The sequence below is a fragment of the Trichechus manatus genome, unplaced genomic scaffold (assembly GCF_000243295.1).
Source record: "Trichechus manatus latirostris isolate Lorelei unplaced genomic scaffold, TriManLat1.0 scaffold00009, whole genome shotgun sequence".
Lineage (NCBI taxonomy): Eukaryota > Metazoa > Chordata > Mammalia > Sirenia > Trichechidae > Trichechus > Trichechus manatus.
In genome coordinates, this window is record NW_004443945.1 from 23385157 (window position 1) to 23455758 (window position 70602).

Here is a 70602-nt window from a genome sequence, read left to right on the forward strand (position 1 = left end):
CCATTCTAGCCCCACCACTAGCTGCAGGAACTTACCTGTGCCTCAGTTTCCTCATCAGCAAAATTGAGGTGACAGTAACTATCTTTTGGGGTTGTTGGGAAGCTTAATGAAGTAATTTATGCAATGTCCTTAAAGCAGTTCTTAACACAGAGGAAGTGTTCAGAAAACGTTAGTCAGTGTTATTATTGCCACGCAGCTTCTCTTTAAAGGCTCTGTCTTAGACATCTAGTGCTACTCTAACAGCCATACCGCAAGTGGATGGCTTTAGCAACGAGAAGTTTATTCTCTCACAGTCCAGTAGGCTACAAGTCCAAACTCAGGGCTTCAGCTCCAAGGGAATGCTTTCTCCATGGGCTCTGGAGGAAGCTCCGTGTCATCAATCTTTCTTTGGTCTGGGAGCTTCTCTGCACAGAAACCTCAGGTCCAAAGGACACGCTCTGCTCCCAGCACTGCTTTCTTGGTGGTATGAGGTTCCCACGTGTCTCTGCTCGCTTCTCTCTTTTATATCTTGAAAGAGATTGGATTAAGACACTGTCTAATCCTGTAAACCTCATCAGCATAACCTCATCACAATGACAGAATTTACAACACATAAGGAGATCACATATAACCTCATCATAGTGAAAGAGTTTACAACACATAAGGAAATTACATCAGATTACACTATCATACAATGCTGGGAATCATGATCTAGCCAAGTTGCTACACACATTTTTTGGGGGACACAATTCAGTGCATGACAGGCTCCAACCATTGTTCTTCCCTCACTCTCCAATGGTTTTTGGAGCCTGGGTGGCACAAGCAGTTTGTCATCAGCTGCTAACCTAAAGGTTGGTGGTTTAAACCCATCCAGCGGCTCCATGGAAGACAGGCCTGACAACTGCTTTTGTAAAGATTACAGCCAAGAAAATCCAATTAGACAGAGTCAAGAGAGAGGAAAATATATATACATATATATATGTGAACTCTGCACATCTGAATTTAACGCTTGGTTGTAGAGAATTCTTTCCCTCTTGCACACTGGCATCTTCGTGTAATTTGCACAGTATGTCTCAGGGAATAAATGAGGAGAAAGTCATGTGGTCTGACAGATGGGGAGATTTAGGGTAGGGTCTTTGGGAAGATTGTCACTTTTGCACGGCCAGAAAAGGAAGGACATCAGGGTTCAGTGGGACATGGGTCATCCTAATGGGGAAAGGGTCAGGTCAGTGATCCCCAGCCACTACCTGTGTCTGGTGGCCTCATTCTTGTCACAAAGCAGTAATCTAAGAGGTGACTAACCCTTGAGCCCCAGGGCAGAATGCAGGCAAGTAGGGGATACAGGAAGATCAGTCCACCAAAACAGTGTCCCAGGCTCTGGCCTGAGGCTGGTAATTCCCCTGGGGTTGGCTGCTCCTCAAACACCCCTACTTTCTCTTCCAAATCTATACCCACCTCCACCCACAATTAGTCAATGTAAGAGTTTTTTTGTGTGTACATATCTGGAAAAGGTCACACAGCTTTTTAAATTTGTAAATGAATGCTCTGCTTATCTTGGTAGTCCCTAGGTGGCACAAATGTTTAAGCACTTGACTACTAGCCTAAAGGCTCATAGTTTGAACCCACCCAGAGATGCCTCGGAAGACAGGCCTGGCAGTCTGCTTCCGAAAGGTCATGGCCTTGAAAATCCTACAGAGCTGTTCTACTCTGTACACATGGGGTCACCCTGAGTCAGAATCAACTCGACAGCAACCGACCACTGTTTATTATAGTAAAAACTTCTAAAATCTAGCTCCTCGTAAGTTTTCAAGTTTAGCCTACCAGTCATTTCATTAGTGGAACATATTTTAGCAATTACTTTTAAGGGGTCTCTGATTGATACTTAGCCTGATTTACAAATATTTCCATTGCTGATAATGAGTCCGATTATGATGCAACTGCTCCCTTATTTAGAAGGGTGTGAGAGCTTGGGGGGTGAGGGCAGTGGGCATGGAAATTGGGGGTGGGGTGGGGAGTGCAGGCTGAGCATACTCTTCAGAGAGGTGGAGAATGCTGGAAGAGGGCACCCAAGTCAGGGCCTAGAGAAAAACTGCACCACCTTGTAGGAAGCCAGGATAGAGAAGCTCTTTTTCTCAGCCATCATGCATCACCGCCTTAAACGCCTGGGGCAAATTATTGACCAGAGACTGCAGGGCAGGGCTGAAATCCTCTGCGAGTTTTATGAACAACCCAAGTGAACAAAATGAATGGGAAATAAAAGAAGCCCTACAGGGTCACTGTGAGTCAGAATCGACTTGGTGGCAACGGGTTTTTGTCGTCGTTGTTGTTGTTGTTAACAAACCAAGAAACAATAGTGAATGAGAGAATGAATATTATTGGGCACATCTTGCTCTTTTAATTCTCCCTAAGGAGCCCTAGTGGCACAGTGGTTAAAGCACTGGGCTGGTAAGCAAGATGATGGCGGTTCTAACCTACCAGCTGCTCTGGAGAACACGTGGCAGTCTGCTTCCATAAAGATGAAACCGAAACTGATCTTGTTGCCATCGAGTGGATTCCAACTCATAGTGACCATATAGGACGGAGTAGAATTGCCCCACAGGGTTTCCAAGGCTGTAAGCTTTACAGAAGCAGACTGCCACATCTTTCTCCCCGCAAGCGGCTGGTGGGTTCGAACTGCTGAATGCTTAACCACTGTACCACCAGGGCTCCTTCCATAAAGATTACAGCCTTGGAAACCCTATGGGGCAGTTCTACTCTGTCCTATAGGATCACTATGAGTCGGAATCAATTTGATATCACACAACAACAACAACAATAATAATACTATGATGTTAATGTTATTCTCCCCATTTTATAGATGCGGAAACTGTGGCTCAAGGCTGAAGTAGTGGAAACCATTCATTCTGTAAATACTTTAAGTACGTAAGTATTTATAAACATCTTGCCAAAGTGTTGGGACTATCTAATTCAAACCAGATCGTATTATGGCTTTTTCACCTTTGTCATCTCTCAGTCCTTCTTCTACTCTGACATTTTTCAAAACTACCATACCAGGCTCATTTGAGTCTCCATGGGACAAAACAGGCAAGTCCAGTTTTGAGAATTTCCTACAAGGAAAATGGCCACAAAGAGCTGGGTCTGCTAGTGCTGTTATCGCGCTGCCAAAAAAGAAACCTATTGCACACTTTCAGGTGGAGGAGGCTTCCAGTGGCTCAGATGGTGTGCCTGGAACTCATCAGTAGCAATGCTGATGGAATGCCATCTAATGCAGGCCTAAACCAAAACCAAACCTGTTGCCGTGGAGTCGATTCCAACTCTTGATGACCCTATAGGACAGAGTAGAACTGCCCCATAGGGCTTCCAAAGAGCAGTTGGTAGATTCAGATTGCCTACTTTTTGGTTAGCAACCGAGCTTTTAATCACTGTGCCATGAGGCTCCAATGCAGGCCTAAGAGGGAATAAAAGAGATACACAGGCAAGCACGCTCTCTAGGCCCATAAACACAGTCATTTGCTCATTTTTGTCTCTAGCTTTCGAACCCACCAGCCACTCCGTGGGAGAAAAATGTGGCAGTCTGCTTCCATAAAGATTTACAGCCTTAGAAATCCTATGGGGCAGTTCTACTTTGTCCTATAGGGTTGCTATGGGTCAGAATTGACTTCATGGCAGTGAGTTAATCTAGATGGACAAAAGAATAAATGTTCATTTGGGGGCCTCAAAGGAGTTGTTTTCATTTCTAAGCATTTTGAAGCTTATTGGGCCCTGGTGCCCTAATAGCCTGAATTTTCCTGGACTATCCCAATTTCATTTCATTTTTTTCTCAGTACAGATAATTTTTAACTATATAACTAAATGTGATTTATTTTGGTACAATTTTGTACAACTCCATATGAATGAAAGAATGAACTCACAAATCTTGAAATTTGTGTCCATTTGCCAAGCCTTGCATCCTTGGTTTAGAAACCTTGGTGTATTGTTCTATTCTAGAGCACACTAGATAAATTAGCAGGAATCTCTGGACCTTTCTTCTTTACCTCTATCATTTGAGCTCTTACATTTGTCTGTTGACCCACTTGAATGAGATCCTGGTGACCTTAGGTTCTGCTTATCGAATGTCCAGGCCTAGGGTGTTGTTGACCTACCAACAATAGTGAAGGGTATGTTTGCTTAACAATTGAGAAATAATGTTTTCCATGTTAAACTCTATTGACGTTGGGGCTCTCTTTCCTGGCTGCCTAATACTCATTGACACAGTAGCTGCAACAATAGGCTCAAGCATAGCAACAATTGTGAGGATGGCGCAGGACCGAGCAGTGCTTTGTTCTGTTGTGCACAGGGTCGCTATGAATCGGAACTGACTCGAGGGCACCTAGCAACAACAATACTCATGATTGCAACTTTCTTTGTGTAAGACTCATTTGAGATTGTAAGGGAAGGAATTAGGGTTTGCAAAGCCTAAATCAAGATCCCCGTTCTCTCAGCTTCAGACTAAAAATGAGGCCCTTGATCTAATGGCTCGCTCAGGACCATTGACTGGGTGGTGGCAGCTGGAAGGAGGACAGTAAGGACAGGAAACTAATGAGGAGATGCACACAGGAGAAAATCCATGTCTGAGGTTAGGTGATACTAGTGAGAGTTAGAGAAGAGATGAGTCTGAGAAATACTGAAAGAAGAATCCATTGAACTTGATGTCTAAGTGGATGTACACAGAGACGAGGAGGGGGAAGTCAAAGATGGTCAAATGGTCTAGTCTGAGATAGAGGCAGAGGAAATGCTCTGCCATTAATAGAAATGGGAAGTTAGCAGTTAGAGCATAGAACTGCACAGTTTTAGATACACTGAGATTTAAGGAGATGGAAGACAACCTTCAGTCAGTTGGAAAGGTTAAGGCTATTTTTAGTTAACAGTCAGGAAGGGAAGTACAGAGGTAGAAGCTCCGGCCAAAGGTCAAACACATTCCCAGCTACAGATCAAAGACCAACCCAGTTAGAGGTCAGGGGGCACAAGAGGAACCACACAAGGCACTCACAAAAAGGACTCTCCCAGGTTATCTTAATGTACTTGTCTGCGGCCCTGAAGATGTTGAGACTAGTCAGCTAAAACATCTCTATTTTTTCTTTCTTCCTTTTTCAAAAAACTTTTGTTATGCAGAAACTTAAAAGTATACAAAAGCAGAAAGAATAACACAATGAAACACCACGCTCTCATCATCCAATTTCAACAATTGTCAAATCATGGCCAGTCTTGCTTCATCCTAACTTTCACCCAGTTCTCCCTACTTATTATTTTAAAGCAAATCCCAGACGTCGTATCTTTCACCGTAAATATTTAGTATGACTTTCTAAAGATAAGGACTTCTTTTTTAAAACATAAGCCTAAAACCATTGTTGTTGTTAGCTCCCCTGGAGTCAGCCCCTGACTCGTGGGACCCCATGCACCAGGGAACAAAATGCTGCCTGGCCTTCACCATCCCCACGATAGGTTGGGGATAGATCAGTTGTGATCCACAGGATTTTCATTGGCTGATTTTTGGAAATGGATTGCCAGGTCTTTCTTCTTAGTCTGTTTTAGTCTTGAAGTTCAGCTAAAATTTGTTCAGCATCATAGCAACACATTAGCCATAAAACCATTGTTGTTGTTAGGTGCCATCGAGTTGATTTTCGACTCATAGCGACCCCATATGACCCCATAGGGTTTTCTAGGCTGTAATCTTTACGGAAGCAGATCATCAGTGCTTTCTCCAAAGAAATGGCTGGGTGGGTTCAAACTACCAACCTTCCGGTTTGCAGCCAAGTGCTTAACCTCTTTGCCACCAGGGCTTCTTTTAGGTAACATTGTGTTCTGTTTTGAAGCAGTTCTGGCGTGAAACGAGATGATGGCAGCTCCAAAGGGAAGAACCCTATTGCTGTGGAGTTGATTCGCACTCATATCGACCCCACAGGACAGAGTAGAACTGCCACATAGGGTTTCCTAAGCTGTAATCTTTAAGGGAGCAGGCTGCCACATCTTTCTTCCAAGCAGCAGATGGTAGGTTCTAACTGCTGACCTTTCAGTTAGCAGCTGAGCACTTAACCACTGCGCCACCAAGGCTCCTATAAAACCATTAGAACACCTAAAAAAATTAACAATAATTTCCTATATTATCAAATATAAAGTAGTTTTCAGATTTTTATTTTTTAATAGTTTATTTGAATCAGGATTCAAATTAGAGCCACAGATTGTGATTGATGGATAGGCTTTAAAAACTTTTTTAATCTATGATAATTTCCCCTTTCCCTCCTTCCTTCCCCCATCCCTCCCACCGTGTCTCTCTCCTTTTCTCCTTTTAATTAAAATTTTTTTATTATGGTAAATATATAAAGAGGAATGGGAAGTCAAGTATATATGTGTTTGACTATATATTTGACTTACATACAACAAATATATATATATATATATGACACAAAACATTGACCATTTGGACACTTCCTGTTTGAGTCGTGTGTCCCACAGAGTTTCCCACACTCTGAATTTTGCTAGTTGCCCTTCTGTAGTGTACTTTCACGTTTGTCTGTCCTCTATATATCCTATAAATTGGAAGCTCTGAGCAGATTCAGATCCATTTTCATTTTAAATATTATGCAAAAAGATACTCAGTGAAAGTGTTAGAAGAGACCATGGGCAATGGATGAGATCAGCAGGAAAGAGTATGTGAAGTGAGAAGGGTCTGAGGACGGACACCTGGGGGAACAGCGACATTTAAGGGGCAGGCAGAGAAAGACACCTGGGAAGGAGCGCGGGAGGTGCAGACAGAGGCGAGGCTGAGCAGGATCCTGCGCGCAGCTCACCGGGCATGAACACAGGACCTGGGTGTTGCCAGGAGAGCTCGCCGGCCTCCTGCACCCTGTCAGGGGCACTCGAGGCCAAGGGGGAGGTGGCGCTACTTCCGCAGACTCGCTGCAGAGAGTCACCTGGTGGCACCATCTCTCTTCTCCAGAGGGTTTTGCCAGCCCTGGGGAGAGAAAACAGGCGGAAACCCGCCATCGGACTTCCTGAAGGGCAGAAAGGCTGCACCAGGCCATGCGCGCAAGGGCGGGAACCACGGGGACTGTCCCTCGCAGCTTGTCCAGGAGGAGAACCCAACACCCACAGCTCCGGCCGTCGATCGGGCATCTCTCCGCCCGACGATATGCGGTGCCGCCAGGCTCAAGAGAACTTTGTCCTCGCCAAGCTCCCCTGACGCCCTGCATCCTAAGGAAAGGCAGCCCTGTCACCCCGTCTTTCTGCTAAGTGTCCAGAAGAGCATCGCCCTCCCCCAGGTGATGGGAGCGGCTCAACCTTGTATGCCCCTCGGTCTGGCGAGGCTAGGCTGTGCCCTCCTGACTCTTACCACGTCTATACCTAGCTCCAGTCCCCCAAGTTGCCCTTGCAATTAACGCCCTCACCCACTCGCCCATTGTGGCTGGGCCGTCCATGCGGAGTGCTCATGGCTTCTCCAGCTGGTCCGACCTTCGCTTTCAGGTGCTAGAGATCCTCGTGATTAGGCTGCTTTCCCTCACCCCTCACCCTTCTCTTCTTCAAAGCGCCCACTACCGTCACTGCCATGTACCATTTTCTTGCAGCCTGTGAAGTATTTGTAGTCACCGTTGTGCTGGGCTGGCAATGACATAACTTTTGGACTCTCAACCAGCCCTGCCCTGAAAAAAGCAGTGGGTTGCACCACCACGTGGACACACCTGGTCTCTCAAGTTGGTGGATGGGGGCCAACTTGGTCCCCTGTGCCCCATTTGGCTGCTTTGCCCAGCCTTGCTGCAGAAGAGCAACAAGTCCTTCTCTGCCTTGGACAGTTCTTGAAAGAGGCTGACCCACTACAAAGGTGACTCTTTAGAAGGAAATGTTAGTCAGGGCTTCTAAGCCCTAACAGGAAACCTGTGAGCTGAGAGGCACAATGACTCTACTCCCTTCTCTGCCAAAAAATACCCAAAACCAAACTCACTGCCATAGAGTGGAATCTGGCTCATAGCAACCCTATAGGACAGAGTAGAACTTCCCCCATACGGTTTCTAAAGCTATAAAATCTTTATGGAAGCCTACTGCCAGAAATATTGCCACATCTTTCTCCCACAGAACAGTTGGTGGGTTAGAACCACTGACCTTTCAGTTAGCAGCCGACCGCTTTAACCACTGCACCACCAGGGCTCCTTGGCTAACTGCCCAGGCACCCAAAAATCTCAGCATCACTCACTGTCGTGGTTTGGCATCTAAGGTTTCTGTTACAAGGTGTACACGTTTAGTACCAACAGATGCACCAATAGCACTTGATAACACCAAACCAAAAAACAAACTCATTACCGTGCAATCGATTCTGACTCAGGGTGTTAGTATATAGGACACCTTACCCTCAACCTTGAAAAGTAAGGTTTTTATGAGTTGGAACAAAGGATAGTTAGGCTCGGGCGGGGCAGATGTGGAGGTTCTGGTATTGGGAGCAGCCCTGAGCAGGTCTCAGAAGGCTACAAAGTGGGGCACCCCAACATGAAGGCCCCAGGTCTTAGGAGATGGCCAAGAGAGGGGAAAGCAGGAGATACAGAAGGAAACGAAACTACCGTTTTATTAAGCGTTGAGATAAACTTGTGCTGGTACTGAGATAAACGCAGAGATTAACTTCTGGGGGTGGGGAGGTAAATCACTGAGGTAGAGAACCAGCATCTTTTGTTACTCCCTTCCTCCTGAGATAAAATCAGTCCGTGCAGAGTGAAGGAAGGCTTGAAAGAAGTAGAGGCAAGCGGCAGCAACTCCCCCTCACCCCAATAGGACCTCAGCCCCAAACAAGGTACAAGGCATAGGTACTGATGTAGCAGTTCTGAGATGCCCTCATGGCCCAGTGGTTAAAGTGCTTGGCTATTAACGGAAAGGCCAGAGGTTCTAACCCACCAGCCGTTCAGTGGGAGAAAGATGTGGCAGTCTGCTTCTCTGAGGATTTGTAGCCTCGGAAACCCTATGGGGCAGTTCTACTCTGTCCTATAGGGTCACTATGGCAGTGGGTTTTTTTGGTTTATATTTGAAAACCACAAACCTGAGAAAAAGGGAAGTAAGGGAGAGAGGGTTTTTCTGTTTTTAATTGCAGTTGAATTGCACTGTAAAGTGCCATAGAAGTGAATTATGACACCAGAAGTGAATTACGCCCAGTTTTGGTTGCTGATACATTTTAATCCTTATAAGTGACATTAACAGTTAAAGTGACAAGAGATTTTATCAGCCTGAGACCTGAAGAACTAGATGGTGCCTGGCTACCACCAATGACCACCCTGACAGGGAACACAACAGAGAGTCCCGGATGGAGCAGGAGAAAGGTGGGGTGCAGAACTCAAATTCTAGTAAAAAGACCAGACTTAATGATCTGAATGAGACTGCAGGAACCCCAGAAAGCATGGCCCCTGGATTCTCTATCAGCCCAGAACTAAAACAATTTCCGAAGCCAGCTCTTCAGACAAGGATTGGACTAGACTGTGGGACATAAAGTGATACTTGTGAGGAGTGTGCCTCTTAGCTCAAGTAGATACAAGAGACTAAATGGGCAGCTTCTGTCCGGAGGTGAGATGGGAAGGGAGAGAGGGTTAGGAGCTGGTTGAATGGACATGGGGAATCAGGGGTGGAAGGGAGGAGTGTGCTGTCACAGTATGGGGAGAGCAATTAGGGTCACATAACAATGTATGTATAAATTTTTGTATGGGAGACTAACTTGAAATGTAAACTTCATTTAAACTACAACAATAAACAAAAAAAAGACAAAAAACAGTTAAAGTGTATATTAATTATTGGCCATCTGGTCTATTTATTTCAAATATAGAGTCTGAATTAATGGATTTTTATGTGCTTTTTTTTGTTTATATGTGTATGTATATATATAAACACACACACATATATATACACATATATTTACATATATATGTGAGTATGTATATGTGTGTGTGTGTATTCCAAAGTGGAGAGAACACCAGAACTAGGTTTTGTTTTGTTTTGTTTTTCTAAGAAGCTCATTCTATCAACTAGAATAAGGGTAAAAATGTTTTTTCCTCTCTTAAAGTCATTTATCTAACCTGAAAGCATTACAGCATTCAAGATGTAAAAAAGTCCAAGATTCAAACAATGTAAGATTCCAGCAGATAAAATCTAGTGACCTGATATTTCCTGAAAGTGACAGAAGTATTAAATAAATAGAATAAAAGAGCAAACATATATGCAGCAATTATTAAGGACCAGGCAAGCTCTAGGCACTTTACAGGTATTAACGCCAGTACTCTTCATGACAATTCCAGGAAGAAGGTACTATCATTACTCCATTTTATACCTGAGAAAACTAAGGCACGAAGAGGTTAAATAACTTGCTAAGGGCCACATCCTAGGAAGTAGAGGATATAACCTCAGAGCCATTTTTTTTCTTTCTTTTTTTTTTTAATTGTACTTTAGATGCAGGTTTACAGAACAAACCAGTTTCTAATTAAACAGTTGGTACACATATTGTTTTATGACATTGGTTAACAACCCCACGACATGTCAACACTCCCCCTTCTCGACCCTGGGTTCCGTATTACCAGCTTTCCTGTCCCCTCCTGCCTTCTAGTCCTTGTTCCTGGGCTGTTGTGCCCCTTTAGTCTCGTTTTGTTTTATGGGCCTGTCTAATCTTTGGCTGAAGGGTGAACCTCGGGAGTGACTTCATTACTGAGCTAAAAGGGTGTCTGGAGGCCATACTCTCGGGGTTTCTCCAGTCTCTGTCAGGCCAGTAAGTCTGGTCTCTTTTTGTGAGTTATAATTTTGTTCCACACTTTTCTCTGGCTCTGTCTAGGACGCTCTACAGAGCCATATTCTTGACTTATATGCTTTGCTTCTCAAAAAAAAGGGGGCCCTCCCCTTAGGACACAGAGTTCCCTCAAGGCATCTACCTAGAGTTGAGTCCCTGTCTGGGTACAAGGTTCATGAGTCAGGGAACTCATGAGGACATGAGGAACAAAGAAGCAGAGAGGTTAAGTAACTTGCCCCCAGACTGTGCAGTTAGTGTGTGGCTGGACAGATTTCAAATGCATTATGTAATGTCAAGAACTTTTAAATTGCGTTGAGGTATTTGTAAATAAAGTTCTTAGAAAAAAATACGTTTTATATAATTTAATTCAACAGAAGTTTTAAATTACCAACTACATGAAAGCACTTCTTTAAAGCAAACCATCATACAAATAAATATAAGGTGATAGCATTAGTCTTAGGTAGATAACACAAGTCTTCCCTCCAGTAATTTTAGAATCTAGTAAGAGAACTGAGATTATGCACACAAAGTTTACAAGTTGGATTAATATTGTCAAATGCTAAATGGTTTCATAACTAACAGATTTTTGGTTGTTGTTTTTGTCTCCCCCAGAATATAAACTCCATGAGAATAGCCACCTTGTTTTCTGCTGTAAAACAGTGTGTGGTACACAGCAGGTGCTCAGTAAGTGAAAAATGAATGCATATTTGAATGAATGAGTGCATTCACCAGCGTTGCTGAGGCTGTGAGCTTAGGTGAGCTCTCTGAGAATGAGACTGTGGACAAGGAAGAAAAAGGAGGAACCTTGAGGAATTCCACCGATTGGAGGATGGGAGGAGAAAGAGGAGACACAGGGCAATCAGGGGGTGGAAGACAAATCAAGCAAGTGGAGGATCAGGAAAGTCAAGAGTAGAGAGAAGTTCAGGAAGTGATGGACAACATTAGGAAATACCACAGAAACATTTTAAAGGATGAGAATTGGGAAAACACCATTGAATTTGGTCTTTGGAACAACAACAACAAAGCAGCTGAAGAAGAGAAATTGGAGTGGAACCCCATTTGCACAGGAATTAAGGAGTAATTGGGACATGAAGCAGGAAGTCTGGCAGTGAATGGAAGGAAAGAGAGATGACAGCATTGGGCATTTGCTTGCTTAGTTATCTAGTGCTGCCATAACAGAAATACCACAAGTGGATGCCTTCAACAAATAGACATTTATTCTCTCACAGTCTAGTAGGCTAGAAGTCCAAATTCAGGGCGCCAGCCCCAGGGGAAGTCTTTCTCTCTATATTGGCTCTGAAGGAAGGTCCTTGTCATCAATCTTCCCGTGGTCTAAGAGCTTCTCTGCACAGGAACCTTGGGCCCAAAGGACGTGCTATGCTCCCGGTGTTGCTTTCTTGGTGATATGAGGTCCCCCATGTCTCTCTGCTTGCTTCTCGCTTTTATACCTCAGAGAGATTGATTTAAAACACAGTCTAATCTTGTAGATGGAGTCCTGCCTCATTAACATAACCGCCGCTAATCCCACCTCATTAACATCATACAGGTAGGATTTATAACACATAGGAAAATCACATCAGATGACAAAATGGTGGACAATCACACACTACTGGGAATCATGGCCTACCCAAATTAATACATATTTTGGGGGGACACAGTTCAATCCATAACACTTGCAAAATGCAAGAACAGTGTTAGTTCAGTTAAAAAAGTATCATGCTGTCACATTGTCACTGTCTCAAATAGAGACTCCCTCTCACTCATCGTTTGTCCTAAGAGAATAACAACAACAACAACAAAAAACCCATTGCTATCAAGTCAATTCCTACTCATAGCGGCCCTATAGGATGGAGTAGAACTGCCGCATAGGGTTTCCAAGGCTGTAAATCTTTACGGAAACAGACCGCCACATCTTTCTCTCACGAAGTGGCTAGTGGGTTTGAACAGCCAGACTTTAGGTTAGCAACTGAGTGCTTAATCACTGTGCCACCAGGGCTCCTAAAGAGACCAAAAGGGACCTTGAATTTTGCTAGTGCCCTGGTGAGAACTTGGGTTTTGGAATCAGACTGCCCAAGTTTGAATCCAGTTCTTCCTCTTACCAGCTGTGTGATTTACAGAAAATTCTAGTTAGCAAGAACTTTCTAAGTTTTCTCATCTGTAAAGTGGGAATTTAGTTATTCACTAAATATTATTAAGCACCTACCATGTGCCAGATACTGTTTTGGCAGGGATATGGCATACTAGTGGTAAATAGATCTCTACACAATTCCTAAAACATGAATTTATACGTAACATTTTTAAATTATATTTTTTGACTTCCAGGAAAACGGAGTAGACATACTTTACCCTATTTCTCCTGTTAAGTACAACTACAACCTTGAATAGTATATATAAAACACACATAAGGAGACTCTGAAAGGTAAAGAGAACAAGGCAGACAGACCAGGCTCCTAGGGACCCAAGAACAACCTGGTGATGAGTTTCCTAGGTTATCTTTTCCCTCATGTATCCTAGACTTGGAGCTGAAGAAGCTGGCCGCCAGGAAACGCTCCCAGGATCAGACCAAAACCCCAGCAAAAGCCTGCTCTGTCAAGTCAAAGGACCAGGAAAGGGGCAGCCTGGCTAGACAGAAAACTGTTAGACAGTAACCACATACTCCAGCCAAATAGCACAGAAAAAAATTACATTCTGGGGGGTAGTAAATATAAAACCAAATCTTTTACTCTTTCACAAGAAAAAAAAAATCCACTAAGCAGGACCTATTGACACTTTAAATATTCAGATATAGCTATTGGGTTCTATTGGAGCTAGTTCATCAAAAGCAAAGATTTCAAATGAAATTTATTTTACTTTCATGGGGACTGATGTTGACTGCATCTTACCTGCTACAACTGATAACTCCTTTCTTCTTGTCGCAGGTTGGGGCAGCAACCCAAGAGAGGGGAGGTACTCTCTTAAAGCAAACCAAAGTTATGAAAATCTGGGTTTACAAAGATGTTTTATTTATTTCACATAAGATTGGCCAAAACATTGCTCTCCTGGAACCTCTCCCATTTAAATCTAAATTCTCTTTCCATTAACTGAGCAATACTATTTACATTCCACTTTTATAGGTCAATCTGTTACATAAGTAAAGCATATGTGCAATGTCTGTGATGACAGATTCTGTCATTTGCCTTCTTTGGGCACATAAACATAGGCTTATACGCACACACTTGATCATCATTGTCACACAGCAGCAAGATGACATTTATCTTTTACTCATAGAAGGATGTATGTACATTTTATTCCTTCAAGTTCTCAGCCCCTCAATAGATCATACTTCTGTGGTTATGAGTGACAGAAATTCAACTCAAACTTGCTTAAGCAAAGCGGGGGGGTACTTACTTGGAAGGTTTATAAAACCAAACTGTTGGCAAGACAAGGGGTGCCAGTAGAAATCAGAAACAAAATGGAACCAGGATTCAGAACTCTTTAAGACTTTCTCATCCTCTCTCTTGTCCGTAGCTCTACTTCTTCTAAATACAATTTTCATTTTTCAGATCTTCATGTGGCTGGAAACATGGCCACTAGCAGCTCTTGAGACTCATTTTCTTGCCATCTATGTCTCTTTCCTCAGCTCCAGGTCAGATGGTTCCAGGAATGAGAGAGATGCGGGGCTCATGAGACAATAGATGGTAGATAGCCACTACAGTCATGTTGTTCCATTTACCATACATAACCCTTCAAAACTTCATCCACCTGGTGAACATCTACTTTGCTTTCAAGGTTCCATTTAAGCATCTCTTCTTCTAAGAATTCTTTCCTAATATCCTCTCCCCTAAAGTGGTCCTTTGGATCCCTACAGACCCTCTCTGTGCCTCTATCATGGATCTGATAATCCTTTCTTATTTTGCTTATTTGTTTGCAGCTCTCTCGTTCTACCATTGCATCATAGATATGTTCGCATCTCTGGCCGCTTACACAGCAGCCAGTAAGAGCTTAATAAACATTTGTTGCTGAATGACTGCTGATGAATCAGTGATTTTTTTTTTTTTTTTAAACAAAACTCATTGGGCAATTCGTTACAGGTATAGGCAATGAGGAGTTGGAACCACCAATGTGCAGAAGAAATTGCTGGTGTTTATCGATATTGGGTTGCAAGGAGTTGGAATCGATTGGATGGCACCTAACAACAACAACATCAAGGGAGAATGAAGACGCCTGCTCCTAGGGTAGGGGTCCCACTTAACATTTAACTGCATTCTCTACTCCCCAGTGTGGTTTCCTTGGTTCAAGGAAATAAAACCAGAAACAGAAAATGTCATGTCAACCTTAATCGTGACCTAGATCACTTTTAAATATCCAATGAGTTTTATCCTTGAAATGAGATGTGGGGGAAGATCCAAACTGGGGTTTGCATCAAGATTTACAAACCTAAAAATAAAGAACACGGAGGAAAAAAGATGAAGGGTCAAATGACTTTTTTTTCTTTAATGATGGGAGAAATTTTACCATTTGCAAGAAAATACCCTTTGTCCCTGTTAACAAGGTTTCCAAGTCCTGGGCACTCTGGACAACTGCAGAACAAACTCAGGCCTCTCGGTAGCCTGTAGACCGTTCTATAGGTAGCACAAGACAGTGGCCTTTTAGCAAAAGCCATCAGCCCATGCAGCCACTCCTACCCCACTTTCCTTTTCCCTCCCCAATCCTCCTATCTGTTCCAGGAATGTTCCATGAGCCACAGAAAGGACCAGTACTGCTATACTGGGAAGTAGATTCAACAGTGACTCTTCCTCCAGTAGGAGTGAATATGCATCCATCTTTGACCTCTGGTTTGTCACCAGGACCCAGTTGAGTGGGTCCTTTCAGAGCCCATACACCCTGAGGCCCACAGTGGCCTGTTTCCCTCTAACATCTAGGCAACACAACACAAAATTTTAGGGGCTCTGTTCATCTATTGCTTATCCACTCCTCTCCCTCTTGTTCTGTCTCTATCATACACAGACACACACATAAACACACACATCAAGGAAAACGCTGGAGTGAATAAGAACTAGCTCCCCCAGATCTACTTTAAGAGGCAGGCTGCACAAGACATCACAGGACACTAAAGATCAGAGGAATAACTCAGAAGTAGTTTCCATTAACTCAGGTCACACAAGCAACTCCTTACATAACCGATAAAATACCAATTGGTCCACTTCCACAGAAGACACTAGCTGGAGTAGGGAAAAGTTTTCACTAGCACCAGCTCCATCCACACTAATTGAATCTTGAAAAATTATTTAAAGAATATTAATTTGGAAGGAGCGAAATTATCAGTCTATCACCTTCCTTGGTCAAGCCCTGGGCCCACCATGCCACTTCCCTTGTTTCTTATGGTTCACATCTGAACTAACCTATTAGAAAACTAGCCTGGTCAGCAAACCGAAGATCCCTGTGTTATCTTGTCTGCAGGTGAGTACCTGTCCAAAACCAAGAGGATAACAACAAAACAGATAATCAGAGACAATTTAGACCTACGTCATGTGTTATGTTTTTGCTCAGAGGCATGACAACCTGCAGTGTGATTTATCCAGGCCTCCAGCATATCCTCTCTCTTCTGTCGCCTTTTCACTGTTTGAGGAGGGAAGAAAAATATTAACAGGGAGCCAAAAAGAGAAATGCCTTTTTTTCTTGTTAGTTCTAGCAAAAGACAATGAAAGAGAAGGCTGAAGGGACTAAAATTTGATTGATGCCCTAGAATACTCCACTTTAGACAAACACAGTAATTTAAGAAAAAAAAATTTATGAAAAATGATCAGATGATTTATGAAAAATGAGAAGTAACTATCCACTTCTCAAAGAGTCTTTTATTTTTAATAAAAGAGACTTATGAGAACATTTCTTTAAATTGTGACCTCCTCTAATTTATTTAAAATATCCTTTAGATTCAAATACATATGAAAATTTAGTATTATGCTCAAGGTGGCTTTTCAAATCTAATGGTATTGGGACAACTAGGCAACCATCTGTGGATCCATATCTTGCTCCGAATTAATTCCACGTGGCCCTAAATTTAAGAATTAAAAACATAAAAGAAATTGTGAGAGAATAAAAAAATTTTTTTATAGTCTTGAAGTGGGATAAACAAATAGCTGTTAAATATATGAAAAGATGCACAAATTCATCCATAAGATAAAGGCAAATGAAAACTATACTGAGAAATGAGGGAAGTACATGAATCTCCTGTTGCATTCCACACTGGAAATCCTTATTTACATTGGCAGACGTTACACTGGCTTTTAAAACATAGAACACTGCATGGGATGGTGGCTTAAACAACTTTCTTTGGTTATTAAAGGAAAGGTTGGCCACCAAAGACTGGAAGCCTTAGGTACATTTGGATTATAATTGCAAAGTAAGTAAGATAGCATACTGTCATTATGTTAAAATACACTTCTATGAATAAAAATTATAGAGTATTTTTCTAATATGGTCTTTTCCACACTGTATTACTAAGTTATAGTGTGGAATAGAAAATAATATGTAGAATACACATTTTTGTATATTATTGTATGCCAAGGGAAAAAATTAGAATGACATGGGCTGATATATTAATGGGGTCTATCTCTTACCTGGTGAAATTATGAATGATTTAAAAAATACTTTTCCTTTACTCTTTTGTATTTATTTTTCCCCCAAGGTTTCTACAATGAACATATGTTACTTGTGTAAGAAGAAAACAAACATATTAATTATTTCTTCAAAAAACGACCCCCAGGAAAGGGTGTATTATATACATCCCCAAACCAAGATTCAAACAGATCTATTTCTAAAAACCACATGGAATAGCTTATAAGAAAGGGTGGAGGCAGTGTCTTCCTGCTAATTAAAGTGAGAAATTTCTCATTAGTCAATTAAAAAAAAATCAGATAAAACAACTGCAACCAGAAACACATATGGGATATACTGAAATAGCCTCCCAAATTATTAATGTTGAGTTCCCGAAGAATCTTTGTATTGCCTATAAAAGAGACCTTGTGGTTTTAAAAAGCTTTTGAACTTGCTGTCTGAGAAATTTATTATGTAGGCCTGTGTTTAAACACACAGGATATTATTATATAACTAAGCAGCTGGTAAGATTAACCATGATTAAAAATAAAAGGGAAAACACACAGTACACCAAAGCAGGACTGTTTAATGAGAAAAGGGTGACTCAAAGGAAAACTGTATTTGTGCGGTGGAATAAAGTCAACCCACAGGCTTATCAAATAGCAATAAAGACCTTCTATCTCATATCTGATTCAAAAGGCACTGCTTATCCAAAGACAGCATTACACTAGAAATAATGTAAATCATATTCATGAGCGTATACACCAAATATGTGTTATAGACCATTTGGAGACAAGTACTTATTTTCAAATCTCACATCAGTCTTCTTTTTTTCTCATTTCATTTTCCTAGTAATCCATTTTTATTGTATTTTACCAAAGAATTGGTCAGTGACAGACTGGAATAAACAAAACAAAACAAGCAAACAGGCAAAAAAAAAAAAACAACTATTTCTTCACCACAGATTGTTTGAAAAGCACCGCTCTAGGCCAGTGGTTCTCAAAGTGTAGTTCATGGACCAGCAGTATCTGCATTTCTTTGGAACTTGTTAGAAATGCAAATTCTCAGGCTCTACCCCAGATCTACTGAATCATAGTCTCTGGGGGTGAGGCCCAGCAACCTGTGTTTTAACAAGTCCCATGTGATTCTGATGCATGCTCAAGCTGGAGAATCGCCACTTTAGGATATGCTACTTTACTAATAAACACTTATACAACTCGTAATATGTGTCAGACACTATTCTAGGCATTTTATATACATTAAATCATTTACTCTCCCATGACACTATTATTATAGCCATTTTACAGATGAGGAAATGGAGCCTCAGAGAGGTTAAATGACCTCAAGAACACACAGCTAATTTGTGGAAGGTAGAGACTGGCTTCAAAGTCCATGCCCTTCACAACTATACTACAAAGCCTAAGACTGATCAGATAAATAATAACACATAAGGTGTGTACTAGCTAGTTTGCTAAATTTCTCAGGAAGCAGCTGCTTTAACACAGTTTAATCTTGTATCTCTAGAAAGTTCTTAAGTAACAATTCTAATTTTATTAGCATGTCAGCCACAGACATATGTTTAGTCATATGCACCTGTCAGAGCTTTTTACCTCATATTATAAGGTAGCAGACTTTTTTTTTTTTATATTGTACTTCAGGTGAAGGCTTACAGAACAAATAGTTTCTCATGAAACAGTAGTACACATATTGTTTTATGACATTGGTTAACAACCCCACAACATGTCAACCCTCTAACTTCTCAACCTTTTTTTTTTGGTGAAAATACACACAGCCAAATCACACCATTCTTAATATTCAAACACTTTAATGTGGTATGCTATGACCTATTGATCTTTCCAGCCCTTCTCTTCCTTCCTCACATCCTACTTTCTAATTGCACCAAACCACCTAATTTCTTGAATCCACTATGCTTTGCCCAGCCACCAACTCTTTGATGCATACTTCCAATTGAACTTTTAAATATCAGCCCAACACCAATTAACAGTTCCTGAGAGCCCACTATCCCACATTATACTACGCACGGTCATTCAGACCAAAAATATTTATGGAGCAGGATCAGGATCTACATGGGGAGCAGTGGTGGTTCAGTGGTAGAATTCTTGCCTTCCATGCAGGAGACCCAAGTTCAATTCCTTGCCAATGTACTCGTGTGCAGCCGCTACCCATCTGTCAGTGAAAGCCTGTGTGTTGCTATGATACTGAATAGGTTTAGAGGAGCTTCCAGACTAAAATTGACAAGGAAGAAAGGCCTGATGATTTATTTCCAAAAATCACTCAAGGAAAACCCTATGGATCACAAAAGTCAGATCTCCAATCAATCACGGTGATGGTGCAGGACTGGAAAGTGTCTCACTCTGTTGTGCACGGGGTTGCCTTGAGTCATGCGCTGACTCCACGCCAGCTAACAACAATCAGGATCTACCGTAGGTTCTAGGGATGTGAAAATAAATACAACATTGTCTTGCACTCAAGAAACTTGGCTGAGGGAGAGACATATAAACAATAGTTAAAACACGGCGGGCATTTTAAGAGAAAGCATGGCTGTTTCATGAAGCCAGTCTCAAGTTGAAGATCACTTGTTATTACTCCAATTCTCCTAAACCAATGATGCCTGCAGACCTAATTCAGTACAAGCTGCCAGTGTGTGATTTCTGAATAATAATATTAACACTTATTGTTACTACACATGGGTCACTTTTAAAAGCACTTTACATGTATTAACTTATGTACTCCTCACAACAACCCTTGAAGTTGATATGATTTTGCCCATTTTACAAATGAAACAACTGAAGCACATGGAAGTTCGAATAACTTCCTGAGGTCACACAGCTGTTAGAATGGTGGAACTGGGATTTGAATCTAGGCAGTCAGTCTCCAGATTCCACACTTTGAAAAGAACTGCACCACAGTACTACACTCCATTGCTCTGTATATTTCTCTATTCAGCTAACACTACAGAATGTGTTACATATTTAATAATTTATTGGGCCAAATATTATTCATTTTTTGTTGGTGAAAACCTCTTTTAACCGGTATATACAGACTTGAGGAGAAAATCCATGTTCATCATCCATTTATAGCTTTCATTGTTCCATAAATCTAATCACATTCCCTATCATGATCTTTCCTCATTTGAAGTGTACTGATTTGTGTGTGTGTGTGTGTGTGCTTTAGGGGAAAGTTTACAGCTCAAGTTAATTTCTCATTCAAAAATTTATACATATATTGTTTTGTGACATTAGTTGCAATCCCCACAATGTGACAGCATATTCCCCTTTCCACCCTGGGTTGCCTGTGTCCATTCGACCAATTCTTGTCCCTTCCTGCCTTCTCATCCTGCTTTTGGACAGGAACTGCCCAGTTGGTCTCGTATATCCGATTGAACCAAGAAGTACATTCCTCACGTGTATTATTTTTTGTTTTATAGTCCTGTCTAATCTTTGTCTGAAGAGTGGGCTTGGGAATGGTTTCAGTTCTGGGTTAGCAGAGCGTCCGGGGGCCATAGTTTCGGGGGTTCCTCCAGTCTCAGTCAGACCATTAAGTCTGGTCTTTTTACGTGAATTTGAGTTCTGTTCTCCATTTTTCTCCTGTTCTGTCCAGGACTCTCGGGTGGTTATTGGTGGTAGCTGGGCACCATCTAGTTCTTCTGGTCTCAGGTTGATGAAGCCTCTGGTTCATTTGGTCCTTTAGTCCTTTGGGCTAGTATTTCCCTTGTGTCTTTGGTTTTATTCATTCTCCTTTGTTCCAAGTAGGATGGGACCAATTGATCTATCTTAGATGGCAGCTCGCAAACTTTTAAGACCCCAGGTGACACTCACCAAAGTGGGATGTAGAACGTTTTCTTTATAAACTGTATTATGCCCATTGACCTAGATGTACCCAAAACTATGGTCCCCAGTCCCCAGCCCCTCTGTCCCTCGAAGTGTTTAGATGTGTCCAGGAAACTTCTTTGCTTTTGCTTTGATCCAGTTGTGCCGACTTCCCCTGTATTGTGTGCTGTCCTTCCTGAAGGGTACTAGTTTTTAACAGGAGCCCTAGTGGTGCAGTGGTTAAGAGCTTGGCTGCTAACCAGAAGGTCGGCAGTTTGAATCACCAGCCGTTTCCTGGAAACTCTACGGGGCAGCTCTACTCTGTCCTATAGGGTTGCTATGAGTTGGAATTCACTCCACAGCAATAGTTCGTTAACAAATAACTTCACAGTTACTCAAGAAATATATATTCATTTTAGACAAAAGCAGGTAGTCTCCAAATTATTTTCATGCATTCTCACAGTCACTCCAACTCCTCTCCCCTCCTTCCGACCCACGTCCCATACCCTTCCCAATTCTGAGTGTTATTGGCTCAGCCTTCCTTACAGGTACAAACAGCAGGATAATGTTTCATTTTGCTTTCAGTAACCATCTGCAAAATGTTTACAACTTTGTGGATCGTTTTGGACAAGGTGACTAGGCCAGTGCCTTCAGAGAAGTCCTATTTATATGAGCTAAAACAAATGCAAGGGAACCTAAGGATTTGCTGAAATGGTCCAAAAATAAACTCCAATTCTTTTATCTTAATTCAAAACATTTCACTAGACCAGGGATGTGGCCACTTTTTATTCACAAATTTCTTAAGAACTCTGGATGTTACATTCTGTTCTTTTCACTTAAGTAAATTAAAGCCAAAAATTAAGTCTTGACATAGGCCAACGATTCTGCCTCCCAGCGTTTGTATATACTGCTCTGCCGCCAGGATCTCTTCCCAACAACACCCACACCTCCTGCCCAAGCCTTGGCTCCTACCCAGCCTTCCTGACATTGTCCACAGTCCACCTCCTCTGGAAAACCTTCTTTGACCACCAAGGCTCTTAAGTGCCCCTCCTATATATACCCAATGACTAGCACTTAATATCTATTTCAATTGCCCATTTACTTCTCTCTCTCACCTAATCTGTAATTGGAATTTGTGTAGTAATTACTTTTTTGCCTAATTTGTGGCTGAAATTTATGCAGTAATACTTATTCCTGAAGCAAGTTGTGCCCTTGAGCTTTTAAACTTGGCAGTTTATTTTACTGTCTCAAGAATGGTAAAAACACAGGGTTTGGCGTTGGACTAATGTAGATTTGGCATCAAGCTCTGGTACTAATGGCTGTGTGATCTTGAACTTAACATCTCTGAGGCAGTTTTATCATTGGGAAAATAAAGACTGTTTCACTGTGAAGATCAGTGTATGAAAGTGCACCACCCATTCAAGTTATCGCTCAATAAATGTTAGCTGCTATTAAATTTCTCAAGAATAATTTTATTAAATACCAAAAGAAGAGAAAAAACATTGTTAATTGATTGGGAACTACCTCAAACATATTTTCTAATGATATTTGTATATATCCTATATGGTATACATAACCTTACTTACATTGAGATTAATTCGTAATTTATACCTGTTATCTATTGCTCTCACCTAATTCAGTAAAAAAAACACAACTTAAATGGTTTGAAAATGTATCTGACTCCTTGAAAATAACAAAAGAACAGACTTAGAAACTGAAAAAGAATGTTGGCAACCTTTAAGGGAGTATCTTTTAAGCCAGGAAATTAATACTGAAGTAAATGTCTCTGAAAAGACCCCATCTTAATCTCTAGGAGGTTAGTAACTTTAGTTCACCCAAATCTCTAAGTATCAAATTTAAAATGGCCTCAAAAGTATTCCAAAATTATTTACTTAATAGTGAACTGGCTTCTGAGCCAGTAAAGAATCCAGTAATCCAGTTCTGTGTTTAAACACTTCTTTTTAAGACCCTTACACATGAATCAAGATGCTTAGGAGCTGATTGCTGCCAAATTTAATCTGGAAGACCTGCAGACAATGCTCATTGACAAATACCTCTCTCTAATGAACTCTTCAACCCTGGATCGTTTAGAATCCCAAGAGGAAATGTGTCCCATTTCCTTGTACTTGCATTTCAAGATAAGCTAAATTAATCTCTAAAGCCATAGAATTAAACAAGAAGATATTCTTTCAGCATCAGTATCAAGTAACAGAGTATACATAGACAACCTCATTGCACACTCAGTCAATTATACATTTATTACTCCACTTGCTGCTCTAAATTGGAAGCCCTTCTAGGTGCTGGGGGATGCCACGATGAATAACACAGTATATTCTTGGCCTCAAGCAGTTCTCGGATGGAATTTTACTTACAAAGATTTAATATTTTAAGCCATCGCCAACTCACAATTTAAGTAGGTATTAATTCACAGCTGAGAACAAAGTCTTAGAGAAACGGTCGACAGAGGACAAGTACACGAGAGACGTTAGTGGGGTAGGAGATAAGACCAGGGTAAAAGCAGGAAAGAGGAAACTGTGGTGTAATCCTTGCGAGTCAGAAATGCATTCAGATTCCAGAGTCATCGATTACCCACAATGTAGACAATTCTGTTTTTGCAATGAGCATGTACTTTATAACAAAAAATTTTAATCATCAGAAAAAGTTCTTTATTTCATAGGGTTTTTAGGAAGATCAAATGAGACCACTCAGGAAAGTACATAGCACAGTGCTTGTCACTGAGAAGCTCAACGTATATTAGTTTTTAAAAATGTAGTATCCCCTTAATGTGAACATAACTGTATTATTTTTTTACATTTGCTTCATGATCATAATAATGTTGAATGACAGACAGTGAAGCAGCAGGTTTAACAGAGTAAATGCTTTCAAACCAGCTAAACCTAAAGTCAAATTAAGTCTCCAGCTCTCAGCAGCCAGCTATGCTACCTTAAACAGGTTGTTTAAGGGATAAACATTAGAGATATATAAAGCCCTCAACACAATGATAGATACTCCTCAAATGTTAACTCCCCCTTTCATGACCCCTAACTAAATGCAGTTTTTCAGCTGTACTTGACACTTGAGGTTTGGCTGCTCAGCATGCAAACCCCTGTGCTATCTGAGTGCTCTCTGCCTCACTCCCAAGGGTGCTGAAGGGAGGACAACATTACCTCTCCAGGTCCTCTGGCAGCTGGAGCATGGCAAGCACAGCTAAAATGATGCTCCCCCTGCTGCTCTGACTTCACAGGGATGGTACAGCAGCCAGTGTCTGGGCTGGTGGTGCCAATAGCCTGTGGCAGAATCTTGGCAGTGTCTTGGCACCCTAGTCCCAAAGCCACTTCTCATCAATTCTGTGAGTCTCCCAACACCCATCCAATAAATTCCTTTTCTCTTTAATTACACAGAGCCAGTTTCTGTTGTATGTAAACAAGAACCCTAACTACTACACTTGTAAAACTAATAAATTAATACCAGTGCCACGAAATTATTTTAATATCTTTTTCTCCATGATTGAATATACAAAGATAATGGAAGTAATGTATTCTTCTGCTGTAAAGTTGGGTGAAATATATCAAAATCCACTTGTTGAATTTTCTTTAAATAGTCTTCTAGAGCAACCTGAAAAAAGAAAAAAGGGATCACTAGATCATAAAATGATGAAGTCTTTAAGAGAAACTAAAGAAAGATTACAGGTATTAAAGCTATTCCAGTTTCCCTGAGATGGGCTTCTATATATATAAATTTTTAAAAAGGGAGAAAAAAATAAACACATCTCTGGAAATTTCTACAGGGACAGTAAAAGAGTACCACAGAACTAGTACAAGAAATATCAAGCCTCTTTTGCTCATAACTTATAATGTTCTGGTCAAGATGTAGCAGGATTAGAGAAATTATGGCTTTCCTGGTCTTGTTACTAGATTCTGTGGAATACAAAGGAAGGTTTCAACTAGGGAAAAATGAAGGAAAAAAACCCAGAAATGCATTGTGCCATGAGAGGGATCTCAAGTTGTTTGTTTAAAAAATTATCTTATTTTATGAAGAAGTCTGATGAGTCTCTATGTTCTTAAAAGGTCCCTGTGCGGCGCAAATGGTTAAGCATTCTTTTGCTAACTGAAAAGTTGGTAGTTCAAACCTATCCAGAGGTACCTTATAAAAAGGCATGCTGATCTACTTCCAAAAGGTCACAGCCGTGAAACCCCTATGGAGCACAGTTCTACTATGCAACACACGGGGTCGCCATGAGTTGGAATCGACTGAACAGCAACTGGTACGTTCTTGTTAGAAAACACTATTTCTAACCAGGATGAACAGTCACAGGTCACTATAAATGCCACCCTTTCCTTCCCCCCCACACAAAACATGACAAAGTTTTCATCGGGATAAGGGCAGGAAGCAAAACATTAACAATGGGCAGTGCTCTTTATTTTCTGGATTTCAGTTATTTTTATTATTTTAATAACTTTTCTAATAAACACGGAAGCCATTTAGTTTTGCACTGCACAATTCTAAAAGGCACCGCTCCCACCTCAGTCCACGTGTATACAGCACCCCCTAGAGTTCTGCAGTGCACAACCTGTGTGACCCAACACAAGGGTTATGCTTGTAGAATCATTAGAATATCCAGGTGAGCAAAAACAAAATAAACATTATATTTCCTTCCAGACTTTCTTCCTATACATTTATAAACATGAGTGTACAATAAAGTCGGTATCTATTTTTTTTTTCTATATTTATTTTGCTGTTGTTGATAATACACACAGTAAAACATGCACCAATTCAACAGTTTCTACATGTACAACTTAGTGACGCTGATTACATTCTTGGAGTTGTGCAACCATTCTCACCCTCCTTTTCTGAACTGTTCCTCTCCCATTTACATAAACTCACTGCCTCCCAAGGTTCCTATCTAATCTTTCCATTTGCTGTTGTCAATTTAATCCCATATAAATAGTTCTTAAAAGAGCATAATGCTCAAGGCAGACCTTTTTTACTACTTAAGCTAAACTACTGTTCAGTTTTAAGATGATTTCAGGGGACATTTTTGGTTTACGATTTAAAGATTATCTCAGGGCAATAGTTTTAGGGGTTCACCCATCCTCATGGCTCCAAAAAGTCTAGAGTCTGTGACAATTGAAATTCTGTTCTGCATTTTCTCCCTTTTGATCAGGATTCTTCTACGGAATCTTTGATCAAAATGTTCAGTAATGCTAGCCGGACACCACCCAGTTCTTCCAGTCTCATGGCAAAGGAGGCAGTTGTTTACTAAGGCAAATTAGCCACACATTCCATACTCTCCTCCTACTCCTGACAGTTCTTCTCCCTCTGTTGCTCCAGGCGAATAGAGACAAATTGTTGTGCCTTGGATGGCTGCTTGCAAGCTTTTAAGACCCCAGGCACTATACAACAAACTAGGAGGTAGAACAGAAACACTAAACACATTATTAGGCCTATTAACTGGGATGTCTCATGAAACCATGACCCTAAACCTCTGAACTAAGGAACCCAATTCTGTAAGGTGTTTGGTTGTACATAAGCAGCCTCAGTTAACTACTCTTTTTTTTTTGGTCATTGTTGTAAATATATCACACAACTTTTGCCAATTCAACTTTTTATAGGTGTATAACTTATTGACAGTACTTATAATAATTGGCTGTATAATGCTACCCTTAATTAATGCAATTTTCCCATCACTGTTAACCCCCATCTTCCCCTCCCTCCCACCCTGTAACCACTAATAAACTTTGGTCTCTATATTTTTACCTTTTCTTGTCTTTTTACATAAGTAAGGTCATACAACTGTCCCTTTGTGATTGGCTTATTTCGCTCAGCATAATGTCTTCAACCTCCATCCATACTGCAGAATGTGTCAAGACTTCATTTCTTCTACTGGCTGACTAGTATTCCATTGTATGTATGTACTACCTTTTGTTTATCCATTAATCTGCTGATGTGCATTTAGGTTGTTTCCACCTTTTGGCTATTGTGAACAGTGCTGCAGTGAATATTGGTGTATATGTCTCTACTTGAGTCTCTGCTTTCAAGTCTTTTGGGCACATACCTAGGAGAGGAATTACTGGGTCATATGGTAGTTCTACTTTTAGTTTTCTGAGGAACCGCCACACTGTTTTCCACAATGGCTGTACCATTTTGCACTCCCATCAGCAATGGATAAGGGTTCCAATTCTCCCACATCCTTGCCAACATTTGTTATTTCCTGTTTTCTTTTTTTTTAATCTTAGCCATCCTAGTGTGAGTGAAATGGTATCTCACTGTAGTTTTGATTTGCATCTCTCTCATGGCTAAGGATGCTGAACATCTTTTCAAGTGTTTGGTGGCCATCCGAATCTCCTCTTTGGTGAAATGTCTATTCAAGTCCTCTCCCCGTTTTATGATTGGGTTATTAGTCTTTCTGTTGTTGTCAAAGTTTTATATATATTTTGGTTATTAAATTCTTGTCAGATATATGGTTTCCGAAGATATTTTCCCAGTCAGTAGCTTGTCTTTTCACTTTTTTGGTAAAGTCTTTTAATGAACAGAAGTTTTTAATTTCTATGAGGTCCTATTTATTTATTTTGTCTTTTGCTATTTGTGCTTTTATTATTATATCAGAAATCCATTGTTGAAAGCTAGGTCTGACAGCGTTGCCCTGCTTGTTCTTCTAAGAATTTTATGGTTTTATTTTGCACATTCAGGTCCTAAATCCATTTTGAATGTTTTTTGTATGATGTGAGGCATGGGTCCTGTTTCATTTCTCTGCATGTGAAAATCCAATTTTCCCAGCACCATTTATTGAAGAGACTCTTCTTTCCCCATCAAATGGACTTGGCACTCTTGTCAAAAATCAGTAGATCACAGATGTGTAGGTTTATTTCTGGACTCTGAATTGTACTCCGTTGGTCTCTATGTCTATTGTTATACTGGTATCAGGCTATTTGGACTACTGTAGCTGTATAGTATGTTTTAAAGTCAGAAAGTGTGAGTCCTCCTACTTTGTTCTTCTCTTTCAACATTGTTTTAGCCATTTGAGGCCTCTTGCCATTCCATATAAAGTTGAGGATTGGTTTTTCTATTTCTATAAAGAAGGTTGCTGGAATTTTTATCGAGAATGTGTTGAATCTATAGATCACTTTGGGTAGTACTGACATCTGTCTTAGTCATCTAGTGCTGCTATAACAGAAATACCACAAGTGGATGACTTCAACAAAGAAAAGTTTATTCTCTTACAGTCCAGTAGGCTGCAAGTCCAAATTTAGGGCATCAACTCCAGGAGAAGGCTTTCTCTCTCTGTTGGCTCTGGAGGAAGGTCCTTGTGAGATACATCAGTCTTTCCTTGGTCTGGGAGCATCTCAGCACAGGAACCTCAGGTTCAAAGGACACGCTCTGCTCCTGACACTGCTTTCTTGGTGGTGTGAGGTTCCCATGTGTCTCTGCTCACTTCTCTCTTTTATATCTCAAAAGAGATTGGATTAAGACACTATCCAATATTGTATACCTCATCTGTATAACCTCATCATAGTGATACAGTTTACAACACATAAGGAAATCACATATAACCTCATCATAGTGATGGGATTTACCACGCATAAGGAAATCACATCAGACTACACAATCATACAATACTGGGGAATCACGACCTACACATTTTTGGGGGGACATAATTCAATCCAGGACAACATCTTAACAATATTAAGTCATCCAGTCCATGAACATGGAGCATCTTTCCATTTATTTAAGTCTTTAATCTCTTTCAGCAGTGTTTTATAGTTTTCATTCAATAAGTCCTTCACATCTCTAGTTAGATTTATTTCTAAGTATTTTATTCTCTTAGATCCTATTGTAAATGAACTGTTTCCCTAATTTTCCTTTCAGATTTCTCATTGCCAGTGTATAGAAACCCAAATGATTTTTGTTTGTTGATCATGTACCCTGCAACTTTGCTAAATTCCTCTATCAGCTCTAGAAGTCTTCTCGGGGACTCTTTGGGATTTTATATATATATATATATAGGATCATATCATCTGTGAAGTGAGATAATTTTACTTCTTCTTTTCCAATCTGGATATCTATAATTTTTTTTCTTGTCTTATTGCTCTGGCTAGAACTTCTAACACAATATTGAATAGAAATGGTGAGAGCGGGCACCCTTGTCTTGTTCCCAAAGTATCTACTTTTTTAAAATTCTAAACTCGTATTTATGTACAACAGTAGATATACTCAAGAATGTGCACAGCCGCCTTGTTTTTTATAAGCAAAAAACTTGAAAACCACCCAGGAGTTCTTTGACAAAAGTACAGATAAATAAATTGCGATCTAGTCACGTAATGAAATATTATATTGCAATGAAATGAATGTACTATAGCTGAACACAAAAAATATGGGCAAATCTTAAAAACATAACATTAAGTGTGTGTGTGTCCAGGAAGACATAAACAGAACATAGTCCATGTTTATAAAGGTCAAAAACAAAACTAAGTAACGTATTTTTTTGGAATATATAAAATGGAGAACACTTTTGGTGGGGGTGGAGGGGAGAAACAAGGGAATAATAAACACAAAATTTAGGATGACTACCTGGCAAAGGAAAAAGGTCCCTGTGGGATGCAAATGGTTGTAGTTTGAAGCCACCCAGCTGTACTGTGAAAAAAAGGCCTGGCAAACTGCTTCCATAAAGATCACAGCCAAGAAAATGTAGCAGTTCTACCCTGTAACATATGGGGTCACCATGAGTCAGAATCGACTCACTGGCAATGAGTTTGGTTTGGTTTTGGCTATCGGCAAAGGAAGGCAGAGGCAGGAGGATGGGATGGAAAAACAGATAAGCAGATGCAATTTAATGGCAACATTCTATTTCTTGGGTTGAATGGTGAGTTCATAGGTATCTATTATGTTATGATTTATAATATATGTGTGTATGTGTGTATATATACATATGTATACATATATATATATGGAGCCCTGGTGGCACAACAGTTAAGTATTTAGCTGCTAACAAAAAGGTTGGTTGTTTGAACCCACCCAGCGGCTCCGTGGGAGAAAGACCTGGCAATCTGCTCCTGTAAAGATTACAGCCAAGAAAACCCTATGAGGTAGTTCTACTCTGTCATATGGGGTTACTATGAGCTGGAATTGACTCAACAACACCTAACAACAATATATATAAAGATATGTTAGTGTACGTTCTTCCACATATTCTCTGTACATATGTAAACATATATATGAGAGTACACACACATAAGAAATTTTTTTGGCAAAAAAGGGATCATACTATTCACAATGTTCTGTAACCTGCTTTTATCACTTAATACATTGTGATCAACTTTCCATCTCTAAGAATTCCCCCATGTTAATTTTAATAGCTCTATAATACTCAAGTTATATGGACATATCAAATTCATCAATGCTTGTAAGTTATTTCCAAGTGTTTTTTTTGCTATATATAAATGACAATCTTGTAACTGATTTTTTTACATATCCTGATTTATTTAGTTCCTTATACTGAATTTCCAGAATTAGAATGGCTGGATCAAAAATCATCACCTGTTTTTAAAGCTTGGAGTAAAAAATTGTCCTTCAAGAAACGTACACCTCTACCAACAGTAAAACAGCATCCATTTCCCCGCACTCTTACCGATACAGGGCGTTACAAATTTTTACAAATCTGATGTGCCAGGTGCTTGTGTATTGTATGTCATTTAATCCTTGTGACACATATGTCATTTAATTCTTATGATCTCCTGGGAGAAAGGTTTTATTACAGACAAGAAACTGAGACCTAGAGTAGTTAAATAACATGCCTACCCAAGGCCACATAACCAGAAAAGGCACAGCTGGAATTTGAAACTAGGTGTCTTTTAATCCAAATTCAGCACTCATTTATTTCACTACCCAATGTAGCTTCAAATTACATAATTAAACACTCTAGAACTGAAAATTAATATTAAATATCCCATCAGGACAGCCAGCCAGAATGTAATTTAGCATACTACTCTTTATGGGAAGTAATCAAACAATTCAGGAAAAATTAAAAATTTTTATATAACTGACTTACAATTCCATTTTGGGAACTCTACTACAAAAGAAATCATCTCAAAGGTGGACCAAGATTTACACAAAATAATGCTCACCATAGCATTATTAATAATCAAGAATCAAGAAACATGAGAATCAACCATCAATATCAAAGAATGGTTAAAAGTACAGGCACCTGATAACATATTATGAAACCATTAAACACAGTTATGTATCACTGAACTTCCACGACACATTCTGTGAGACAGGGCATTAGGTGATTTGGACGTTGTGTAAACATGCCTAAATCACAAGCAATAGCATTCACTGATTTTCCACCTTCATGTTGTTTCATAACCTTTTGTTTCACTTCCAAATCGATACTTCTTTGCCTCTTGCTGCTGCTACATCACTAGCACTGGTTTTGCTGCGTTTAGGAGCCATGATGCACTTCACGGTAACATTTTCAAAAGAAAATTAAACAGAATGATAACGCCACGACACTCGAGACGCGCAATACACAAGACTGAACGCTACTGCCTCCAAGTGGAAGCGTACGCTGTTATACAGGAAACTGTTTACTTGTAAGTAGGGCAAGTTTACATTAAAATAAAGACAAAAAAATAAATAAAATAACAATAAAAAGTACAGTAAATACATAAGCTAGCATCAAGAGGTGCTTGATATCCCATTTATACTATATATATATATATGTGTATGTGTGTGTGTGTGTGTGTGTGTGATTATATGTGCACAAAGCCCAGAGAGATGAACAGACATTATCTCTGGAAAGGGTGGAGTTGTGAGAGGTTCATATTTCCTTCTTTTGTATCCTCTTATATTATACGGGAGCCCTGGTGGTGCAGTGGTTAAAAGCTCGGCTGCTAACCAAAGGTCAACAGTTTGAATCCACTAGATGCTCCTTGGAAATCCTATAGGGCAGTTCTAGTCTGTCCTTTAGGGTCGCTATGAATCAGAATCCACTCAACGGCAATGGTTTTGGTTTTGGTTTCAAGTTTACATTATATGAACATTTTATTATTTTATATTTTCACACAAAGAATACGTGCCTTCTATGTTTGTTTGCCAACCATGCCCTCCGACCGCAAGGTATTATCATGAGCACCCCTACGCCAATTTTTTTATTTTTTCACGTTGCTGTAAAAAAATTAGCACAGCGCACTTACAAAAATACCTCACAGAGGGAGGGCATGGTTGGCAAGCAAAGTGGAAGGCGTGCATTATTTGTGTAAAAATATGGTAATGTATTACTTTTATAATAAGCAAACCCAATAAAGAAACAAAAATGATCTCAAATATTTAGACCCGAGAGCTAGGATAAAAGATGTGATGGGTAGAAATAAACCTTTAAATATATTTGAGGTTTTAGGGAAGAAAGAAGTTAGAAGATGTGTTTGACACTGTGAAAAACACATGAGCTTTCAATCTTCAAAGATTACAAAATATTTGAAACTTGGTTTCTATCTGTAAAATGAAGTAACAGATACCTAGGAGGAATAGGAATAATACATGAAATGACCTAACCCAAAGCCTGTCTCATAAAAAAAAATCCATTGTTGTTGAGTTGATTCCGACTCATAGCAATCCTGTAGGACAAAGTAGAACTGCCCCATAGGGTTTCCAAGGAGCAGCTGGTGGATTCGAGCTGCTGACAGTTTGGTTAGCAGCCATAGCTCTTAACCACTGCACCACCAGGGCTCCTGTCTCATAATGAAAAAACAAAACCAAACCCGTCGAGTGGATTCTAACTCATCTGTCTCGTAACAGGTGCTAAATAATTGGTTCCTGTTATCATTTGTTTACGTATTTTAGAACATGGCTCCCAAACCTGGCTACACATCAGAATCACCTGGGGAACTTCTTAAAACCACGGATTCCCCTAGGGACCACCCCACTTCCAGGAATCTATATTTTTTAAAAGCTTCCCAGGTTATTCTGATGCAGCCAGCTCAGCACTGGTCTGTGGACCACTGTTAGGAACTAGTGCTACAATACAGTCACTATGGAGAAAAAATTAATAGGATAAGGAGCACTTAATCCACCTGCCGCTGCTCGGGGGGAAGATGGGGTAGTCCACTTCCATAAAGACTACAGCCTAGGAAATGCTATGGGGCAGTTCTACTCTGTCCTAGAGGGTCATTATGAGCTGGAATCGACAGCAACAGGTTTTTGGTATATAAAAATAAGTAGTCTAAGAACTTATGAGGCAGGTTCTCTTATTATTCCCATTTTATATATGAGTAAACTGAGGAACGTAGTGGTTGAGGAACGTCAGGTCCTATGGTAAGTAGGTGGCAAAGCAGACTCACACTCATGTAGCCTGCCTGCAGAGTCAGTGCTCCCAACAACTCTGCTCACCTGCTTCTAGGAATACAGGAACCACCACCATCAAAAGCATAATGTAACCAATAGAACCCACCACAAGGGATGGAAACAAAACCAAAGGCTGCAAACTAAAGAACCGCACTGACAACTTTATAAAATATAAAAAGAGACCATACACATCTGTTCCACTAATTACAGAGCCTTCTCTGTTAACTTCCTTACCGTGTGAAGAAAAGCAGGAAACGCTTTCACAGGAACACTTTTCTGGAAAGATCTAGCCTGAAAAAGGAGACAAAAGGAAACTGGTTTGATATATAATGCTTCTGGAAATACACACCCTCCCTTTGAAAGTGAACACAAAGTAACAACAGCAATTTAACACCACCACTTAGGGGCCCTGTCAAAAGCAGGAAAATGCCTCTCATCTCCTGCTGATTAAGATTAATTTCCTAGGCCTAAGGGGCTCAGGATAACGTAGCTACTATGTTAAGAGTCCCATTTTTTCTTACAGATATTTTCCAATTGCCTTGTAACGTGTTCTAATAACTTTGACCCTCCAGCTCTGTTAAAAAAAAAACGAACCTGTTGTCGAGTTGATTGTCACTCATCCAGCTCTGTGGTACAGGGTAGATGAAGAAACCGAAACCAAACCAAACTTGTTGTCATCTAGTCAATTCTGATTTATAACGACCCTGTATGACGGAGTAGAACGGCCCCACAGTGTTTCGTAGGCTGTAATCCTTACGGGAGCAGATCGACATGTCTTTTCTCCCTTGGAGCGGCTGGTGGTCTCAAACTGTCGACCTTTTAGTTAGCAGCTGAGTGCTTAACCAGGGCTCCTTCTCCCTACCCTAGATTCTCATTATCTCCTGTTCAGGTGAATATAAGATCCTCCTAACTGGTCTTCCTATCTCTGTGTTCCCCAACCTTCAATTCATTTTCCACAGCTAGCCAAATTCATGTTCTTAAGTCAGAGTTTCATTTTTACTTTAATTTACTGGTAGATCAAGTCTAAACTATTCATCCTGGAATTCAAACTTCATCTCTCCAACTTAACTCCCCACTGCCCTGGGGCATGACTCCCTGACCCATTCAGGCTGATGACCATCATCCTGCACTCACCAAACCCACTGTTATCTCATATCTTTGTTTATGGTGTCCTTCATCCAAACTTGCAGCTAAATTTAACCATAAGCCTTTTATGTGAATGACTCACAAATCTACCTTCAGTTTGGATCTCCTTTCAAAGTCACAATCCTGCATTCTTCAATAGTTCATCTTCCTAAATGTCCTCTAATCATCTCAAATTCAGTTATGTCCAGCAGATCATCTAAAGTCTACTGATCAGTACCCAATATACTATTGCTTTTTTTACTGTAGTCTTTGAATGGCACCATCATCACCTATACTTGAACTCTGCGCGGCCTTCGACTTTCCCCTTTCCTGATCCTGCCACAATCCAATCAGTTGTCCAGTCTAGTTGATTCTATTATACGTATTTGTATATATATGTGTGTGTATAATCCACCCTCTCTAAATCAGATACTTTTTTCCTCTCTCCTAAACAAATCTTCTAACTGATCTCCCAATCCCCATCTCCCTCACCTCTTTCAAATACTGCTAGTAGAGTTTTCTAGAGTGCAACGACTTCACTTGATGATGCAGACCAGCACTTACTATCTACCGGGCAGTACTGTAAGTCCATTATATATGTAAACTCATTTATCCAGACAACAAGCATTTGAGTTAGGTATTAATATGATCCTCTTTTACAGATGAGAAAACTGAGGAACAGAGAGATTAAGATCATGTGATTAGTTAACTGGCAGAGCTTGGATTATATACTTGGGCATCTGGTTCCAGAGCTTGTACTCTCATCCACCATACTCCACTGCCTCACAAAAGTCTTCTAAGTATCATACTAAAAAAACCAAACCTGTTGCCATTGAGTCGATTCTGACTCACAGTGACCCTACAGGACATAGCAGAACTGCCCCACAGGATTTCCAAGGCTGTAATCTTCACAGAAGCAGACTGCCATATGTTTTTCCCCAGAAACAGCTGGTAGATTTGAACCACTGATCTTTCAGTTAGCAGCCGAGTGCTTTAACCACTGCACCACCGGGGTTCCTTAAAGCTCCATAGACTATCTTCAATCCACCCTTCCAAACCTATCTTCCAGAACCATATTTCACATATCGTATAAAGGAGTGGGCAGTTCTACTCTGTCCTATAGGATCACTATGAGTCGGAATCGACTCGATGGCAATGGGTTTGATTTTGTTTGTTTATTTTTTTAATAAAGGAGTAGTTTTCAAATCTAGCATCTAGCTGTTTGTAAAAATCAAGCTTTCTGTAAATACAGATTCCTGGCCCCTTCCCAGGTTTACTGTATCAATCGTCAGGGAGTGAGGCCTGGGAATTAGGATTTCTCAGGCACTTACATGTCCATCAAATGGGACTACTCAAGTTCCCACAAAGGTCCAGGGCTTTGTTCTCAGATCTTACCCCAAACTCTACCAGTTTTAAGTAATTTCTCATCTGAACTTCCACAGACTTTATTTATAACTACTATGGCACAGAATTTTGCTCAATTTTTCAGGAAATTCAAGAGACGGGTAAGATAGAGTCTTTGTTACTTGGGAAGCCAGCACAACTTGACCAAGGCAAAGTCATAGAAGCTTCACAGACACATCCAAACTCCCTGAGGGACTGAGTTACTTGGCTGAGGGCTGGGGGTGATGGTCTCGGGGACATCTAGCTCAAATGGCATAACACAGTCTATAAGGAAAATGTTCTACATCATACTTTGATGAGTAGTGGCTAGGATCTTAAAAGCTTGTGAGTGGCCATCTAAGATATATCTACTGGTCTCACCCCCTCTGGAGCAAGGGAGAATGAAGAAAATTAAAGACAAAAGGGAAAGATTAGTCCAAAGGACTAAGGGAACACAACTACCACAGCGTCCACCAGACTGAGTCAGCCCAACCAGATGGTGTCCAGCTACCATCACTGACTGCTCTGACAGGGATCACAATGGATGGTCCCATACAGAGCTGGAGAAAAATGTAAAACAAAATTCTAACTCACAAAAAAAGATCAGACTTACTGGTCTGAGGAAGACTGGAGATACCCTGAGAGTATGGCCCCCAGATACCCTTTTAACTCAGTACTGAAGTCACTCCTGAGGTTCACCCTTCAGCCTAAGATCAGACAGGCCCATGAAACAAACAATAATACACGTAGCTCAACCATGTATATGACACTAAACGGGCACACCAGCCCAGGGGCAAGGATGAGAAGGCAGGAGAGGCCAGGAAAGCTGGATGAATGGAAATGGGGAACCCAAGGTCAAGAAGGGGAGAATGTTGATACATCATGGGGTTGGCAACCAATGTCACAAAACAATATGTGTATTGTTTAATGAGAAACTAATTTGTTCTGTAAACCTTCACCTAAAGCACAATAAAAAATAAAGTAAAAAAAAAAAGTCTTTGCTCTCAAGGAACTTACAAACTGATTACTTATTTAATACTCTACAAATATTCACTGAGTGCGGATAATGTACCAGACACTCTAGATGCTGAGGAACACAGCACAGAACAAAGCAAAGTCTACTTACACTCTACTGGGAGTTGGAAGGGAAATAGGCAATAAACAAATAACCAAACTTTTAATATGTCGGGTACTAAAAAGTGCTAAGCCGGGCAAAGAGACACAGTGATGGGAAAGGACGATGTTACTTTAAATAAAGTGGCCAGAAAAGGTCTTTCTAATAAGGTGACTTTTGAGCATAACTATGGGGGAGTAGAGGGAGCCTTCCATGCATAAAAACAGCAAGAACAGCAGGCAAAGAAACAGAAACTTTCCACCAAGTCTTCAGAAGCCACTGAAAACAACAAGGAATGGTTCAAGGAGAACCAGGAAGGAACAGCACCATGGAAATAAAGAACACAGGAAGTTTCAAGAAAGAGGGGAAAAGTCAACAGTCTTAAACTGCAAGCCGAAAACAAGGTTTGAGAATAGATGAAGAACTAACTCTTGAGGAACATCTAAAGTGAGATGCAAGAGAAATCGGGAAGCAGTTCAGGAGCTAAAGTCCGAGAATCAAAAAAGAAAACATTAGAATGTTTCAAGAAGAAAAAGGAGTCAATGGTGTCAAAAAACAAGAAAAATTAATGAGAGTCTTAAATGTTCAGAGTTGTAAATGTTCATTAAATTGGGCAACAAGATTATTTATTCGTGATTATTACTAGAGTGACCAGGAAAGAGGCCAAATTACAGCACAATGAGCAGTGGCTTGGCGGTAAGTGCCTTGAGGTGATAATGACTGGGACCACCTATTCAAAAGGTCTTATCAGGAAGGGCAAAGAAAAAAGAAGAGTCCACAGGCTGCTTTAATGTCAGAAGGCAACAAATCAGAAGACAAAAAGGGCAAGCGACCAGAGAGGCAAACTGAAAACACCGGCTGGGGACTGCTGAGGAAGCAAGGCCCTGGAAGAGGAAGGAGAGGTCTCACCTTGGCAAGGCAGAAAGACACTGCCCTTGGCGAGGCAAAGGAATGACCAGGGGACAGAGCAGAGTGGGGCCTAAGTGAGAAAGCTCAGGCTTCATTTACTCAATAAAGGGCACACTCATCTGCTAAGAGGGAGGGAAGGGTGATGAGTCAAAGAACTTGGAAAAAAAAAAAGAATGGAAATTTTCTAATAGTCCCTGAGATAAATCTATTGGGAATTCAATGAGAGATAAGTGAAGGCTGTCAAGTAAGGAATACCACAACCATGACTCTACAAATGATCACCTCCTAAATGATTTGGAGAAAAGAGGCTACTTACATGCTTTAGGTGCAAATGTGCCTGGCTGGCAATGTCATATATGACATCTCTCACATTTTTATCTTGGTTCTTCCGTAGAAAATCTTCTTGTGAAACACCATGCTATGTAGGAAAATGTACATTATATTAGAAATCTAAAAGTACACTTAAAACTAATTTCACTCAAAAAACAGATGATAGAATAGTACATACAGTATAATGCCAATTTTGTGTTTTAAAAAAATGTGTGTGTGTGTGTGTGTGTGTGTGTGTGTGTGTGTGTGTGGACAGACAGACACACCTGGAATAATATGCAACAAGATGTTAACAATGACTGCAGGTAGAACAAAAATACACGAAAACAAAGAAACAAAAAATTTAAAAGACAATAATGATCTCATTCTGAGCACACACAGAAAACATCTGAGTTCTCATAAACAAAATGAGATTCTGTTTGTATTTAATGGATTCCCTCCTCCATAAGAAAGTAAAATAAAGAACAAGCTAACGTGAATATTAGGAAAAATTTCTATAATTGCTTGGAAAGGAGCAAGGCACATGAAGCTACACCAAATGAGGTTCTCTGGACCTCCTTTCTCAAAGCTCTGCCACAGACCTAAAAGGACTAAAAGATAAAATTCTGATTTGATAACTTGGGAGCAAAAAAAGGAAGACCATTTGCTGTAAACAATTAGCATCAGTTTCAAAAAAGTTACTTGAATGAACTAGCAAAGAACCAAGAGATAATTTTCTTCACTGTATTCCTAAGGTAAGTTATTAGAAGGTACAAATTACAGCCTTACCAGCATAAAAATATCCATGGGAAGGAACACCTTTCTTCTGCTACCATGATAGGGAGCTGCTCTCAAGCAAGTGACAATGCCTTGTGCTTTTCCAATGTGACTTGCGGCATGATCTGCATGAAGATCCTTTACACCTGTGATTTTGGAAATTAAATAACAGGACTGCTCTACTCTTTTTAAAGGCATAACGAATCCACAGAAACAGAATTGAGAAATCACGTTTTTGTAACATGTAAAAGTAGGTGGTCCTTCTAGTTTTATATCTTAAAAACAGCATTTATGAGAGAAACACTGGGCACAAGGACAAGCTGGTCATTTATCACTAACAGGTTTTGGAACCTCAACTTTTAAATAAGAGTCTTCCTCAGACTATAGTACTCTAAGAACACATTTGGAATTTTAATCAAGTATTATGGAAAAACCAGTACAAGTCTTCCATTTCTTCTCCTCAGTGCAATTTCCACATGACCTCATTTTAAGTATATGCTTAACAAGTAAACATTCTGCTCTTTGCTCCCTCCTTTCACTGTGATGGCAAACATGCCACTAGGTGTGCAGGCAGAACAGGCCTGGGAAACCCAACAGGGACTTGTACCATTCTTTTAGGGTGACACGAAGATATGTAACCTTCCAAAGAGAAGGCACTGTCCTTGGCCCAAATAATTTCCTCATTACAGTAAGACTTCACTAACTCAGAACAAAGTTGAGGGAAAGCGCCATCTAAAGAAAAAAGGAAAAAAAAAAACCTTACAAAAAACCTTTAGAAATGCAATTTTATTTGTTCTTCTTTATTTATTATTATTTTTTTACACGGGGAAGATTAGTGGCAGATAGGAAAGGAGGAGTCAGTTTACTGGCCTTCCAAATTTTAGGAGACACTGTAGTTAAAAAAGTAAGATCACCTGCAATCACCAGATTTTTAATTACAGCATTCTCATAAGGTAGTAAAGTACTTTTATAAGTACTTGAGTATTCTGATTAGTCTTTACTCCACAGGATGATATATATTCCCTTTCTCTGCATTCCTGATTGTGCAAGAAGAAACAAAACAAAACTGTTTCTTCATAGATGGTGCAAAGAAAAATTTCAGTGCTAAACTGGTTAGATTATCAAATTATGAAAAAGTGAAATCTGAAAGGTGTTTTCTTTGGAAAGAGAAGTATAAAATAAGAAAACTTACCCAATATTTCTAGTGTTAAATAAAGAAGAGAGCTCTGCGTGTTTTCAGCATAAGTTTCCAGTTCCTGGATATTACGATATGCTTTGTCATCCAAATTTTTTTCCTACAGTCCAAAAAAAATGCAAATAAAGTCTGAATTGTCAATATTTTTTAAAGAAATTTTTTTGCCCTAAAGCACTGATTAATGATGAATAAAAATATTATTCAATATTACTCAATACATACTGTTTAGTACAGCATAGGATTAAAATGTTAAAGTTCCACACATCCTTGTGGGTGTGAAGTAGTATATCACTGTGGTTTCATTTTGCATTTCCCTGATGACTAATGATGATGGACATCTTTTCATGTGCATTCTGACCATCTGTGTATTTTCTTCAGAGAAACATCTATTCAGATGCTTTATCCATTTTTTAATTGGGTTAGTTGTCCTTTTATTATTAAGCTACAAGCTATTTGTTTTTTTATTTTAGACACAAATCCCTTATCAGATATATGATTTGCAAATACTTTCTCCCATTCTGTGCGCTGCCTTTGCACTTTCTTGATAATGTCTTTTGAAGCATTAAAATTTTTTAATTTTGAAACTCCAATTAATCTGTTTTTTTCCTTTGTCACTTATGCTTTTAACGTCATGTCTAAGAATCCATTGCCAAAGCCAGTATCATGACGACTTACCCCTATGTTTTCTTCTAAGAGTGTTATATTTTAAGCTGTTATATTTAGGTCTTTGATTCATTTTGAGTTAATTTTTTGTGTATGTGTAAGTAGGAGTCCAATGTCATTCTTTTGCACTTGGATATGTAGTTGTCCCACCACCATTTATTGAAAAGACTATTCTTTCTCCATTGAATTGTTTTGGCACCCTGTCAAAAATCAATGGACCATAAATGTAAGGTTTATTTCTGGATTCTTCAATCATAGTCCATTTATCTCTATGTTTATATGCTAATGCCACACTGTCTTGATTCCTGTTCCTTCACAGCAAGCTTTGAAATCAGGAAGTATGAGTCTTCCCACTTTATTCTTCTTTTTCAAGATTGTTTTGGCTATTCTGAGTTCCTTGAGTTTCCACATGAATTTTAGGACCAGTTTGTCAATTTCTATAAAGAAGCCAACTGGGATTCTGATACGGATTGTACCAAACTTATAGATCAATTTGGAGAATATTGCTATTTAATAATATTAAGTCTTCCAAAAATGAACATAGGATGTCTTTCAATGTATTTAGATCTTCTTTAATTTCTTTTAACAGTGTTTTATACTTTTTAGATATAAGTTTTATACTTTTTTGGTTAAATTTATTACTAAGTATTTTAATCATTTTTATGTTACTTTAAATGGAATTGTTCATTTAACTTCATTTTCTGATGCTTCATTGCAAGTGTACAAAAACACAACTAATTTTTGTATACTGGGTATTTCAGGATACTAAGAAATCAGTATTATTAAATATCATAATCATATTGTGGTTATATTTTTTAGAAGTTCTTATGTTTTCAAGATACATATGTATTTACAGATCAAACATGTCTGGGATTTACTTTGAACAATCCAGTGGCAGTTAGAGGGAACAGAGTACAGATGAAACAAGATCAGACATGTGTTAATAACTATGAAAGCTGGACAACAGATACATGAAAGTATATTATTCTCTCTACTTTTGTATATGTCTGAAATTTCCCATTAAAATAAAACAAAACATAGAGTGTGTATGTGCTCATGCGCACCTCTGCCTGGTGCCTATCTCTGCCTGACAGTGTATGGGGGGTAGGGGAGGCTGCAGTTGATGGCACACAGGGACAGAGTATAGATAAAACGGCATAGTTCTTTAAGTTTCCTTCCTCCAAAATATTACTACACATATGAAAACATTTCCTTCCTAAAGAACTAGCTTAAGGATTAAAAAGGAAGAAAAAAAATTAAGATGAGTAACTTCAACTTACTCTTTCATCAATGATTTTCATAAGCCATCTTTTGGTCAGATTATGCCTTTTGATAGCCTTAAAAAAAACAAGAGTGTTGTAAGTCTTTATAAAAGTACTAGAAATAACTTCTGCAGACCTGAATAAAATAAACAAACCAAATACAAAACTAGGTATGAGAACACTTGTAATAACTGTCACAGATAGTCGGCTGTGTTAAAGAAACACCAGGAGAAAAGGAAATGTTCCTAGAAAACGTTTCCAGATAAAAATATCTCCAGTACTTTATCCATTAATCGGTTTTTTTTTTTTTTCCTGTACTTTTAGGAATTTAATGATTCCACTTCCAAAACAACTATTATAAACCTTTTATATTATGTGATGCAGCCTGGCTTCTATGATCTCACTTACATACAAACTTCCTTCCATAAGATAGAGATTTTCTTTAGAAAAAACGAATTGCTTCTCTCAAAATGAAAAGAATAACTAAAATCCAAAGGAAAACAATCTGCAGGGTAGATTATTATCTTGACAAGAAACCTCAGTAGGAAAGAGCAACACTTAGTGCCCAGATCTTGGTCTCTAATACCATTCCCCTCTAAAGAAACAGGGCTCCTTAGGAAAATGGATGATTCCAGAGCTGGGCAGGGTAGGTACAAGATAATTCTATTGATACACGTCTTATTGTGTCAGAAAACAAAAGTACTTAAAATAATGATGGTGGGCATGTTATAAGGATACAAAACTGGGATAATTTGAACACCAAAATAATGAAGTATAGTAATGTATTATAAACTATTGGAAAAAAAAGTAATTCATGAGTCCATACTGAAAATAAATTAATAAATACTGAATCAGACAAGAATCACTAATGAATCCCAAATCTAGGGGGAATTTTTGATGAGGAGGAGGGTATCTGCATGGTCTTAAAGTATCTCTCACAGATGGTTTACTAGTTGTAAAAGAGAAAAAGACAGTAATTATACAGTGGAAAAAATAGACAACATCCTGACTGGGTCATCAAAATTAACAATGCCAATAAAGGGCAGATGGACAAAGTGTGCCTCCAGATGTGATACCCTGAGAAGGAAAGACATAAAATAAAAGTACTTTTTATACAGTGGGCACCTACGCAACATTCCAGCCAAGAATCCATAACCTGAATCTAATCACGAGAAAACATCAGACAAATCCCAAATGAGGAAAGTTCTATTTAAAAAAAATGTCAGGAGAGAGAGGTTATATTCTTCAAAAATACCAATGTCATAAAAGATAAAGAAAGGATGTGGAAATTTTCCAGATTAAAGAAAGCTAAAGAGACATGACAACTAAATGCAATACCTGACCCTAGATTGGATATGTACTAAAGGGAAAAATGCTATAAAGTACATTGTTGGTCAATTGACAAAACTGGAATATGAACAATTAGATAAAGGTGTTGTATCAAAATTAAATTTACTGAAGTTATTAACTCTTCTGCCATTTAGGGGTAGAGGGCCATGATAAATGTAACTTACATTCAAGTGATTTAGAAAAAAAATTATGAGTGTATATGTAACATGGTTAAGCATGATGGTTAAGTGCTTGGTTGCTAACTAAAAGGTTGGCGGTTCAAACTCACCAGCCGCTGGGCAGAGAAAGATGTGGCAGTCAGCTTCCACAACAATTATAGCCCTGGAAACCCCCAGGGGCAGTTCTACTCTGTCCTATAGGATCACTATGAGTTGGAATCAACTCGATGGCAACGGGAATGGGTTAGGACGTGTATGTGCGATGAGGTAAAATGTTAAGAATAGGTTAATCTGGATAAAGGGTACACAGGTTTTTTGTACTATTTTTACTTTTGCAACCTTTCTGAAAGTTTGAAATTATTTCCAAATAAGTTTTAAAAATATTTTTTTGCCAACACTAAGTATATATATTTTCTCAATAAATAAATATGGTAGTGAAACAAAGTCTTAGGGATATGCTATACTTTAATGGAGACTCTAAGATGTCACTGATACTAAAATTTAAAAGCTAACATATTCATTAATATGTATGTACGTGATAAAGGGTTTACGTATAAGGAAGTGAGCCCAATTTGCCTGGCAGGAACCTAACAGAAGCTAAAAAGGAGTCATTTCTGTAGTGTTTTCAGCACTACTATTCCATAGCAGGAAACCCCATAACCCTCTCTCCCAAAGGCTGAAAGAACCACATCTAGTTTACATCAGTCTGGGATTCCTCCGTCATTAGAGAGTCCTGCTCTTGTTCTGAGGGGTGTGTGTGGCAGGTGAGGGGTTGGGGAGAGATGAGGAGATGAGGTTTGATCTTTGTAGTCACACCACTAAACAAAATTCCTGGCACATAAAAGTATTTAATATATCTGACCAATGAACAGTCAGACTCCTGTTTTCCTTTACTCAAGGCTGAAGCTGTAACAGCTACAGGTCCTCTGACCACAAAATATAGCTCTTCTGTCTGATTCTAAAGGAAATCAGAGCTGAAGGTAATATACATATACATATACACACACACACATACATAGGTATATATTGTATCTATAAATTTTTTTTTTAAGCTGAAGATCTACTGAATAAAACAAAACAAATGTCAACAACTTTGGAAAATGCAGCCAAACAGAAAACCTTGGTTATAAAATAAATTCAAGCTATAACTTATATTCATACACAGAGGAATGGAGAACCTTAAGTATAATCTATAAGAAATTATAGATACTCAACTGTACTGTACCCTACAGGTACCAATGAAACAGTGTAGCAGAAAACTACTCTCCGGACAACACACTGTTCCCCCCATTCAACATTCTAAACAACTGACATTCTTCAAAGAATTAATGAAAAGTTTTACTGGAGTTGCAGTAAGCGTATGCTCCAGCAGAATGGGGAGGGAGACAGAAAACACACAGAGAGAACAACTGCTCTCAACACTACCTGCTTCTTTTAAATATTCATTCATATTAACCTTCAACGCCAGTGATATCAGAAAGCTAGCCAACATTAATGATAAAATTTAAGCAGCTATTAAAATTAGACAAAATGACAACCCGAAATTGGCACACATGGAAACATTCTAGAATTCAAACATGTCTTCTGTTTATTCAAGAGACGCTAAGGCAAGTTAAATGTGTTAAAGGGATCTCTGATCTTCCACTGTATTTCCTGACAAAGGCAAGACCCTTCAATGCAAGTCTTAGCGTAACCCCCCACTGTAGCCACAGGGTTGTGTGTAAAATAATAAATAGAAAGGGCTTCTGGAGTTTAGAGAACCTTTTCTCTATACTGAATCACCTAGATTGAGCTTCTTGAAGTGATATGAATAGAGGTAAACAACTAATCTCATACTCACAGCTTCGCATCCATTTTCTCTTCTCAGTCCCTAGTGTGGGAGGACTGGCTCTCCATTCTTAATGGGGCTCTGGAAGTCGAACTTGGGCCAGACGCCTAAGCTGCCTCTGCTGGTGCCCGGGCCTGAGAAGAGGTATACCTCTGTCTGGTCTGTCATGGCTCCTGTTACAGAACCATCTTGTGGCACTCACCATATTACAGTGGGGACAAGATTAGTGACGAAAGGCACCAAATTCCCTTCCTCCAATTATAGCTTAGCACATTTCTAAACCATGCATGGCTGTTTATGAATGAAGGGCCCATAGAGCTGTTTTAATGTAAAACCATTTCCTACACATGTCCAGCTATACAAATAATGCTCTGGCCCATTGGTTTCCATTCTCTAATACCTAAAACTCATCAACAAGTAGGCAATTCTATCAAACTAGACAAGGTAGTTTTGGATTTGTGTTTAGACAACAGTGACAGCAAGTCTCCCTTCACAAAAGATGAATACTCTGCACTACAAGCCCAGAGTCTGGATCAAACACTGGCAGAAGGAGCTGCTGGGCAGACAGAACAGAAAATTTACTTGCTGCTATGGACTGAATTCTGTCCCCTAAAAATATGTGTCAACTTGGCTAGGCCATGTTTCCCAGTATTGTGTGGTTGTCCCCCATTTTGTGATTTGATATAATCTTCCTATGTGTTGTAAATCCTAATCGTTGCCTGTGGTTAATGAGGCAAGATTAGGTTATGTTAAAGAGGATTAGGGCAGGATACAACACTCTTACTCAGATCAGAGGCCTGATCCAATGTCAGGGGAGTTTCCTTGGGGTGTGGCCTGCATCATCTTTTATCTTACTCAAAAAAACCCGAGTTGATTCCAACTCACAGAGACCCAATAGGACAGAGCAGAACTCTCCCACAGGGTTTCCAAGAAATGGCTGGTGGATTCGAACTTTTTGGTTTGCAGCTGAGCTCTTAACCACTACGCCACTAGGGCCCCACCTTTTATCTTACAAGGGATAAAAGGAAAGAGAAGCAATCAGAGAGGAGGGGGACCTTATGCCACCAAGAAAGAAGTGCCAGGAGTGAAGTGCATCCTTTGGATTCGGGATCCCTGTGCTGAGAAGCTCCTAGACAAGGGGAAGATTGATGACAAGGACCTTCCCCCAGAATGAACAGAGAGAGAGAAAGCCTTCCCCTAGAGCTGTCACCCTGAATTTAAACTTCTATCCTCCTAAACTGTGAGAGAATAAACTTCTGTTGTTAAAGCTATCCACCTGTGGTACTTCTGTTATAGCAGCACTAGGTAACTAAGACACTTGCCATTACAACAAAATCTTCAGGGTTTAAATTCTGCAACCAAATGTGTGGAAAACAAATAAGAAATCTGTAATATAAAGAGACCATGTTCCCCCCTTTTTCCTTTAGTAAAGAAATACTCCAAAGATCTGTGCAAATTATCAGTGGATGATTTAACATTCCCTCATCAAAACTAACATAGATCTGAACATTACGTAAGTCTGAAGATAACTTCAAGTTAGATTCCCCATCACCACTATCCAAATTATACCCATCTAAAAGTATGCAATTAAAAGCAGCAATTTTTTGTTTACCTTCCACAGTTCAATGGCCACAGGCTGCTGCGGTGGATTGTCACAGTATATGTCTTCCACAGTGTTTTTCCAAAACTGCATTCGCATCAGCCCAATCGTTTTCTCAGAGACTGAGTCCTTAACCTGTAAACAGAGTTTAAAAACTGTAACAAACGCAGTCTCCTGCTGCGACCCTGCACAGTCATATAATTTCAGCCAAAACCTGCTTAATTCTATATATTTTCTTTAATTTTTCCTTTCAATTATAACAGTTAAATTGTTGCCATTATTAGTTTCCCAAGTAAAAGCTGCAAATTACTTGGTGCTGAATTAAAAATATTTTCAAGGTTTACATTCAAAAGTAGGAGGGATTCTTCTAGAAATAAGTTGCAAGAAAAAAACAGAGAGAGGGAGGGAAAATGTTTGGATTAAAAGAGACTTAAGAGATATATTAACCAGTTGCAACATACGGACTTTATTTGACTTCTGATTTGAACAAACTGTTAAAAAAAGAAAGAGAGAAAGAGACATACATATGATTGGGAAATCTGAATACCAGATGTTTAACAATATTAAGAAATACTGTTAAATTTTTGATGTATGATAATGGTATTGTGGTTATGTTTTTAAAAAGTGAGTTACCTGTTAAGAATACAGACTGGAATATTTACAAATGGACAAATATATCAGACATTTACTTCAAAACAACCTGGGAATGGCAGTGGGTTGGGTAGAGAGAGACAAAACAAAATTGGCCGTTGAATTAGTAACAGCTGAAGCTGAATGATGGTTACATGGGTTCATTATATTACCCTCTCTACTTTTGTATATGCTTGAAATTTTCCATAATAAAAAGACTTTTAAAAAATACGTCTATGAGAAGAAAAATAATCCTTGACAGATACTGATGGTAAAAGTATTTTCAAGTCTGAAGATAAAACAAGAAACAGAACCAGGGGTTCTTTAGAGCAAACAGGGCTGGAACTAGCATTTACCAACTGTCCTCAAGTTAATAATTATACTATGGTTATGTAAGAGAATATCCTTATTCTATGAAACATACACTAAAGTTTTTAGGGATAAGAGTTATGCTGTAAGCAAGTTACCCAAAATGGTTTTGTTTTGTTTTTTTTTTTGAAGAAAAAGTGTGTGTGTGTACATATATACAGACAGAATGGTAAAGCAACAGAGCAAAAGATTAACAGAGGAAATCAGGGTATTCTTTGTACTATTCTTACATTTCCACATGTGAAATTATTCTCAGATAAAAAGTTCCGAAAAATACTGTCTTGGTGCTAGGTAAGTCTCTTAGCAATACTTGGTGTTCAGATCACAACAGTGTCCGTTCTATTCTCAATAAAGCAGCAAGAGTAACACTTTTAAAACACAACCAAGAAATGGTGTCCTTCTCGTTCAAAACCCTCCAATGGCTTCCCATTTTGCTCAGAGTAAAAGTAAAAGCCAAAGTGATTGCAATGGTCTCCAAGACCTTACCTATCTGACCCACTGCTACCTCTAATCCCCTACCATCTCCCTCTGCTGCAGCCATACTGGCTTTTTTCTGTTTTTTGAACACACCAGGCACACTTGAACCTCAAAGCCTTTGTACTTGCTGTTCCTTCTGCCCAGAAAACTCTTCACCCACATTATCTACATGGCTCACCACCTCACTTCCTTCAAATCTTTGCTCAAATCCCACCTCCTCAGTGAGGTGCTTCGTGATCCCTCTCTTTAAAATAGGAACCCCACTACACCCCGCCCTCCCTCGCTCTCTCATCCTCCTTTATATCCTATTTTTCTCCACAGCACTTTCTCTGTCTGATATAGTACACAGGTACGTGTTTATTTGCTCCTTGAGTACAGGGATTTTGTATGTCTTATTCAATGCTATATCCTCAGGACCTGAAACAGTACCCAACATATTTTAGAAGCTCAATCAATACTTGTTGAATGAATGAACAAACAGGACTGTGTGTGCACAGAAGTGGCAAGATGCTCCTACAAAGTGACTGACAATTCCAGGGGAAACCTGAGGCTCTAGTTACTCAAAATAGAATTTTAATCATTTTAAAGTTAGAAAGGAAGACTGCTGTGGTGACTCTTTATAGCTAAATTGTGATTAATTTAATATGCTAATATGTAGTTTATACCTGAAAAAGGGTAAGATAAAAAACAAACATGGGCCCATGACTTCCAAGAATACACCAGAGAAAAAACAACCAGAGTCTATTACTCACTGTAGATTTACAGTATCTAATTTCAGTCTGAATGCTATACTCATAGCCTTTTTATTCATTCCTTGTTCACTTCCTATTATATTCACCAGAGAAGGTGCGCCCAAACTTTCCATTTTCTTCAAGACTCCAAACTCTCCCCAGCTCCCTCACTCCCAACAAGCAACCTCTCCATTTACTTTACAGAGAAGACCAAGGCCATTCTACTTAAACTCCCTCACTTTATTCCATTTATTTGTGTCTGCACACTTTCCTCCCATTCTAAGAAAAAGAAGCATCCCTCCTCCTTTTGTAATTCTTAGACAAAAGTGAGTGAGTATCAAGAGAATGAAAAGAGAAGCCACAGACTTGGAGAAAATATCTGCAAAACACATATCTGATAAAGGATCTCTACCTAAGTATACAAAGCACTCTTGGAACTCAGCAATAAAAAAACAAACAACCCAGTTAAAAAGTGGGCAAAAGATCTGAACAGACATCTTACCAAAGAAGGTATACAGATGGCAAGTAAGCATATGAAAAGATGCTCAATATCATATGTTTGGACTCATTGCGACTGGAGGAACCTCGGAATCTACTGCTCTGAGATAATCTTTAAATCCTGAACCGAAACCATCCCCTGAAGTCATAAACAACAGTTTAGCTCAATTAATAAAGAATGTTTGCCTCGAGCACTGCACTTTTTAAAAGAATTATCTATATGAGATCAAACTGACAACAGTAAGTCTAAAGCATAGATGAGAAGTTTAAGGGATAGTGAGTCTAAGTTAAGGTTCCCTGGTGGTGCAGTGGTTAAGCGCTCGGCTGCTAAACAAAAGGTCGGGGGTTCGAGCCCACCAGCCACTCCACAGGAGAAAGTTTTGGCAGTCCGCTTCTGTAAAGATTTATAGCCTTGGAAATCTTAATAAGGCAGTTCTACCCTGTCTTATAAGGGTCACTATGAGTCGGAATCGACTTGACAGCAAAGGGTTTGGTTTTTGGGTTTCAGGCTAAGTTAACGATGGTGAAATAATGTGGGAAGAGACAGCAAGAATGGTGATACAATGTGAAGACTGTAACCAATGTCACTGAATTGTACGTGTAGAAAATGCTGAATGGGTGTATGTTTTGCTGTGTCTATTTTCACCAAAAATAAAAACAAATTTCAAAATACATATATCCTGTCATGAGGAAACTGCAAATTAAAACAATGAGATACCACCACACTTTTGTCCGAAACACAGACAACACCATATGCTGGAGAGGATGTGAACAGGAACCTTCATTCACTGCTGGTGGACATGTAAAACGGTACACTTACTTTGGAAGACAGTTTGGCATTTCTTACACAGATAAACATGGTTTCATCATATGATCTAGCAATGGTATTCCTAGGTATTTACTCAAATGAGTTGAAAACATGTCCACACAACAGCAGCTCGATTAATAACTGCCAAAACTTGGAAGCAACCAAGATGTTCTTCAATAGGTGAATGGATAAACTGTGGTATATCCATACAATGGCGTATTATACAGTGATAAAAAGAAATGAGCTATCAAGTCATGAAAAGACACAGAGGCATCTTAAATGCACACTGCAAGTGAAAGAAGCCAATCTGAAAATGTTACATATAGTATGATTCCAACTATATGACATTCTAGAAAAGGCAAAACGATAGAGACAGTAAAAATATCAATGGTTGCCAAGGTTTTGGGGGGAAGAGAGGGTGGAAAGAAGGGTGAATAGGTGGAATACAGGAGATTTTTAGGACAGTGAAACTATTGTATGATATTGTTATGGTGGCTACATGACATTACGTATATGACACAAATCATACAACACAAAGAGTGAACCCTGATGTAAACTATGGACTTTAGTTAATAATAACCAACATTGGTTCATCAACTGTAACAAATATAACACATTAAAGCAAGATGTTAATAATAGGGGAAATTGTAGGCAGGGGGAGAAGGAATATTTGGTACCTGCCCTTTCTGCTTACTTTTTCTGTAAACCTAAAACTGCACTAAAAAAATAGTCTTAACATTTTTAAAAAGTGAGTTAACATGATCTAAGACCTGAGTCTGCTATAACTGCTTCCATTCCCTACTTCATGTTAAAGCTTAAACCTCAATTTAAAAAGTGTTTTGAAAAATTTGCTATATAAACAGGAATTATGTAATTGTTTGAGAGGCTAAGCAGTAATACTCTGATTAACCTATTCAATTAACAGACAAATGTGCAATGTTAACTGCAGTTTTATAATTTTAATTCTTAGAAGAAATAAAAATTTCCAGAAATATTAAATTCATCAGCTAGCTTTATTTTTAGAGTTTAATCTTAAAGCCTGAAGAGTTAGCAGGAGAAATAAATCACCATCAGAGATCTTAAAAATATCTAACATATAAATTATATTTCTTTACTGTTCAGCATTAAACCCATAATATATCACTTTGTAAATAACAGGTAAGGTATTTTAATACCAGCCTGAGCCAGTTCCACATTGAAGGCCCTCAATGCAAACGCAGCACTTCGGGATTCTGCAGGGAGCAGCAGGGAGCATAAATAACCTTCATAATCTCGTTTCCTATAATAAATAGGCAAAAAAACATTGTTACTCTTCACTTTCCAAACTGCACACAAAAATACTGACCAAAATTAACTGAAAACAAGGCTTCCATTTAGAATAGGAGTGAAATTTCTTATATTTTATACCTATTTCTCTACAATTACGAAAAATGTATCTGCCCCAATGCCCGACCAGTTAAAAAAATGACATACTCAATCTCTATGATTTTAACTTATGTAGTACTTGTAATTTTAATTGTTTCAGAATCATTTTGGTTTTAGTAAGAATTCAAATGAGCTATATAAGTAGACAAACTCAAAAGAAAGGCCTGGTGATGTACTTCCAAAAATCAGCCAACGAAAACAATAGTCCGATCTGCAACCAGTCATGGGGATGGCACAGGACCAGGTAGCATTTTGTTCTGTTGTGCACGGGGTAGCCATGAGTCAGTGATGACTCAGTGGTAACTAACACCAACAACAGGAGTAGAAATCAAACTAAGAAAATACTTTAAGCAGGTATTGGTGTTAACTCATTGTGGTGCGATGGACTGCTTTTGTGTGGCCATGGTCTTCTCACTCCCATCCAAGTGACTGGGCAGGACTGTGCGATAAGGTAATTGTGGCCCACCAAAAGGATTGGTCAGTTTTGTCATCCTGCTGGGCTTGAAATGAACCACCCCAGAGGTGGGAAAGAGAGGATCCCACCACCACCAAGGAAGAACAGCCAGGAGTGGAAAGCTGGACCCGGGATCCCTGTGCTGAGAAGCTCCTGGAACCAAGAGATCAAGAGAGCAAGCAAGCTGTAACCCTGAAAACAGCGAAAAGTGGTGGCAGAGAAGCCATGGCAGGAAAGACTGCACAGTGGGCTTCCCGGCCCAACGAGTGAGAAAGCTGAGTGCCTTCGAGTACAGCTGGGGAGAGGCTGTCCTGATGGAAGACCTGTATCCTGAGTGTTTCTGAACCTGAATTGTAACCTGTTACTTCCCTACTAAACCCCATAATCACGAATATTGTCTGTGAGTTCTGTGTGGCCATTGCAATGAATTATCGAACTTGGCAGAGAAGTAGAGTGTCATGGGAGGGATGTCTAGTGTGAGAATTGGTAAAGATGGCAGAGAGAGGAGGCATGTCTGACCTCCGTCTCATAGGAATCAGCCTTGGGCTGTTGATCTTGATTCTCCTTCCCCCTTGTGAAGAGAGAGGAGGTCAGGTCAGACACCACCTCTGTGCCATTTTTACACTCATGGTTTTTAATAGATAGATACATAAATAAATAGATAAAGATACGGAAGCCCATAGAGGGTGTGTGTGTGTGTGTGTGTGTGTGTGTGTGTGTGTGTGAGAGTGTGTGTGTGTGTGTGTGTGTACCTATGTTTCCTAGCATCAACAGCTGTGAGGGCCTAGAAGCAATGAGCCCCCAGTAATAGTGAACACATCTAATACCTAGATCTTGGTTTCTAAATACCATTCTCCACTAAAGGAAACTAGAGCTCCTTGGATGAATGACCTGACTAGAGCTGGGGCAGGGAAAATATAAGATAAGCCTGAAACATCTTCTTGAGCAGAAAAATAAAGATGTGCCCAAAGAATACAGGAAACGTCTCAAAAGGACACAAAAGCTGGCTTGGTAGAGCTCTTACTGGTCAAGTCTGGGACAATTTGAGCATCAAAAAAAAAAAAAAAAGGGTAACAGATTGGGACTTCTTGAGCCTATACCAATGTAAATAAATTCATGAATAAACAAATAAATGGAAAGAGAAGAAAAAGCGCTACAACAAGGAAAATGCCAACTAATACATTTAGAAGACATGAGGAAAATTTTTTAAAAAACCACCATTTGATAACTATCATAATAATAGTTGATTCAGGCAAAAATCATCAATGAATGACTGAGTGAATGTTAAATGGGTAAAAATTTGATGGAAACAGGATATTTACATGGTATTGAAGTATCTCCGCACAAAATACATATTACTCATTAATTAACATTCTTATTCATTAAATATACAGAAGAGAAACCTGGAAGACACATTTTCAACCAAGTAATAAAAAGTTAACATCACTGTAATATGACATATCAATGTCATGTGCTTTCTAATATGAAATACAAATAAAAGCACAGAATCAATTCTGTGACATTCCTACCCAACATGCATAAATCATGAGAAAACACCAGGTAAAGTCAAATTGAGGGAAATTCCACAAAGTAACTGGCTGGTTCTCTTTAAAAATGTCAAAGGTCATGAGAGACAAGGAAAGACGGAGGAACTGTTTCAGATTAGAGAAGACTAAAAAGACGTGACAATTAAATGCAGCACATGATCCTGGACACAAAAAAGATGTAATTGAATAACCAGGGAAATTTGAAAAGGATCTGTGAATTACATGGAAATACTGGATCAGTTTCAATTTCCTGATTTTGATGGTTGCCCTATCGTTTTATGGAAGAGAATCCTTGTACTTAGGAAATACACACGTAAAGCATTAAGGGGGTAATGGGACATCATGTCTGCAACTTATTCTCAAATGGATCAGAAATGTTAACAATGAGGAGGTCTGGGTAAAGAGTCTATGGGAGCCCTGTGTACCACTTCTATAACTTTTATGTAAATTTGAAATTATTTCAAAATAAAAAGTTAAAAAATGTAGACTTTACTATACTCATTCTAGGAAGGATGATGTAAGTATAAAGTACTTTCCAGACTGCCTATCTACAAGGCCACTTTAACTGTAATACAGTGAAAGCTTATTATAACATTATGTCCTATAAAATAGTATTCAACATAAAATGGGTCCCATCTGAAACTCATTCTGTGGAGTTTAAACCCATTGCCGCGACCCTATAGGACAGAGTAGAACTGCCCCATGGGGTTTCCAAGGAGCGGCTGGTGGATTCGAACGGCTGACCTTTTCGTTAGCAGCTGAGCTCTTAACCACTGAAAATGAGACTATTCCCACTTTACAACTGATTCATATTTTGTTACGTGCCCCTTTTATCCATTCCCTTGGCAATTCCCCACAATTTTCACATAAACTACTATAGTGAATAGTAACCCTGCTGTCTCAAAACAGCTCTACTAAAAAGATCTCACCAGAAAATATACATAGATATAAATACAGTATTTAAAATTTTTATCTTACTATAAAAACTCTCTGAGCTTCGAAAGTGTTTAAAAAAGTATTTGGAAGGTAATATGAAACTGTAAGGAAATACTCAATGGAAATCAAAACTACAATCTGAACCTCCATTACTCAACTAGTTACTGACAGAAATGACGCCAATTACTCATGTCTGTTTTCTCATTTGCATGATGAGGCTTGATAATCTACCTGTTCCATACCTCCTAAAAATAACGAATATGTGAAGTACTGCAAGCTTCTTACAGGAAAACGAAAAATGAATGAAAGACATTAATAGTAGAACTTCGGCAACCTTTGTTGCTGGAAATGAAATAATCTACACATTTGGATGCTCTATTAACAACTTTTAAAATTTTTTGTTGGAAATTTTTCTAAACACCATTATCCTCTTCTCTACCTTAAACAGGATATACTGATTATTTAAGCACTTCTTCACTCAGGATCACTATTACAAATATCAATTTTTGGATCGTGGGTATACAGGGATGTTCTAAGTGACTAACTGAGGTCCAGTTACCTGAGAGCTGTTCCAGAGAGTGAGAAATGCCATAATATGGATATATGTAACTCATGGCTTTATACAGCAACAGGGCCAGTCACCTTTGATTTATTTATTCATCCTAATGTGTATTCAGTGCCTGCTATGTGCCACAAAACATACTAGACCTTGAAGATAGGTGCAAACTTCAATCCAGCAAGGAAAGACAGACATATAAGAAACAAGTGTATCAGATGTTAGGATTGCTGTGCCATCAGACACAAAGGAAAAGTAGGCCCCTACTGAGGCTGGAGAACACTGAACGGCTCCCAGACAGTATTACCTCCTCACCTCCTTACTACAGCCTTAAACCCAAGGCCTGAGGTGGCTCTCCTAGCTTACCCTTCACAAAACCAAACTCCAAGTAGCCTATGTAAATAAGGTTAGATTTTCCCCAGGAACCAAACCTCACTGGTTTCCTAGAAGAGCCCAGGCTGGCTAACCAGAAGCTCTGGCCTGGAATTTTGTCTTCTATCTGGAGGCCTTGCATAAGATGCATGTCCAAAACAACCCTGCATAAACATTTCAGAAGCCAAATCTTGCAAAGATTGTTGATGAATAATTAGAAGCTTGAAGTTCTAGATCTTCCTTTCAAGTTTCATTTTGTTTTTATTTTTAAAACTGCTTACCAAGCATCTGTTATGTGCTAGGGACTCTGCTAAGCACTTTCATATACATCATCGCACTTAATCCTCACAACCTGGTTATAAAGCAGGAGCAGAAACGTACAAATGGGGAAAAAACTGAATCTTAAAGTAATTTTCCCAAGTGATAGAGTTAGGATTAAGAAACTCAGATCAGGTCTGTATGCAAAATCCAGGCTTTTTTAAATCACTAGAGTCAACAGCCCCCAATCCAAACAAATATCAACATGGACAGGTTAAATATCTGGCCATTTGTAAATTAAATATTTGAGAATGGGTACCAGTTAAGAAAAAGAAAGAATTGTGTATTTATATGTTTGTAAACAGACTATCACTGGAAGACTACATAAGAGAGTTATAACAAGTGAAAAGGGTGGTATACTCTGGTAACTTGAATTTTGTATCACTAAAAAATAACTTTGAAATAGAGAAACATGAATACAACCTTTTGACAGTTTTGACTTTTACAATTCTTAATGCCCTGATTTCCCCTGGAGCCCCGGTTACGCAGTGGTTAAGCATTTGGCTGCTAACCAGAAGGTAGGCAGTTTGAATCCAGCAGCCCCTCCCTGGAAACCCTATGGGGCAGTTCTACTCTGTTCTATAGGGTCACCATGAGTTGGAATCCACTCGTCGGCAACAGGTTTGGTTTGGTTTTTTGATTTCCACTATTGCTATCTTGTTTCCCCGATAAATAATCAACAAATAAATAAGGTGGGAGAGGAGCACTACATACAACCCAGTGATTAAAAACAAAACACCGCAAATACATGGGAATTTTGTTGTCTTACGGTACTTTTCGCTAAAATTGAATTCAAAAAACTGAATTTACTTGTCCCATCCAATCTAAGGTAGTTTACTCATTCTAGTACTTCTCACAAGCCCTTGAGACTGCATACTTTGCGATTTTGTACTTCTCTTATGATTCAAGGAGCCCTGGTTGCCTAGTGGTTAAGAGATCGGGTGCTAGCCAAAAGGTCGGCAGTTCAGCCGCTCCTAGGAAACCCTATAAGGAAGTTCTTCTCTGTCCTACAGGGTCGCTATGAGTCGTAATCGACTCACGGCAACGGGTTTGGTTTTGGTTTTTATGATTCAAGGGCAGCAGAAGGGCATAGGGGCTTCGAACTGGTCTTTGCAATCAGACCTGGATTCCAAGACAGGCCCCTGCCGCATGAGCCAAGTGACCTGACTACTCCACCTTAACTCCACAATTGATTACATGCGACTCTCATGTGTCAGGCGTCCCGGTTACATCAAGCCCCTAACTAAATGGAGTTTCTAGAGAGTCTCAGGCAAATACCCTAATCTCTCCAAACCTTAATTTCCTAGTCTATTAAATGAGATAACAATTTATATTGTACTCACTGTGACTTTATTATGTCACGCATTGTTCTAAAGGCTTTAATTCTTACAATGCCAAGTAGCAAGACTACATTTGTTTTTCACAATTCGTAATGAGAATAAAATAAATTACTTGTAAACTACCTTGGCACATAGAACTCAATTACTGTTGTCATTAAAAATTAATTATTGACCGATGTGCAAAAAACCTATACATGCAAAAACGTTTAATTAGGTTAAGATTAAGGTTCAGGCAAAGTTACAAGCGTTGGCAAAAAAATGTTGCCACAATTTTGTTACCGCTGCGGATGTTCTTGCTGCTTCATCCCCTCCACACACCCGCACCGGAGCCAACCAGTCTGAGCACCCACAGGAGCGCCAGGACGGCGCTAGTCCTTTTGCCCTGCGAACCTCGGGGCCGAGCCGCGCCCACCCGGCGGCCGCGAGGAGGACGGATTTGCTCACCGCAGCAACTCCATGCAGTAGAGGTCAGTGCCCGATGCCCCCCGCCCGCTAGCCGCGGCTAGGCTCCGCCCGGACACTGCGAGCTCCGGCAACCGCCGCGAACGCGCGCACAGATCCTGGGGCGGCCGGCGGCGGCACAGACTCGGGACGTGGGGCCGCAGCGAACCCCATGCCGAGCCCAGAGTGGAGGCCGCCATGACGCCGGCGCCACGGGCCCTTCGACCTCGCGCCGTCGGCCCCCCGGCCCCGCCCCGCCTCGGCCACGCCCCCGGCCGGTCCGCCCGCCCACCTTTCTGCAGTAGGAAGCCGGCCTCTGGACACCTCTCCGAGGAGAGGTAGGTGTCGCTGTGGTCCTCTTCATCTGGGCCGCCGCCGCGCTCTTCGGCCTTGCTGGTTCCAGGAGAGCCCTGCCTAGTGTTGCCGATCCTGCTTGGCCTTTCGTCTTCTCACATCCATCCCAGGTCGACCCCGGGAGCATCTATGAGAAGTGATGAGTGTCCGCTCCTGAAAGAAGTAACTGCCAAAATTACGTCCCGCCACCCTGCGTCCCAAAACCTCCAATAAGAGCGGAACACCTTACAGCGTTTCTCAACAGGGGCGCTCTTGGCATTTGGGCGCAACTGAGCTGTGGGATCGCTATGAGTCGGAATTAACTCGACGGCAGCGGGTTTGATTTTTTCTTTTTTGGAGCTGCTCTGGGAGGGGCTGTCCCATACGATGACGGAAGTTTGGCATGCCTGGATGCCCAGGCATCGTGACCACCGAACGCCCCCACACATTCCCAGACGCCTCTGACACGTAGCGCTGGTCGCGAACCACTGGCCGCCTTGCACGTCCAGGAGACAACACAAAGATACTTGAGAGGAACCAAGCCAATATCAACTACTACCTGTAGCTCACCTGTTTGTTGATTGACTCTCCCACTTCACTTCTTAAGGGCATAAGGGATATTTTGTTCCCTGCGTTATCCCCGATGCCGGTCCCTGGCACAGTGCAGAAACTGCATAAATGTCTGATCCTTACAGATAACATTTGTTACGCTACTAAGTGCCAAGCGTTTACATTATTTATATTCCCTATAACAACTTTTTAAAGTAGATATTCTTACTTTGACTTACAAATAAAGAAACTGAGGTTTGTTAGGTGACTTGTCTATAGTCACAGAAATGGTTAAGTGGGAGGGTGAGAGTCAAACTGGTCTGTATTACTCCAAAGTCCCATTTTGGGTGGGAAAGGAAGGAGACCAGGCCACATGCTAGAACCTCCTCTTCTGAGCCTCCATGGTCCATCATGGAACTCCAAAGAGTGGGAAAGTTCTAAATTTAAACCTGATGTTCTAGGTCCTTAGGAAGATGTATTTATCAAGGTAGGATAGTGGATATTTTATTTGACAGTTTGCTAGCTTGAGTTATAACTTTTAAATATGTATTCACCTGTTATAGACCTTCTTTGATACTCTTGCCTTCAGGCCCCTCAAATATCAGAGTTGGGTCTGATTGCCACTGTCACATCCAAGCCCGCAACTGCCTACACCTGTAGCCCGGTGACACTCACCTGCCTCTAGACTTGCCCAAACTTCGTGTTGCAGCCAGACTGGTTCTTTCTAAACTGTTGTTTCTAAAATGTAAGATGATGACCTTTTTTGCACATAGGGTAAAGTTGTTTCATGATGTAGCCTCTCTTTACCCTTCAGCCTCAATCCAGCCATTTACAGTCATGGCTTAATGTTAGCTTAATGTTTCTGCTTAACTCTTGAGGGCATATTGTGTTGTCTGGACTTAAGAACCCCGCTTTGGTTTCACTCCCTGAAGCAGCCCCTCTTCAGCCTATGCGGTAGCAGAAGCCCAGTTCGTTCTGCATAATGGACTCTTCCTGCTTGGCTTCTGTCCGTTAGCTCTGACAAGCACACACTGGTGTTTTCAGTACTATGGTTTAAACTATTCCATAAAAAAATCACTCATCCATATCTCAACTTCTGATCTCCTGCCCAGCTGGACTTTTCCATCTGGACACCTTGCCATTACTTCAAAGTTCATTGTCTAAAAACCAAATCAAACCAGCACATTTTCTTAATCTCTTTATTTATCTGGACAGTGTACCCCTTCTTTCATTCGACCAGTGGAAACACTTTCATGTCATCTTGACCTTTTCTTTCTTCCATATGGAACACAAAGAGCCCTGGTGGCACAGTGGTTAAAGTGCTCGGCTGCTAACTGAAAGGTTGGTGATTCGAACCCGCCAGCCGATCCATGGGAGAAAGATGTGGCAGTCTGCTTCCATAAAGATTTACAGCCTTGGACTAAACGGGCAGCTTCTATCCGGAGGTGAGATGGGAAGGCAGAGACGGTTAGGAGCTGGTTGAATGGACATGGGGAATCGGGGGAAAGGAGGAGTGTGCTGTCACAGTATGGGGAGGAGAGCAATTAGGGTCACATAACAATGTATGTATAAATTTTTATATGGAGAAAAAAATAAAAATAAAAAAAGATTACAGCCTTAAAAAAAAAGAAAAAGATTTACAGCCTTGGAAACCTTATGAGGCAGTTCTCCTCTGTCCTATAGGGTCGCTATGAGTTGGAATTGACTCAATGGCAATGGGTTTGAGGTTTTTTTTTGTTTTATATTTAACATATATCTAACTACTCGGTTTCTATGAATTCTTTATACTTCACATACTTACACCCATGGCAGCATTAAAAAAAAAAGCTACACCCACTGCCGTCGAGTTGATTCCAACTCATAATGACCCTATAGGACAAAGTAGAACTGACCCATAGCGGGTGCAAAACTATCTGGATTCAGATTCTGGCTCCACCTCCTACCATCTTTGTGACCTTGGATGAGTTATTCATTCACCTTTCTAGTGCCTCAGTTTCCTCACTTCTAAAGTGGAGATAATAACAGAACCTACCTCATACAGTTGTTGCTAGAATTAAATGAGTTAATACATCTAAAGCACCTAGGATAGTGCCTGGCCCATAATAAGCACTCAACAAAGTCAACTATGTAGAGAAAACGGTATGAAGGACTTTTGAAATGGATCAAAAAGTTTGCTGCATGTCTTCAATGGAAAGCCAGACATTGTCCAGGTTATCTGAGTCTATGGAATCTCTGTGCCTTTCATTGTCTTTGAGCTGTTTTGCAAATCTGTAAGTTGTAGAATATTGATAGTAATGCAATGATTCTTGTCAATAAATATCCAAATCGCATCTGATGTTGATTCAGTGGATTATTGTCCTGTGTATATTGAACAGTTTTGCCAGTTTCTAATCTATTAAGCGGATTTATTTACATGTTCCCAACTGCCTATATGCATGTGGTATTTTGCAGACTCCTTTGAAGTGGCTGTATCATCTTACTTGTTCTGTCGTTAATAAGTTGAATAAAAATTTTGACGTGTATTCCTTTTATATCTGTATGAGTTACGATTATACGCTTTTTAAAAAATTAATTTTTAACTGCTATCATCAGCCATTATTAACTTCTCTTCCATTTTAGTTCCATTACCATTACGCAGCTTCACATCTTTCTGATGAAATTGTTTGTTTCCTCATTAGTCTCCAGGCCTTACTACTCCAATCAATCTATATTGAAAAATACAGCCATTTCTCGTTATCACAAATATAACTTGAAGGTGTTATGAGTATATAGATCTATAAACATGAAGGCAGAATTCCAACCAATGTCAACAGAGAAAAAAGTAAGAATTTTTAAATTTATGCTATAGACAACACATTGTCACCAACTGACATTTATTGAATATCTATTATTGGCCAATTTTAGAATTAATTTTTGCTTATACAAACTGTTACTGCTCTCTTTTAGAATTGTTAGCACATGAAAATGTTATTAGACTAATTTCCTAGTATCAAAGCCAGTTTTTTAAAAATACGTATACAGTTATTCAATCAGGGTTATAATCAAGACAGAGGCTCTGTGCTTCAGTAAAAAATTAATGTTAACATAAAGGACCACAGAAGCATGATTTGTTAAATTAGCCTTTAGCTGTGGCATTTGTTCAGTGTGTCCTTTTTGAGTGTATGATTCTCTCCATACTGGTTGTGACTGGTCGATCTGTATAGTTGTGGATGAAACATAATAACATTTCTTTGCAAGCTTTAGCCCAATAAAGACTGTCCTTTGGTTGATTGCTACATTGTAAAGAGTTATGCCTTATTTTTTCAGATTATTGCTCTACCTCTTATTTTGTCCACAGACTTTGTCAAGAGCCAAGCTAACCTGTCTGCTTTTACATGACACCTGTGTATCTAAGAAGTCTGAGAGGGTCAACACTAGACCACTGCTGGTTAAACCTCCCTGGGCAAGACTCCTGCACACACCTTCTCCTCCTTCTCCAAGGCCATCAGGATTCAACTGACTTCTCCTGGTTTCACTTTTCTTATGACATGTTTTTCATAATCCAAAAAAAAAAAAAAAAAAAACCCTTATTAAAGGAAATCTGGAAACTATAGGCAAACATAAAAAAAAAAAAAAAAAAATCATGCTAAAGCCTACCATTCAAACCATCACTATTCACATTTTGGTATTTCCTTCCATCTTTTCTTCTATGCAGAGGTGTTTTGTTTGTTTCTACATATTGCCTTTACAGTATTATTTGATTCATCTAACATTGTCATAAACATTTTCTTATGCTATTATTTCATTCACTTTTTAAATCAACAGGTTCTTGCTGAGAGTCTACTATGTGTTTACACTGCACAAGCTGCTAGGATGCAGAGTGAGCAAAAGACAAGGCCCATGTCCTCAAAGAACTTAGTCTTTAGTGGTAGATAAAGACGTTAAACAAACTAAACTCAACACAAATAAAAACACAACAACAAAATGTCATAACTGCTATTGTATTAAGGATACAGGTTCAGCTGCCCAAATAAAGGCCCAAAATAATGAGACTTAAGCAAGATAGAAGGAGCCCTGGGGGCACGGTGGTTAAGCGCTCAGCTGCTAACAGAAAGGTTGGCGGTTCAAAGCCACCAGTGGCTCTGTGGGAGAAAGATGTGGTAGTCTGCTTCTGTAAAGATTATAGCCTTGGAAACACTATGGGGCAGTTCTACCCAGTCCTATAGGGTCGCTATGAGTCAAAATTGATTCGATGGCAACGGGTTTGGTTTGGTTTGGGTTTAACTAAGATAGATACTCGTTTCTCTCTCAAGTAGCAGTTTAGGTGTAACCAATCTAGGATTACATGGAGATTTCAAGGTGCCAGGGACCCAGGCTCTTTCAGCCTGGTTGTTCCATCATCTGAGGGTATAGCCCTCACCTGCATGTCCAAGATAACACTAGATCCACATGCCAGGCAACAGCAAGAACAAACGTGTAAAGAACAAAATATGCCCTTCTCTTTAGAGATGAGTTCTTAACCATTTTAGTGCTTTGGCCCCTTTGGCAATCCAGTGAAGCCTATGGACCCCCTATCAGAGTGTCTTAGTCATCTAGTGCTGCTATAACACAAATACCACAAGTGGATGGCTTTAACAAAGAGAAATTTATTCTCTCACAGTCTAGTAGGCTAGAAGTCCAAATGCAGGGCGCCAGTTCAGGGAGGCTTGCTTTCTCTGTCAGCTCTGAGGGAAGGTCCTTGTCATCAATCTTCCCTTGGTCTAGGCGCTTCTCTGCACAGGGACCCCGGGTCCAAAGGACACACTGTGCACCCGACACTGCTTTCTTGGTGGTATGAGGTCCCCATGTCTCTCTGCTCACTTCTCTCTTTTATATCTCAAAAGAGATCAGTTCAAGACACAGTCTAATCTTCTAGACTGAGTCCTGCCTCATTAACATGACTGCCATTAATCCCATCTCATCAACACCATAGAGACAGGATTTACAACACATAGGGAAATCACATCAGATGACAGATTGTTGGACAATAACACAACACTGGGAATCATGGCCTAGCCAAATAGATACACATATTTTTGGGTGACACAATTCAATCCATGACACAGAGTAATATTTTAAATGCATAAAACGAAATACATAGAATTATAAAGGAAGTCAATTATATTGAACTACAATTATTAAAATATTTTAAAAATTTGTCATATAGTAACATATATACAACTTTAAACATTAATTAATTAATACGATCTAGCAATGAATTTCAAAGGGGGGCTCGAGAAGACAAAGTAAAGTATTGTAATGACATATGCAAAGAGCTGGAGACAGAAAACCAAAAGGGAAGAACATCCTCAGCATTTCTCAAGCTGAAAGAACTGAAGAAAAAATTCAAGCCTCAATCTTGCAATAGTGAAAGAGTCTATGGGGAAAATATTGAATGACACAGGAAGCATCAAAAACAGTTGGAAGGAATACACAGAGTCCCCATGCCAAAAAGAACTGGTCGACATTCAACCATTTCAGGAGGTAGCATACGATCAGGAACTGATGGTACTGAAGGAAGAGGTCCAAGCTGCACTGAAGGCATTGGTGAAAAACAAGGGTCCAGGAATTGACGGAATACCAACTGAGATGTTTCAACAAATGGATGCAGCCCTGGAAGTGCTCACTCATCTATGCCAAGAAATTTGGAAGACAGATACCTGGCCAACCAACAGGAAGAGATCCATATTCCTGCCTATTCCAAAGAAAGGTGATCCAACCGAATGGGGAAATTATCAAACAATATCATTAATATCACACACAAGTAAAATTTTGCTGAAGATCATTCAAAAGTGGCTGTAGGAGTATACCAACAAGGAACTGCCAGAACTTCAGGCCAGATTCAGAAGAGGATGTGGAACCAGGGATATCATTGTTGATGTCAGATGGATCCTGGCTAAAAGTAGAGAATACCAGAAAGATGTTTTCCTGTGTTTTATTGACTATGCAAAGGCATTCGACTGTGTGGATCGTAACAAATTATGGATAATATTGCAGAGAATGGGAATTCCAGAACACTCAGTTGTGCTCGTGAGGAACCTGTACATAGGTCAAAAGGCAGTCGTTTGAATCGAACAAGAGGATACTGCATGGTTTAAAGTCAGGAAAGGTGTGTGTCTGGGCTGTACCCTTTCACCATACTTATTCAGTCTGTATGCTGAGCAAATAGTCCAAGAAGCTGGATTCTAAGAAGAATGGAGCATCAGGATTGGAGGAAGACTCATTAACAACCTGCGATATGCAGATGACACAACCTTGCTTGCTGAAAGTTAAGAGGACTTGAAACACTTACTGATAAAGATCAAAGACCACAGCCTTCAGAATGGATTACACTTCAACATAAAGAAAACAAAAATCCTTACAACTGGACCAATAAGCTACATGATAAATGGAGAAAAGATTGAAGTTGTCAAGGATTTCATTTTACTTGGATCCACAATCAACACCCATGGAAGCAGCAGTCAAGAAATAAAGGAACACATTGCCTTGGGCAAATCTGCTTCGAAAGACCTCTTTAAAGTGTCAAAAAGCAAAGACGTCACCTTGAAGACTAAGGTGCTCCTGACCCAAGCCATGGTGTTTTCAATTCTCATATGCATGTGAAAGCTGAACAATGAATAAGGAAGACCGAAGAAGAATTGACGTCTTTGAATTATGGTGTTGGTGAAGAATATTGAATATACCATGGACTGCCAAAATGAACAAATCTGTCTTGGAAGAAATACAGCCAGAATGCTCCTTAGAAGCAAGGATGGAGAGACTACATCTCACATACTTTGGACACGTTATCAGGAGGGATCAGTCCCTGGGAAAGGACATCATGCTTGGTAAAGAAGAGGGTCAGCAAAAAAGAAGAAGACCCTCAACGATATGGATTGACACAGTGCCTGCAACAGTGGGCTCAAGCATAATTTCAAAGATTGTGAGGGTGGCACAGGACTGGGCAGTGCTTCGTTCTGTTGCACATAGGGTCGCTATAAGTCCAAACTGACTCAATGGCACCTAGCAACAACAACAACAGCAGTGAATCTAATAACTGCCAAGATTTCAAAGTGGTAATGAATGTAAACAATGTTATATATTGCAAAATGATTATGCAATATGAAAATGTCTGTGATTTCTTTTGGTGGCAAGATCATAGTTACTGCTAGTACTTTTGTGCTTCGTTCCTATATTCATAATAGAAGAAAATGCTATATTTCAGTGAACAATTAGTGAAAATAAAGATGTAATTTTTCCCATTCAAGTTCACAAGCCCCCTAGTTCTATCCACAGGCACTTTGGGTTAGGATTCTTCAGCTTTAAATGCACAATCCAGAATTTGCACAGGTCACATCTGCTCACATCCCATTGGCCAGGACTTAGTCTTCTACAAGGCAGGCTGGGAAACAGTCTTTATTCCAGGTGGTCATGTACCCAACTAAAAATCAGGGGTCCATGCAAAATGGTACAGCCACTTTGGAAGACAGCCTGGCAGTTTCCTACAAAGCTAAACAGGTTTACCAAACCATCCTGCAATCATGCTCCTAGGTATATACCCAAATGAGTTGAAAACACATGTCCATATAGAAATCTGCACACAAATGTTTATAAGGAGCTTTATTCAGAATTACCAAAAATTGGAAGCAACCACGATGTCCTTCAATAGGTGAATGGAGAAAATGTGGTTCATTCGTACAATGGAGTATTATGCAGCAATAAGGGAGGCTAGCCTGAGGATCAAGTTGAAATGCTGACACGGCAGGTGGAAAAAAATGGGAGAACTCTAAATTCCTGATGACATTAACGAGTCAATGCATTTTCAACCACTGGAGCTGCCCTTCCTCAGAACTTTGTGTTATGTGAAATAGTCCATATTCCTTACTATTTAAGCCATTTTGAGTTAGGCTGTTATGTTTAATGAAGACAGAAAAAAAAAAAAAAAGACTGAAAAAGAGTAGTCAGGGAGGCAGCAGGAAAGCCAGGAGACAATGGTGGTACAAATACACATCATAATTAAGTTCAGATGCAATTTAGCACTCTTCTTGTTTAAATATTACATCATAAAATTTCCCAGATTGTTAAGATTGATTTATAAATATCTTATTTAATATGTTTAAATAGGTAATATATTCCTGTGGTAGATTAAATATGGCCACCATATTTTCTTTTCTTTCTCTTTTTTGCAACTACTCCCATCAAAAGGAGCCCTGATGGTGCAATGGTTAAGAGCCTGGCTGCTAACCACAAAGGTCGGTGGTTCAAACCCATCAGCCACTCTGCAAGAGAAAGATGTGGCAGTCTGCTTCCACAAAGATTACAGCTTTGGAAGCCCTATGGGGCAGTTCTACTCTGTCCTGTAGGGTTGCTATGAATAAAAATCAACTTGACTGCAACCGTTTACTGTCGTCAAGAGGTGAAGTCTATTTTCCCTCCCCTTAAATCAGAGCTGTCTTTCAGACTTGCTTTGACCAATAGAAGATAATGGAAATGACATTGTGCAGGTTCTGGAGCCTAGGCCTCAACACACCTTGCATCTTCTGCTTTCGCACTTTTGAACACTGTCCTGAGACTCCTGTGTAAAGAAGTTAGTCTAATCTACTGAAGGAAAAGAGGTGATGTGAAGAACCAAGATGCCTCAACCAACAACCAGCACCTACTGCCAGGTACTTGAGTCCAACTTGGAACTTTAACCTCACCAGACTTCCAGCTGAATGCAATCACATGACTGATCCCAGGTAAACCAGCAGAGGAACCATCTAGCCAACCCACAGAATTAGGAGAAATAATAAATAATTTTTTTGAAATACAAAAACCATTTATGTATTTTGTGTCTGTACTGTTCCATTAGTTTGTCTATTTGTGTGTGTGTGTGTGTGTGCGTGTGTGATTTAGGTGAAAGTTTACAGAGCAAATTACTTTCTCATTCAAAAATTTATACATAATCAGGGTCTAATCTCTAAAATCTACAAGATACTACAAAACCTCAACAACAAAAAGACAAATAACCTAATTTAAAAATGGGCAAAGGATATGAACAGGCACTTCACCAAAGAAGACATTCAAGTGGCTAACAGATACATGAGGAAATGCTTACGATCATTAGCCATTAGAGAAATGCAAATCAAAACTATAATGAGATACCATCTCAACCCAACAAGGCAAGCATAAATCCAAAAAAACCCCACAAAATAATAAATGTTGGAGAGGTTGTGGAGAGACTGGGAAACATACACTGCTGGTGGGAATGTAAAATGGTACAACCACTTTGGAAATCAATTTGGCACTTCCTCAAAAAGCTAGAAATAGAAATACCAAAGGATCTATCAATCCCACTCCTCGGAATATATCCTAGAGAAATAAGAGCTGTCACACAAATAGATACATGCTCACCCATGTTCATTGCAGCACTGTTCACAATAGCAAAAAGATGGAAACCACCTAGCTGCCCATTAACAGATGAATGGATAAACAAATTATGGTACATACACACAATGGAATACTATGCAACAATAAAGAATGATGAGTCTACAAAACATCTTACAGCTTGGATGAATCTGGAAGGCATCATGCTGAGTGAAATTAGTCAGTCATAAAAGGACAAATATTGTATAAGACCGCTATTATAGGAACTCAATAAAAGGTTTAAACACAGAAGAAAACATTCTTTGATGGTTATGAGGGTGGGCAAGGAGGGGGAGGGGAATTCACTAGCTAGATAGTAGACAAGAATTATCTTAGGTGAAGGGAAAGACAACACACAATTCAGAGGAAATCAGCACAACTGGAAAGAAGTTTCCTGAACACAACCAAACACTTCGAGGGACAGAGTAGCAGGGATGGGGGTCTGGGGACCATGGTTTTGGGGGACATCTAGGGCAATTGGAATAACAAAGTTTATTAGGAAAATGTTCTGCATCCCACTTTGGTGAATGGCGTCTGGGGTCTTAAAAGCTTGCGAGTGGCCCTGTAAGATGCATCAATTGGTCCCAATCCACCTGGAGCAAAGGAAAATGAGGAACACCAAAGACACAGGAAAATATGAGCCCAAGAGACAAAAGGGCCACATAAACCAGAGACTCCATCAACCTGAGACCAGAAGAACTAGATGGTACCTGGCTACCACCAATGACCACCCTGACAGGGAACATAACAGACAGTCCCTCACCAAGCAGGAGAAAAGCGTGGTGCAAAACTCAAATTCACGACTTCCGGGCAACATGGCGCTAAAGTCAGAAGCACCACACCGTCACTCCGCAGCAAAGATCAGAAAAACTAAGTCAAACAGAGTCACTCGTCAATCCTGAAACCCTAAACATCAAATGAAGAGATAAAGAACTCAGTCAAGTACCGAATGGAATAAGAAACTGACCGAGAACAGAGAGTGAGGAGAGATACATGCAGAGGTCCCCTATCAGCTACTGCAGCACAGATCTGTCATCTTGGACTCCTGTCAGAGATCAGTGAACAGGAGGTACAAGAAAGCAGCTTCACGGAGCTTCCAGCAAGAGACAAAACGACCGATAACCCATGATACAGGCTTTCCCACCCCCTATCCTTCTTCACCCCCGCTTAGCCTCCGCTGCTTCCTGCAGCCACAGTCTATTGGCCAGGAAGCATGAGCTTCCCCCCAGTGCCACTTGGATTCCACCCGCCGGCACTGGCCAGTTCCCTGAGAGCCTTTTGTTGGCTGCTGGTGTTGCTTTTTTCTGCTTCTTTAAGATTTCTTCCTTACCTGTGACCACCTCCCCCTCCTTTCTCTCAAATACCTGGCTCCGTGCGCCATCTTTGCTTCTTCCTGAAAGGCTGCAAACCACCACTCAACTGTGAAACGGCTTCCTGGCCCGTGCCGCCACGCTGGTGGGACCCCCCAGGGCTTTTTTGCTTGTTTGTTGGCTCTGATTTGTTCTGTTTTGATTTGTTTGTTTTCTTTTTCTTTTCTCAGCTTGGGAGCCCCTGCTAGCCGGGCAGTACTGCGCAGTTTGGAAGCTAGTCTCTTACTCTGCACAGACGCACAGGGACATCCCTGGGGGCACTTCTTTTTTCATGTTTTTTGGGTTTTCTGTTTGTTTGTTTTGGGTTTTTTTTTTTTTTTCATTTCTTTGTTTAGTTTTCTTCTCTCTCTTATTCCCTTTTTGTCTTTCTTCATTTCCAGTTTTTTGATTTGTTCATTTTTTTCTTATACCCTTTTTCTTTTTTTTTTCATTTTTGTTTTTCCCCATTTCTCAGTCTCTCATCTCTCCACTCCAATAGCAAGCCCCCTTAGCACTCTTTTTTATTTGTGTATATGTTTTTGGCTCCTGTTCCTCTTGCCTCTCTCTCCTCTTTCCCATACCTGTCTTAGCTCTACACATCAAAATCTACCCCCTCCTTCCTGCCTACCTGCACCATGCGCTGAACATCACATTCCCAAGCAGCCAGGCATGGCCTACTGGAACCTGCCCTTCACTGATTCCCGGTCCACACTATCAGTTCTGGTACGTGCCACAAAAAACCTATCCCAGCAACTCCCCTTCAGCTGGACCTGCCCTGCTGTAGCATACCTGAGTGACTGACCCTGCCCATTGGAGAAGGAGGTGAAAAGTATCATGCCCACAGATGAGCAAACAACAAAGAACGCACAGCCCGCCTGCTCAGACATAAC

At 39.9% G+C, this 70602-nt stretch overlaps 1 protein-coding gene across 3 annotated transcripts; it reads right to left on the minus strand.

Annotated features, from left to right (window-relative positions):
* Positions 1-22250: 22250 nt before the first annotated feature.
* NDUFAF6 (NADH:ubiquinone oxidoreductase complex assembly factor 6) lies at positions 22251-58313 on the minus strand. Of its 3 annotated transcripts, none has more exons than XM_004370760.2 (9): positions 58083-58296; positions 51870-51969; positions 47190-47312; positions 42260-42316; positions 40314-40416; positions 39134-39267; positions 38352-38453; positions 33739-33795; positions 22251-24780 (listed from the first exon to the last, which is right to left on the minus strand). In XM_004370760.2, the coding sequence occupies exons 1-9, from the start codon at positions 58277-58279 to the stop codon at positions 24652-24654; spliced, it is 1002 nt and encodes a 333-aa protein (XP_004370817.1). In that variant the 5' UTR covers positions 58280-58296; the 3' UTR covers positions 22251-24651. The 3 variants fall into 3 exon arrangements, with proteins under 3 accessions (XP_004370817.1, XP_023581828.1, XP_023581829.1); XM_023726060.1 differs by having other exon boundaries at positions 22252-24780; positions 51866-51969; positions 58083-58313; XM_023726061.1 differs by lacking the exon at positions 51870-51969 and having other exon boundaries at positions 22252-24780; positions 58083-58313.
* Between the last annotated feature and the right edge of the window lie 12289 nt (positions 58314-70602).

What these genes read in the sequence shown, in the direction of transcription:
- NDUFAF6 (XM_004370760.2), bottom strand. Translation starts at nt 58,279, where the DNA reads ATGGCGGCCTCCACTCTGGGCTCGGCATGGGGTTCGCTGCGGCCCCAC. An exon ending in TACTGCATGGAGTTGCTGCG is followed by an intron (nt 51,970 to 58,082) that starts GTGAGCAAATCC and finishes TATTTATTATAG; the next exon opens with GAAACGAGATTATGAAGGTT. An exon ending in CACATTTGCACCTAAAGCAT is followed by an intron (nt 33,796 to 38,351) that starts GTAAGTAGCCTC and finishes CTCCTTTTTCAG; the next exon opens with GCTAGATCTTTCCAGAAAAG.